General features: G+C 42.3%; 1 protein-coding gene across 1 annotated transcript; it reads right to left on the minus strand.

The window, feature by feature from the left end:
* Positions 1–46,077: 46,077 nt before the first annotated feature.
* On the minus strand, positions 46,078–55,442 carry LOC138851418 (zinc finger protein 84-like). Its single transcript, XM_070080516.1, has 2 exons — positions 55,318–55,442; positions 46,078–49,333 (listed from the first exon to the last, which is right to left on the minus strand). Exon 2 carries the CDS (start codon positions 48,983–48,985, stop codon positions 47,531–47,533), a length of 1,455 nt encoding a protein of 484 aa, XP_069936617.1. The 5' UTR covers positions 48,986–49,333; positions 55,318–55,442; the 3' UTR covers positions 46,078–47,530.
* Positions 55,443–72,089: the final 16,647 nt, after the last annotated feature.

A 72,089-nucleotide genomic window follows, 5' to 3' on the forward strand; every position in this document is an offset into this window, starting at 1 on the left:
TTACCCAGCTAGCACTAACATAGGTAGGTGGCATTACCCAGCTAGCACTAACATAGGTAGGTGGCATTACCCAGCTAGCACTAACATAGGTGGGTGGCATTACCCAGCTAGCACTAACAAAGGTAGGTGGCATTACCCAGCTAGCACTAACATAGGTGGCATTACCCAGCTAGCACTAACATAGGTGGCATTACCCAGCTAGCACTAACATAGGTAGGTGGCATTACCCAGCTAGCACTAACATGACTTCGAACAGGCGATAAATGACATGCCCATGCACTCTGCCCCAGGGCCAGACTCATGGAACTCTGTGTTCATCAAGAACTGCAAGAAGCCCCTATCACGAGCCTTTTCCATCCTATGGAGAGGGAGCATGGACACCGGGGTCGTCCCTCAGTTACTAAAAACAACAGACATAGCCCCACTCCACAAAGGGGGCAGTAAAGCAACAGCAAAGAACTACAGACCAATAGCACTAACATCCCATATCATAAAAATCTTTGAAAGGGTCCTAAGAAGCAAGATCACCACCCATCTAGAAACCCATCAGTTACACAACCCAGGGCAACATGGGTTTAGAACAGGTCGCTCCTGTCTGTCTCAACTATTGGATCACTACGACAAGGTCCTAAATGCACTAGAAGACAAAAAGAATGCAGATGTAATATATACAGACTTTGCAAAAGCCTTCGACAAGTGTGACCATGGCGTAATAGCGCACAAAATGCGCGCTAAAGGAATAACAGGAAAAGTCGGTCGATGGATCTATAATTTCCTCACTAACAGAACACAGAGAGTAGTCGTCAACAGAGTAAAGTCCGAGGCAGCTACGGTGAAAAGCTCTGTTCCACAAGGCACAGTACTAGCTCCCATCTTGTTTCTCATCCTCATATCCGACATAGACAAGGATGTCAGCCACAGCACCGTGTCTTCCTTTGCAGATGACACCCGAATCTGCATGACAGTGTCTTCCATTGCAGACACTGCAAGGCTCCAGGCGGACATCAACCAAATCTTTCAGTGGGCTGCAGAAAACAATATGAAGTTCAACGATGAGAAATTTAAATTACTCAGATATGGTAAACATGAGGAAATTAAATCTTCATCAGAGTACAAAACAAATTCTGGCCACGAAATAGAGCGAAACACCAACGTCAAAGACCTGGGAGTGATTATGTCGGAGGATCTCACCTTCAAGGACCATAACATTGTATCAATCGCATCTGCTAGAAAAATGACAGGATGGATAATGAGAACCTTCAAAACTAGGGAGGCCAAGCCCATGATGACACTCTTCAGGTCACTTGTTCTATCTAGGCTGGAATATTGCTGCACTCTAACAGCACCTTTCAAGGCAGGTGAAATTGCCGACCTAGAAAATGTACAGAGAACTTTCACGGCGCGCATAACGGAGATAAAACACCTCAATTACTGGGAGCGCTTGAGGTTTCTAAACCTGTATTCCCTGGAACGCAGGAGGGAGAGATACATGATTATATACACCTGGAAAATCCTAGAGGGACTAGTACCGAACTTGCACACGAAAATCACTCACTACGAAAGCAAAAGACTTGGCAGACGATGCACCATCCCCCCAATGAAAAGCAGGGGTGTCACTAGCACGTTAAGAGACCATACAATAAGTGTCAGGGGCCCGAGACTGTTCAACTGCCTCCCAGCACACATAAGGGGGATTACCAACAGACCCCTGGCAGTCTTCAAGCAGGCACTGGACAAGCACCTAAAGTCAGTTCCTGATCAGCCGGGCTGTGGCTCGTACGTTGGTTTGCGTGCAGCCAGCAGCAACAGCCTGGTTGATCAGGCGCTGATCCACCAGGAGGCCTGGTCACAGACCGGGCCGCGGGGGCGTTGACCCCCGCACAGGCTTGGTTTCCGTTTGCCTTGGGTTTCTGTGACTGTATTCCCTGTTGGTGCATGTTTCCCTGTCTTACTTCTATCCTCCCTAGCACCAACAATGGAGCTCCCACCAGTTGTTTTTGGTAATATATCCTCCCTATTGCTAGTGGAGTCCTCTTGTTTGCTATTTCCTGCGGTATTTCTAGTTTGCAATATTGGCTTTATCTTATCTTTGACTACACTTGTTCCCCTACTATGGCTCCTGTCCCCTATGAGGTCATTTATATGTATTCCTTCCTGCGTATAATTCCCGACTACCTGGACAAAATCTCCAGCTTCACCATTACTGTCTCCCAGGACAGCATCTCCAGCTTCACCATTACTGTCTCCCATTATTATTATTATAATCAAGGGGGAAGCGCTAAACCCGGAGGATTATACAGCGCCTGGGGGGGGGGGATGTGGAAGGCATTCAGGCTTAATTCGGGGAACTGGAGCACAGATTCAATTCCCTAAATCAATACTGTCTCCCAGGACAGCATCTCCAGCTTCACCATTACTGTCTCCCAGGACAGCACCTCCAGCTTCACCATTACTGTCTCCCAGGACAGCACCTCCAGCTTCACCATTACTGTCTCTCAGGACAGCACTATCAGCCCCACATTTACTGAGTACCAGGACATCATCTCCAGCCTTACAGTTTCTGACTACATGGCCAGTATCAAGGGCAGTACCATTCAGCCCAGACTTTTTATGTTCCCATCTGTTGTAGAAAGCTTCCAGGTTTTCTATGAAAGCAGCTTTGATGTTGACCTCTTTTAATACCCTTGTGATTTTAGTCCACAGATTTATCTCATTTGGGCATACCCAAAAACACTTCCCTGTTTTAATACTGCTTGTAGCTAGTTCTTGGATATCTGCACAAGGGGCGTGACACCAATTTCCACAAAAATGACAATTTATGCATGTGGAAGCCCGTTTGTTTGACTGACCACATGACCGCGGGTTCAATCCCGGCCGGGGGTATGGTTTGAATGGTTGATTTACTGCAATTCTACTAGCAACCTCTTAAATATTCTATTAATAACCTCCTTAAATGAAGCTCTAGCTATTTGTATTTCTGTTTCTAACTGTTTTTGTATATTGGACAGCTTACCGTGCACGTTCCTGGTATATATTTAATGTTTGTGTTTATAAGGGCGCCTACAACCCCATCCGTTTACAGTCTGCTTTATTGTCCAACGAAACCGTTTGAAACCAGTCCCGGGTTCGGACCAGTCAAATTTCTGTAAACTCAGCATTGTAATCCTTATAGAGAATAAACTTTGAATTTGAATTTGAATTTGAATCCTTCCCTGACACACACTGAAGCATTTTTGAGGCTATATTTTCCACTATTGGACCAACCCAGTGCGACTGTTTGTAGTTGTTGGGGGAGCAGGTCTGGTTTCAGAGCCCTTTAGATTATCCCAGATCATGGCTCCGTCAATGAACTTTTGGTCCTGGACTCCAATCTTGTCCCTAATATGTTCAGGGAGAATCGCTGCTACAAGCCCTATGGATGCAATACATGAGGACAAAAGCAGGCAGTGCAATCTGCGATGACTTGCGGACACTAATGCCTCCTAGTCTGACAGGAAGTGTAGTTTGGTTCCACAGACCGTCTTCTAGGGTAAGGTTAAGTGCTTTCATAAAAATCTTCCTCAGGATACCGTCATATTCGTGCAGTATAGGGTTATCATATGAAGGTGCACATCTTAGGAAATATGTCAACCTGGGCAGACTCAAGCACTTTGTGAGAAGGTACAAGGCATCGTGGGTGTCCAGATTGCCTATTCATTGTTCCATTCTCCTTAACTCTTCCAATTTCTTCCTGAGAATTGTGTCAAAGGTATTGCTTCTCAGAGGTGCTCCTAGCAAGACGCTGTTTGTGGGGGCAATGACTGCTGCTACTGGTAGTTTTGATCTCACTGCATTTATCACTTGTTGACTGACTGAGATGATTTCACATTTGGATGGATTCAGGATGAGACCCATTTCCTGTCCCTGTGTCATTACCTGTGTAAGATCATGTAGGAGGGACTCCTTTGTACCTGCTAGTGTGCCATCATCTAGGAACCAGATGTTTAGCTCGCTGGTCAGTCTGACTGTGATTTCCCTAACTGCTATACAGAAGAGAAATGGTGCAAGAGGATCTCCTTGTTGGACACCCTCCGATGATGTGATTTTATGCTCTCCAAAGAGAAGCATTGATTCCTTGCTATACCCAGCTGAATCAAAAGGGAAGAGACCAGGGAAATGCTCTTGTACTGCTGCTAATACCACGTCTCTTTTCAGGAGATTGAATGCATTCTTGAAATCTAATTTTACCACTGCATTGTCCTCAGGCAGGTTGTTGATATACGCCCTTGTTGCATGAATCGCTGCTTCACTTCCTTGAAAGACCCCAAAGCCAAGCTGGTTTGGTTGAAGCATCATGGCTGCCTGTGAACGTATACTTCAGACAGCAGCTTTGGATACGAGGCGGCGTAACGTGTTGCCTACTGCACTCTTTTCAATTGCATGGTGCACTCATTATGCTTCACACAGACTTTACACATATATCAAAATATGGCTAAACTATTCATTTACACACTAGACACAAAAATCAGTACTTACCGACATAGCAGAGGGTAAAATCCAAAAGTATACGAGTGTCACACGATGAAAAAAAAGAGCTCTCAGTGACGCCAAGCTAGAGGTGTTTACATTTTAGTCTTTCAACCAATGAGAAGCGAGCAGACGCCATCACCACTTAGCTGGAGTGACTCATAGAAGGCTTGTGATTGGTCAGAAATAGAGAATGGGAACCCAGATATGTGGAGGGAGTAGGAAGACATGCACAAAAAACATGCTTTTAGGACCAAGTACACACGATCCTGACTGATAAAGGGTGCCATAACTTAGTAGCAGCCTAGAATATTTTAAAAAATTAAGACTCTGTCTGTACAACCTACCATTAAGAGACCTGTCAGCCAAATTATAACAGCACACAAGCAGATAGCAGCTTCCACACCCACCATGACCGCCATTTTAGATAACTGTTGAAAGAAGCGAGGGCACCACACCACCAAACACCTGAGGAACAATACATCACATAAACTAATAATTTTTATGGTATAGACAATGAGTATTGATCAGTGTAAATAATAATGAAACTATGTATTTCATTAAAGTGCAATTTTCTTTTACATAAAGAGATGAGATGTCAGCCATTGTATGGACAATTAATTCAGTATTACTCATCATTCCTGTGATCATTATTACGGTTTATTACACATGTTTACAAAAAAGCAGCATACCAAAGTTAAATATTTTATTTATAGTCTAAAATATTTTTAAACTTATTTAGTAACTGGGATGCTGGAAAAGGCTACTCAGCCAGACTCTGTCAAGTATCTGTCAAGTTTCACAAAGGGAGAAATTATCCCAAAAGTAATAATCAAAATTCATTTCCTAAAAAGAGTTGCATAGGTGCATATCAAGTAGCAAGAATCAGAAATAATGATTCTCCACAAGGTAAGAAGAATAAGTACCCTCCTAAGACTAGCCCAGTTAATAAGAAACCAGTAAAAGAAAAGAGAGATTGTCTTTTCTGCAAGGGTACTCATTCAGCTAAGAATTGAAATGCATACAATTCATGGAATGATAAAGTTGAAAGATTGGAGGAACTTGACAGATGTATCAGGTGTTTGGGTAATCACAACGTAAAGGATTGTTATGCCGAATTAAACTTCTGTTATCAATGTCACAAAGGAAGACACCATATAGTCATGTGTAAAGGTCTATATGGTAATGTTGATAATAATGATAATGTTGACAATCCTGACACAACAGTGGCTAATGTAAAAATTGCTGTTAATGTTAATGATGGTTTTGCTGAAGCAGCCTTACCTGTGTTACAGGTAAAAATTGATGATAAAAGGCATAAATCAAAAAATGTAACTGCATTATTGGACCAGGGATTCCAGCGCACTTTCATAAAACGTAAATGTTTTGTTGGTGTGAAAGTACAGATGAGAGATCCCACAACTTTAAAATTATCTGGTTTTCTCTCGGATAAAAGGGCTCAATTGCATAACACTGTTTATGTAACTGTCAGGATGGGAAATGAGAAAAAACTTGTTAATGCAGTAATTGTAGATAGACTTCCAGAGAAAATATCTACAGTAGGGCTTAGTAAAGCTACAGAAAGACTTAAACATAATGTAAATTTAGCACCTTCTGGGGTAAGTGATGATTCTGTAGGCCCAATAAATATTTTGATAGGTAGTGACTATTATGCCTTCTTTGTAAAGGGTATGGTAAAGAAATGTGGTGTCACCCTTTTGAAGACTGCAGGAGGCCATGTAATGTATGGTAGGATTCCTCGTAATAATAATTCATGACTAGAGGAAACTACAAATACCATAACTGTGTGTTTTACTCATGAAGTTGTACCCCAGTATAATTCTTCCATAGAGGATGGTGTTGAGCCAGTGCATAAATTGTGGGAATTAGACAGCATTGGAATAAATGTAAATGAAGAAAGTCCAGACGATTCTTTTACTCAGGAGCAATACCTGAAAGATGTAAAATTTGAATCTGGACAATACTGGGTACGACTTCCGTGGAGACTGAACCATCCAGAATTGCCCACTAATTACAGAATAGCATATGGGCAGTTAAAAGCTCAGCTCCGCAAACTGAGTAAGACACCAGAATTGTTAACTGCCTATAATGATATAATTGCTGAGCAGTTAGTTAATAAATTTATAGAAGAGGTACCTCCTGAGCAAGCCAAAATTTATGGTCACTATTTCCCACATCACGGAGTGAAGAAGGATTCTAAAACCACTCCTCTGAGAATTGTGTTTAACTGTAGTGCCAGGAGTAACAAAAATGTACCTAGTTTAAATGACTGTTTGATGACAGGTCCATCGTTGACAGAAAAATTAGGAGATATCTTATTAAATTTCAGTGAAGCACTATGCCTTTATGGCTGACATAAGTAAAGCTTTCCTATGAGTAGGTTTACAAGAGGCTGACCAGGATTGTACCCGCTTCTTATGGCCTGAGAATCCTAGTGACCCACTTAGCCCTCTGAAAACCTTTCGCTTTAGAAGCGTATTATTTGGAGCTGCATCCAAACCGTTCCTACTTCAAGTGACGTATGGAAAGTCCATTGAGTAAAGTAATGAGCAAACAATTTTATGTGGACTATTTCCTGGGTGGGATGTCAACTGAAGAGGAACTGTTAATGACTTATGGAGAGGCTGATGCTGATAAAATAATGCAAAGTGCAAATATGCCTCTGAGGGAATGGAATAGTAATTCGTCCAAATTAAAGGACAAAATAAGTAAAGATTTCCCTGGAGATGAAGTGCCAAAATGTAGTAATGTATTGGGTTTAAATTGGGATACTGAGAGAGATTTCTTAATGTTAAAACCTAATAATTACAGTATGCCCAATAAATTAACTAAGAGAGTTTTGCTTGCTGAAGTTTCCAAATGTTTTGATCCACTAGGTTTAGTGTCACCCCTTACTATAAGAGGGAAATTATTAATTCAGGAAGCATGGAAACTTAAATGTGCTTGGAATGAAATTCTACCTGAGGAATTCATTAACAGGTGGGATGAATTAATTGGTGATTATGAAAAAATTCCAATGTTGGAGTTCCCACGCCAGGTGGCCAATCCAAATGGGAAAAATGTACTCCACATTTTTTGTGATGCTTCAAAATTGGCATATGGAGCAGTTGCTTACCTTCAATGTAATAGTGTTATTTCTCTTGTTATGTCTAAGGCTAAAGTGTCTCCAATTAAATCACGTACCTTGCCTAAGTTGGAACTAACAGCCATTTATGTAGGTGTCAAATTAGCTAATTATATAAGAAATAAGTTGCAGGAGGTAAATATTAGCTACACTGTAATTTGGTCTGATAATGAGGTATCCTTACAATGGATTCGCAATGGAAACAGTAAAATTGTGTACGTACAAAACAGAGACGCTGAAATTTATCAGATGCAAGAGAAGTATAATAGTTTGGGTCAGCATATGTTAACATTTAATTTGCACCAGTCAACTATAGTGATAATATAGCATTTATTGTGGTGGAGACGGAAAAAAAAATAGAAAAGCTAGATACAGCGATTGATAAACAAGGGTGGAGGTCAACCGTTCGTCATTGTAGGAGTGCCAGCAGTAACCGATCTCTTCAACACGCAAGTTATACTTTTGTATCAGTCAAATCACATATTACTCGGGTAGAAATTTCCAGTAGATCCTTCATGTGTTAGCTCAAATCACCGACCAGTATGTTTAAATAAGTGACCCACTGATCAGATCAGATCGACTGGTCCAAACCCTTGACTGGTCCGAACCCTTGACTGGTCCGAACCCGGGACTGGTTTCAAACGGTTTCGTTGGACAATAAAGCAGACTGTAAACGGATGGGGTTGTAGGTGCCCTTATAAACACAAACATTAAAAATCAGGAACGTGACGGTAAGCTGTCCAATATACAAAAACAGTTAGAAACAGAAATACAAATAGCTAGAGCTTCATTTAAGGAGGTTATTAATAGAATATTCAAGAGGTTGCTAGTAGAATTGCAGTAAATCAACCATTCAAAAAATTATGAAGCTGTGTGTAGTCTGTGGTCAGTCAAACAAACGGGCTTCCACATGGATAAATTGTCATTTTTGTGGAAATTGGTGTCACGCCCCTTGTGCAGATATCCCAGAACTAGCTACAAGCAGTATTAAAACAGAGAAGTGTATTTGGGTATGCCCAAATGAGGAAAATCTGTGGACTAAAATCACAAGGGTATTAAAAGAGGACAACATCAAAGCTGCTTTCATAGAAAACCTGGAAGCTTTCTACAACAGATGGGAACATAAAAAGTCTGGGCTGAATGGTACTGCCCTTGATACTGGCCATGTAGTCACAAACTGTAAGGCTGGAGGTGATGTCCTGGTAGTCAGTAAATGTGGGGCTGATAGTGCTGTCCTGGAAGACAGTAATGGTGAAGCTGGAGGTGCTGTCCTGGGAGACAGAAATGGTGAAGCTGGAGGTGCTGTCCTGGGAGACAGAAATGGTGAAGCTGGAGATACTGTCCTGGGAGACAGTAATGGTGAAGCTGGAGATACTGTCCTGGGAGACAGTAATGGTGAAGCTGGAGATACTGTCCTGGGAGACAGTAATGGTGAAGCTGGAGGTGCTGTCCTGGGAGACAGTAATGGTGAAGCTGGAGATTTTGTCCAGGTAGTCGGGAATTATACGCAGGAAGGAATACATATAAATGACCTCATAGGGGACAGGAGCCATAGTAGGGAAACAAGTGTAGTCAAAGATAAGATAAAACCAATATTGCAAACTAGAAATACCGCAGGAAATAGCAAACAAGAGGACTCCAATAGCAATACTGAGGATAAATTACCAAAAACAACTGGTGGGAGCTCCATTGTTGGTGCTAGGGATGATAGAAGTAAGACAGGGAAACATGCACCAACAGGGAATACAGTCACAGAAACCCAAGGCAAGCGGAAACCAAGCCTGTGCACATACTATGCACTTGGTATCTGCTGGCATGGGAAATCTGGAAAAACAGATGGGACATGCAACTATGACCACCCTAGAAAATGCCATGCCCATATGACAACAGGAAAATGCAAACTCCCTTCCTGTAAGCTTTTTCACCCTGAAATGTGTACCTCTTCAGTACAGGAAAGATTGTGCTATAACTTAAATTGCCAGGCATACCATCTAAAGGGGACAAAAAGATACAAAACATCCAGGCCATGGGAAAACCTGGGTAGCCACAGCCACTCAAGAGGGAGAGGTTTTTTAGTGCCAGGAAGGAAAAAAAACTGGCAGGAAATGGCAGAAATCGTACACCAAATCCAGTCATTCCTGGAGTGGAACCACAGTCAATGGCCTCCACTCCAAACCAACAGATACAGATACTAATGCCGGAAAAAAATCCCCCCCCAGTACCAACAATACCACCAGTCCGATAACATTCTTCTTTGCAAATATACAGGGTTTAAAGCCAGCAACAAACAACAAAATACCTTTCATCCGTGGACTGCTTGCAGAGGCAAAGGCAATGTTCGCGGCTTTCACTGAGACCCACATAAAGGATCACTTGGACAACGAAATATGGATCCCAGGTTACAACCTATACAGATGTGACAGAGTGAACAGGCAAAAGGGGGGGGTTGGCCTGTACATTGCAGAGTCACTTGTTTGCACAGAACTGCTTAATGCCTCAAATGATGTAGTGGAAGTTTTAGCAGTAAAGGTCGAGAACCAAAACCTAGTCATTGTGGTAGTCTACAAGCCTCCGGATGCAACATCCCAGCAATTCCAGGAACAGCTGATAAAAATTGACCACTGTCTGGAAAATCTTCCAGCTCCTGCACCCAACATCTTGCTCCTGGGGGATTTCAACTTAAGGCACCTAAAATGGAGGAATATAGCAAATAATATTGTTGCAGTAATAACACCAGGAGGCAGCTCTGATGAAAACTCACACTCGCACGAGCTTTTAAATCTCTGCACAAAATTCCCCTCAAGGAAGGTTCCTTGATGTTGGTGAGGGGCTCTTGATTTAGGGAATTGGATCTATGCTCCAGTTCCCCAAATTAAGCCTGAATGCCTTCCACATACCCCCCCAGGCGCTGTATAATCCTCCGGGTTTAGCGCTTCCCCCTTGATTGTAATAATAATAATAATAATCTGCACAAAATTCAATTTAAACCAGCAAATAATAGAGCCTACTAGACTGGAGAATACACTAGACCTCATCTTCACTAACAATGATGATCTGATAAGAAATGTCACCATATCAAAAACAATATACTCAGATCACAACATAATTGAGGTTCAGACATGTATGCGTGGAACCCCAGACCGACAAAATGAGACTAGTCACGAGGGAGCATTCACCAAATTCAACTTCAATAACAAAAACATAAAGTGGGACCAAGTAAACCAAGTCCTAACCGATATAAGCTGGGAAGATACACTAAGCAACACAGACCCCAACTTATGCCTAGAACAGATTAACTCGGTGGCACTCGATGTATGCACAAGGCTTATTCCTCTAAGAAAAAGGAGGAGTAGATGTAAAATAGAAAGAGACAGGCGCTCCCTTTACAGGCGACGGAAAAGAATAACAGAGCGGCTAAAAGAGGTCAATATATCTGAAATGCGTAGGGAGACACTGGTCAGAGAAATAGCAAGCATCGAACTTAAGCTAAAAGAATCCTTTAGGAGTCGGGAATCGCGGGAAGAACTAAAAGCCATAAATGAAATCGAAAGAAACCCAAAGTATTTCTTCTCCTATGCCAAATCAAAATCGAGAACAACGTCCAGTATTGGGCCCCTACTTAAACAAGATGGGTCATACACAGATGACAGCAAGGAAATGAGTGAGCTACTCAAGTCCCAATATGACTCAGTTTTTAGCAAGCCGCTAACCAGACTGAGAGTCGAAGATCAAAATGAATTTTTTATGAGAGAGCCACAAAATTTGATTAACACAAGCCTATCTGATGTTATCCTGACGCCAAATGACTTCGAACAGGCGATAAATGACATGCCCATGCACTCTGCCCCAGGGCCAGACTCATGGAACTCTGTGTTCATCAAGAACTGCAAGAAGCCCCTATCACGAGCCTTTTCCATCCTATGGAGAGGGAGCATGGACACGGGGGTCGTCCCTCAGTTACTAAAAACAACAGACATAGCCCCACTCCACAAAGGGGGCAGTAAAGCAATAGCAAAGAACTACAGACCAATAGCACTAACATCCCATATCATAAAAATCTTTGAAAGGGTCCTAAGAAGCAAGATCACCACCCATCTAGAAACCCATCAGTTACACAACCCAGGGCAACATGGGTTTAGAACAGGTCGCTCCTGTCTGTCTCAACTATTGGATCACTACGACGAGGTCCTAAATGCACTAGAAGACAAAAAGAATGCAGACGTAATATATAAAGACTTTGCAAAAGCCTTCGACAAGTGTGACCATGGCGTAATAGCGCACAAAATGCGTGCTAAACGAATAACAGGAAAAGTCGGTCGATGGATCTATAATTTCCTCACTAACAGAACACAGAGAGTAGTCGTCAACAGAGTAAAGTCCGAGGCAGCTACGGTGAAAAGCTCTGTTCCACAAGGCACAGTACTAGCTCCCATCTTGTTCCTCATCCTCATATCCGACATAGACAAGGATGTCAGCCACAGCACCGTGTCTTCCTTTGCAGATGACACCCGAATCTGCATGACAGTGTCTTCCATTGCAGACACTGCAAGGCTCCAGGCGGACATCAACCAAATCTTTCAGTGGGCTGCGGAAAACAATATGAAGTTCAACGATGAGAAATTTCAATTACTCAGATATGGTAAACATGAGGAAATTAAATCTTCATCAGAGTACAAAACAAATTCTGGCCACAAAATAGAGCGAAACACCAACGTCAAAGACCTGGGAGTGATTATGTCGGAGGATCTCACCTTCAAGGACCATAACATTGTATCAATCGCATCTGCTAGAAAAATGACAGGATGGATAATGAGAACCTTCAAAACTAGGGAGGCCAAGCCCATGATGACACTCTTCAGGTCACTTGTTCTATCTAGGCTGGAATATTGCTGCACTCTAACAGCACCTTTCAAGGCAGGTGAAATTGCCGACCTAGAAAATGTACAGAGAACTTTCACGGCACGCATAACGGAGATAAAACACCTCAATTACTGGGAGCGCTTGAGGTTTCTAAACCTGTATTCCCTGGAACGCAGGAGGGAGAGATACATGATTATATACACCTGGAAAATCCTAGAGGGACTAGTACCGAACTTGCACACGAAAATCACTCACTACGAAAGCAAAAGACTTGGCAGACGATGCACCATCCCCCCAATGAAAAGCAGGGGTGTCACTAGCACGTTAAGAGACCATACAATAAGTGTCAGGGGCCCGAGACTGTTCAACTGCCTCCCAGCACACATAAGGGGGATTACCAACAGACCCCTGGCAGTCTTCAAGCTGACACTGGACAAGCACCTAAAGTCAGTTCCTGATCAGCCGGGCTGTGGCTCGTACGTTGGTTTGCGTGCAGCCAGCAGCAACAGCCTGGTTGATCAGGGGCTGATCCACCAGGAGGCCTGGTCACAGACCGGGCCGCGGGGGCGTTGACCCCCGAAACTCTCTCCAGGTAAACTCCAGCTATACCTGGTGACGAGAATCCAGCTGATTTCTTGTCTCGAGGTTTACCTTATGCTAAATTTGTAAATGCTGTATCATGGTTTAAAGGACCGAGCTGGTTGATAAATAAAGCTAATTGGCCTGTACAAAAGGCGTATATTGCTCCTGTTGAAATTCCAGGAACAGCAATTCCAGGAACAGCTCTTAAAAATTGACCACTGTCTGGAAAATCTTCCAGCTCCTGCACCCAACATCTTGCTCCTTGGGGATTTCAACTTAAGGCACCTAAAATGGAGGAATATAGCAAATAATATTGTTGCAGTAATAACACCAGGAGGCAGCTCTGATGAAAACTCACACTCACACGAGCTTTTAAATCTCTGCACAAAATTCAATTTAAACCAGCAAATAATAGAGTCTACTAGACTGGAGAATACACTAGACCTCATCTTCACTAACAATGATGATCTGATAAGAAATGTCACCATATCAAAAACAATATACTCAGATCACAACATAATTGAGGTTCAGACATGTATGTGTGGAGCCCCAGACCGACATAATGAGACTAGTCACGAGGGAGCATTCACCAAATTCAACTTCAATAACAAAAACATAAAGTGGGACCAAGTAAACCAAGTCCTAACCGATATAAGCTGGGAAGATATACTAAGCAACACAGACCCCAGCTTATGCCTAGAACAGATTAACTTGGTGGCACTCGATGCATGCACAAGGCTTATTCCTCTAAGAAAAAGGAGTAGTAGATGTAAAATAGAAAGAGACAGGCGCTCCCTTTACAGGCGACGGAAAAGAATAACAGAGCGGCTAAAAGAGGTCAATATATCTGAAATGCGTAGAGAGACACTGGTCAGAGAAATAGCAAGCATCGAACTCAAGCTAAAGGAATCTTATAGGAGTCAGGAATCGCGGGAAGAACTAAACGCCATCAATGAAATCAAAAGAAACCCAAAGCATTTCTTCTCCTATGCCAAATCAAAGTCGAGAACAACACCCAGTATTGGGCCCCTACTTAAACAAGATGGGTCCTACACAGATGACAGCAAGGAAATGAGTGAGCTACTCAAGTCCCAATATGACTCAGTTTTTAGCAAGCCGCTAACCAGACTGAGAGTCGAAGATCAAAATGAATTTTTTATGAGAGAGCCACAAAATTTGGTTAACACAAGCCTATCCGATGTTATCCTGACGCCAAATGACTTCGAACAGGCGATAAATGACATGCCCATGCACTCTGCCCCAGGGCCAGACTCATGGAACTCCGTGTTCATCAAGAACTGCAAGAAGCCCCTATCACGAGCCTTTTCCATCCTATGGAGAGGGAGCATGGACACGGGGGTCGTCCCACAGTTACTAAAAACAACAGACATAGCCCCACTCCACAAAGGGGGCAGTAAAGCAACAGCAAAGAACTACAGACTGATAGCACTAACATCCCATATCATAAAAATCTTTGAAAGGGTCCTAAGAAGCAAGATCACCACCCATCTAGAAACCCATCAGTTACACAACCCAGGGCAACATGGGTTTAGAACAGGTCGCTCCTGTCTGTCTCAACTATTGGATCACTACGACAAGGTCCTAAATGAATGCAGATGTAATATATACAGACTTTGCAAAAGCCTTCGACAAGTGTGACCATGGCGTAATAGCGCACAAAATGCGTGCTAAAGGAATAACAGGAAAAGTCGGTCGATGGATCTATAATTTCCTCACTAACAGAACACAGAGAGTAGTCGTCAACAGAGTAAAGTCCGAGGCAGCTAAGGTGAAAAGCTCTGTTCCACAAGGCACAGTACTCGCTCCCATCTTGTTCCTCATCCTCATATCTGACATAGACAAGGATGTCAGCCACAGCACCGTGTCTTCCTTTTCAGGTGACACCAGAATCTGCATGACAGTGTCTTCCATTGCAGACACTGCAAGGCTCCAGGCGGACATCAACCGAATCTTTCAGTGGGCTGCAGAAAACAATATGAAGTACAACGATGAGAAATTTCAATTACTCAGATATGGTAAACACGAGGAAATTAAATCTTCATCAGAGTACAAAACAAATTCTGTGAGCTCATTACCTTTGTACCTAGTTCAGCTATCAAAACTTTGGGGGCCCAGTCTCTGGACCCATTACGTACCTCTGTAATCTGTAAATACCTTTGTAACTTGTCATGATTGTGACCAGACTTACCTGGAGTTCATTACCTTTGTAAATTGTGAGTTCATTACCTTTGTAAATTGTGAGTTCATTACCTTTGTAAATTGTGAGTTCATTACCTCTGTAACTTGCTCAGCTATCAAAACTTTGGAGTCCAGTCCCTGGACCAATTATGTACCTCTGTAATCTTTTGACTACCGCCCATAGGATGGGTATGGGGTGCATAATAAACATATTAAACTAAACTAACAAAGACCTGGGAGTGATCATGTCGGAGGATCTCACCTTCAAGGACCATAACATTGTATCAATTGCATCTGCTAGAAAAATGACAGGATGGATAATGAGAACCTTCAAAACTAGGAAGGCCAAGCCCATGATGACACTCTTCAGGTCACTTGTTCTATCTAGGCTGGAATATTGCTGCACACTAACAGCACCTTTCAAGGCAGGTGAAATTGCTGACCTAGAAAATGTACATAGAACCTTCACGGCACGCATAACGGATTTAAAATACCTCAATTACTGGGAGCGCTTGAGGTTCCTAAAACTGTATTCCCTGGAAAGCAGGCGGGAGAGATACATGATTATATACACCTGGAAAATCCTAGAGGGACTAGTACCGAACTTGCACACAAAAATCACTACGAAAGCAAAGGACTTGGCAGACGATGCAACATCTCCCCAATGAAAAGCAGGGGTGTCACTAGCACGTTAAGAGACCATACAATAAGTGTCAGGGGCCCGAGACTGTTCAACTGCCTCCCAGCATACATACCTGGAGTTTACCTGGAGAGAGTTCCGGGGGTCAACGCCCCCGCGGCCCGGTCTGAGACCAGGCCTCCTGGTGGATCAGAGCCTGATCAACCAGGCTGTTGCTGCTGGCTGCACGCAAACCAACATACGAGCCACAGCCCGGCTGATCCGGAACTGACTTTAGGTGCTTGTCCAGTGCCAGCTTGAAGACTGCCAGGGGTCTGTTGGTAATCCCCCTTATGTGTGCTGGGAGGCAGTTGAACAGTCTCGGGCCCCTGACACTTATTGTATGGTCTCTTAACGTGCTAGTGACACCCCTGCTTTTCATTGGGGGGATGGTGCATCGTCTGCCAAGTCTTTTGCTTTCGTAGTGGGTGATTTTCGTGTGCAAGTTCGGTACTAGTCCCTCTAGGATTTTCCAGGTGTATATAATCATGTATCTCTTCCTCCTGCGTTCCAGGGAATACAGGTTTAGGAACCTCAAGCGCTCCCAATAATTGAGGTGTTTTGTCTCCGTTATGAGCGCCGTGAAAGTTCTCTGTACATTTTCTAGGTCGGCAATTTCACCTGCCTTGGCAGTCTTCAAGCTGGCACTGGACAAGCACCTAAAGTCGGTTCCTGACCAGCCGGGCTGTGGCTCGTACGTTGGTTTGCGTGCAGCCAGCAGCAACAGCCTGGTTGATCAGGCTCTGATCCACCAGGAGGCCTGGTCACAGACTGGACCACGGGGGCGTTGACCCCCGGAACTCTCTCCAGGTAAACCCGAGGTAATAGTTTGTCCTTCTTTATCCATTGATATAAATAGGTATTCTTCTTTACCCAAACTGATCAATGTAACTACGTTGGTGTTTGAATTTCTAAACAAGATAAATATTTCATATAAGTTTTCACATCCTCTTGAATATTGGATAAAGAGGGTACAGGAGGAAATCTATGGAAATGAGATTAAATTGATGATGGAAAGAAAAATTGTGAAAGGTTCTATAATAGAGAAATTGGGGCTGTATTTAGAGAACAATGTAATTAGGTGCAGAGGTAGCTTACAAAATGCTGAATTGGGCGATTATGCTAAACACCCTATCTTACTGCCCAAAAATCATCATCTAACAAATTTGATTTTTCTAAATGCCCATAAAAATGTAATGCATGGTGGGGTACAAGATACCTTAAATTGTATTAGGGAAACTTTCTGGATTCCACAAGGTCAGCAAAGTGTAAAAAGGGTGATTAAATCTTGTGTAATATGTCGCCGTGTGGATGCCAGATCCTATATGTACCCAGGTCCTCCACCATTGCCAAAGGAGCATGTACAATTAGTGAAACCATTTGATGTAACATGTGTAGACTATAGTGGTCCAATAATTTTAACAGGTACTTCAAATGGTGTTCCACTGAAAGTGTATGTTTGTTTGTTCACCTGTACTGCTACTAGGGCAGTTCATTTAGAAGTGGCACAGGACTTGTCTGCAGAACAGTTTATACAGCTGTTTCGAAATTTTGCAGCTAGGAGATCCTGTCCGAGGTTGATGATTTCGGATAACCTGGAGTTTACCTGGAGAGAGTTCCGGGGGTCAACGCCCCCGCGGCCCGGTCTGTGACCAGGCCTCCTGGTGGATCAGAGCCTGATCAACCAGGCTGTTGCTGCTGGCTGCACGCAAACCAACGTACGAGCCACAGCCCAGCTGATCAGGAACTGACTTTAGGTGCTTGTCCAGTGCCAGCTTGAAGACTGCCAGGGGTCTGTTGGTAATCCCCCTTATGTGTGCTGGGAGGCAGTTGAACAGTCTCGGGCCCCTGACACTTATTGTATGGTCTCTTAACGTGCTAGTGACACCCCTGCTTTTCATTGGGGGGATGGTGCATCGTCTGCCAAGTCTTTTGCTTTCGTAGCGAGTGATTTTCGTGTGCAAGTTCGGTACTAGTCCCTCTAGGATTTTCCAGGTGTATATAATCATGTATCTCTCCCTCCTGCGTTCCAGGGAATACAGGTTTAGGAACCTCAAGCGCTCCCAATAATTGAGGTGTTTTATCTCCGTTATGCGCGCCGTGAAAGTTCTCTGTACATTTTCTAGGTCGGCAATTTCACCTGCCTTGAAAGGTGCTGTTAGTGTGCAGCAATATTCCAGCCTAGATAGAACAAGTGACCTGAAGAGTGTCATCATGGGCTTGGCCTCCCTAGTTTTGAAGGTTCTCATTATCCATCCTGTCATTTTTCTAGCAGATGCAATTGATACAATGTTATGGTCCTTGAAGGTGAGATCCTCCGACATGATCACTCCCAGGTCTTTGACGTTGGTGTTTCGCTCTATTTTGTGGCCAGAATTTGTTTTGTACTCTGATGAAGATTTAATTTCCTCATGTTTACCATATCTGAGTAATTGAAATTTCTCATCGTTGAACTTCATATTGTTTTCTGCAGCCCACTGAAAGATTTGGTTGATGTCCGCCTGGAGCTTTGCAGTGTCTGCAATGGAAGACACTGTCATGCAGATTCGGGTGTCATCTGCAAAGGAAGACACGGTGCTGTGGCTGACATCCTTGTCTATGTCGGATATGAGGATGAGGAACAAGATGGGAGTGAGTACTGTGCCTTGTGGAACAGAGCTTTTCACCGTAGCTGCCTCGGACTTTACTCTGTTGACGACTACTCTCTGTGTTCTGTTAGTGAGGAAATTATAGATCCATCGACCGACTTTTCCTGTTATTCCTTTAGCACGCATTTTGTGCGCTATTACGCCATGGTCACACTTATCGAAGGCTTTTGCAAAGTCTGTATATATTACATCTGCATTCTTTTTGTCTTCTAGTGCATTTAGGACCTTGTCGTAGTGATCCAATAGTTGAGACAGACAGGAGCGACCTGTTCTAAACCCATGTTGCCCTGGGTTGTGTAACTGATGGGTTTCTAGATGGGTGGTGATCTTGATTTTTAGGACCCTTTCAAAGATTTTTATGATATGGGATGTTAGTGCTATTGGTCTGTAGTTCTTTGCTGTTGATTTACTGCCCCCTTTGTGGAGTAGGGCTATGTCTGTTGTTTTTAGTAACTGTGGGACGACCCCCGTGTCCATGCTCCCTCTCAGGATGGAAAAGGCTCGTGATAGGAGCTTCTTGCAGTTCTTGATGAACACAGAGTTCCATGAGTCTGGCCCTGGGGCAGAGTGCATGGGCATGTCACTTATCGCCTGTTCGAAGTCATTTGGCGTCAGGATATCATCGGATAGGCTTGTGTTAATCAAATTTTGTGGCTCTCTCATAAAAAATTCATTTTGATCTTCGACTCTCAGTCTGGTTAGCGGCTTGCTAAAAACTGAGTCATATTGGGACTTGAGTAGCTCACTCATTTCCTTGCTGTCATCTGTGTAGGACCCATCTTGTTTAAGTAGGGGCCCAATACTGGACGTTGTTCTCGATTTTGATTTGGCATAGAAGAAATACTTTGGGTTTCTTTCGATTTCATTTATGGCTTTTAGTTCTTCCCGCGTTTCCTGACTCCTAAAGGATTCTTTTAGCTTAAGTTCGATGCTTGCTATTTCTCTGACCAGTGTCTCCCTACGCATTTCAGATATATTGACCTCTTTTAGCCGCTCTGTTATTCTTTTCCGTCGCCTGTAAAGGGAGCCCATGTCTCTTTCTATTTTACATCTACTCCTCCTTTTTCTTAGAGGAATAAGCCTTGTGCATACATCGAGTGCCACCGAGTTAATCTGTTCTAGGCATAAGTTGGGGTCTGTTTTGCTTAATATATCTTCCCAGCTTATATCGGTTAGGACTTGGTTTACTTGGTCCCACTTTATGTTTTTGTTATTGAAGTTGAATTTGGTGAATGCTCCCTCGTGACTAGTCTCATTATGTTGGTCTGGGGCTCCATGCATACATGTCTGAACCTCAATTATGTTGTGATCTGAGTATATTGTTTTTGATATGGTGACATTTCTTATCAGATCATCATTGTTAGTGAAGATGAGGTCTAGTGTATTCTCCAGTCTAGTAGGCTCTATTATTTGCTGGTTTAAATTGAATTTTGTGCAGAGATTTAAAAGCTCGCGTGAGTGTGAGTTTTAATCAGAGCTGCCTCCTGGTGTTATTACTGCAACAATATTATTTGCTATATTCCTCCATTTTAGGTGCCACAAATTTTGTAGTAGGTGCTCAACACTTGATAGAATTAAATAATAGTAACGATGTTCAATCTCTGTTAACCCAACGAGGGTGTACCTAGAAATTTATTACTCCTAGAGCCCCTTGGCAGGGAAGGCTGTATGAAAGACTGATAGGCACAGTGAAGAGGTGTCTCCTCAAAGTACTACACCGGAAGAGAATTAATTTGGAAGAATTCCGTGCAGTGTTAGTGGAGGCACAAAATCGTATAAATAATAGGCCTCTCTCATACATGAGTGATACACCTGATGCAGATGTATTAACACCTTCTCACCTAATATGTGGAAGGAAATTGGAAGCTGCCCCTGTCTATAGAGATAATCTGGAAGAAAGTGATGATTACAATTATGCGGCAGTGTTGTGTAATAAATTTAAAATGTTAAATAAAGTAATTGATCATTGGTCTAATGTGTGGCATAAGGAATATCTTCTTACACTACGTGAACACTTTTATGGTGCGACAGAGTTTACCTGGAGTTTACCTGGAGAGAGTTCCGGGGGTCAACGCCCCCGCGGCCCGGTCTGAGACCAGGCCTCCTGGTGGATCAGAGCCTGATCAACCAGGCTGTTGCTGCTGGCTGCACGCAAACCAACATACGAGCCACAGCCCGGCTGATCCGGAACTGACTTTAGGTGCTTGTCCAGTGCCAGCTTGAAGACTGCCAGGGGTCTGTTGGTAATCCCCCTTATGTGTGCTGGGAGGCAGTTGAACAGTCTCGGGCCCCTGATATTTATTGTATGGTCTCTTAACGTGCTAGTGACACCCCTGCTTTTCATTGGGGGGATGGTGCATCGTCTGCCAAGTCTTTTGCTTTCGTAGTGGGTGATTTTCGTGTGCAAGTTCGGTACTAGTCCCTCTAGGATTTTCCAGGTGTATATAATCATGTATCTCTCCCTCCTGCGTTCCAGGGAATACAGGTTTAGGAACCTCAAGCGCTCCCAATAATTGAGGTGTTTTATCTCCGTTATGCGCGCCGTGAAAGTTCTCTGTACATTTTCTAGGTCGGCAATTTCACCTGCCTTGAAAGGTGCTGTTAGTGTGCAGCAATATTCCAGCCTAGATAGAACAAGTGACCTGAAGAGTGTCATCATGGGCTTGGCCTCCCTAGTTTTGAAGGTTCTCATTATCCATCCTGTCATTTTTCTAGCAGATGCAATTGATACAGTGTTATGGTCCTTGAAGGTGAGATCCTCCGACATGATCACTCCCAGGTCTTTGACGTTGGTGTTTCGCTCTATTTTGTGGCCAGAATTTGTTTTGTACTCTGATGAAGATTTAATTTCCTCATGTTTACCATATCTGAGTAATTGAAATTTCTCATCGTTGAACTTCATATTGTTTTCTGCAGCCCACTGAAAGATTTGGTTGATGTCTGCCTGGAGCTTTGCAGTGTCTGCAATGGAAGACACTGTCATGCAGATTCGGGTGTCATCTGCAAAGGAAGACACGGTGCTGTGGCTGACATCCTTGTCTATGTCGGATATAAGGATGAGGAACAAGATGGGAGCGAGTACTGTGCCTTGTGGAACAGAGCTTTTCACCGTAGCTGCCTCGGACTTTACTCTGTTGACGACTACTCTCTGTGTTCTGTTAGTGAGGAAATTATAGATCCATCGACCGACTTTTCCTGTTATTCCTTTAGCACGCATTTTGTGCGCTATTACGCCATGGTCACACTTGTTGAAGGCTTTTGCAAAGTCTGTATATATTACATCTGCATTCTTTTTGTCTTCTAGTGCATTTAGGACCTTGTCGTAGTGGTCCAATAGTTGAGACAGACAGGAGCGACCTGTTCTAAACCCATGTTGCCCTGGGTTGTGTAACTGATGGGTTTCTATATGCGTGGTGATCTTGCTTCTTAGGACCCTTTCAAATATTTTTATGATATGGGATGTTAGTGCTATTGGTCTGTAGTTCTTTGCTGTTGCTTTACTGCCCCCTTTGTGGAGTGGGGCTATGTCTGTTGTTTTTAGTAACTGTGGGACGACCCCCGTGTCCATGCTCCCTCTCCATAGGATGGAAAAGGCTCGTGATAGGGGCTTCTTGCAGTTCTTGATGAACACAGAGTTCCATGAGTCTGGCCCTGGGGCAGAGTGCATGGGCATGTCATTTATCGCCTGTTCGAAGTCATTTGGCGTCAGGATAACATTGGATAGGCTTGTGTTAATCAAATTTTGTGGCTCTCTCATAAAAAATTCATTTTGATCTTCGACTCTCAGTCTGGTTAGCGGCTTGCTAAAAACTGAGTCATATTGGGACTTGAGTAGCTCACTCATTTCCTTGTTGTCATCTGTGTAGGACCCATCTTGTTTAAGTAGGGGCCCAATACTGGACGTTGTTCTCGATTTTGATTTGGCATAGGAGAAGAAATACTTTGGGTTTCTTTCGATTTCATTTATGGCTTTTAGTTCTTCCCGCGATTCCTGACTCCTAAAGGATTCTTTTAGCTTAAGTTCGATGCTTGCTATTTCTCTGACCAGTGTCTCCCTACGCATTTCAGATATATTGACCTCTTTTAGCCGCTCTGTTATTCTTTTCCGTCGCCTGTAAAGGGAGCGCCTGTCTCTTTCTGTTTTACATCTACTCCTCCTTTTTCTTAGAGGAATAAGCCTTGTGCATACATCGAGTGCTACCGAGTTAATCTGTTCTAGGCATAAGTTGGGGTCTGTGTTGCTTAGTATATCTTCCCAGCTTATATCGGTTAGGACTTGGTTTACTTGGTCCCACTTTATGTTTTTGTTATTGAAGTTGAATTTGGTGAATGCTCCCTCGTGACTAATCTCATTATGTCGGTCTGGGGCTCCGCGCATACATGACTGAACCTCAATTATGTTGTGATCTGAGTATATTGTTTTTGATATGGTGATATTTCTTATCAGATCATCATTGTTAGTGAAGATGAGGTCTAGTGTATTCTCCAGTCTAGTAGGCTCTATTATTTGCTGGTTTAAATTGAATTTTGTGCAGAGATTTAAAAGCTCGCGTGAGTGTGAGTTTTCATCAGAGCTGCCTCCTGGTGTTATTACTGCAACAATATTATTTGCTATATTCCTCCATTTTAGGTACAGAGGCAGTAAATCGACAGACCATTCAACCAGGTGACATTGTGTTAATTGACACTGAACAACATCGAACATTGTGGCCTCTGGGCAAAGTATTGACATTGTACCCAGATGCAAAAGGTGTTGTCAGGAATGTCAAAGTGTTATGTCGTGGCCAGGAAAGTTTACGCACAATTAATTAATTGATTCCCTTGGAGTTACGTGTTCAATCAAACGTAAATGAAAATCTGAGGGAAAGTGGCACGAGTGATATGGAAGATAACGCTGACCAAGTGATGCTGGAAAATGAAATCGTAGTAAGACCTACTAGGAGAACAGCCACTCAAGCCAGAACTGGCTGGAATCGTCTCCTAAAGGAAGGAGTAATTTGAGTCGTTTAGCAACGAACTCCGGCCGGCTGCAGTGTGGAAAATTACCTGGAGAGTTTACCTGGAGAGAGTTCTGGGGTCAACGCCCCCGCGGCCCGGTCTGTGACCAGGTCTCCTGGTGGATCAGAGCCTGATCAACCAGGCTGTTGCTGCTGGCTGCATGCAAACCAACGGTTGAGCCACAGCCCGGCTCGTATGTTGGTTTGTGTGCAGCCAGCAGCAACAGCCTGGTTGATCAGGCTCTGATCCACCAGGATATATTTTCCAGAAATTCAGTATTTATATGTAAATAGATGGCCATACTGTATTTAATGATATTTATGTCATAGAAAACGGAAAGCCTGCATCTGCGTAGAAGGAGACTAGCCATCTTAGTTTTGAATTGTGTACAACGTTGGTGTGATGGGAAGGAATTTTCGTGCTCTAGAGGTTGTAATTGGGCTGACACCTCTCAAATAGGAGGCAAAATTGTTGGACATGCATTCCTGCATAACTTGAGAAGTCAGACGTCTGGACAAAACAGCTCCAGGAACCTCAGATAAGCTCTCTAGATTTGTGTATAATTCTGGCCAGTGCTTTCATAAATTTAGTTAGTGAGGTTTTTCTGAGTATGATACAACTTAATATCCAGTCAAATTGGTGAGTGATATTAAACCCTTTATCGTGCTTGGCCGGGAAAATTCGGTATTAATTACGTGTTTTGGGGGCGTGTCATACTCCGTGCCCCGCGCGGCCAGCTTCCCGTTCTTTAGTTCCAACCAATCACAAGCCTTCCCTGAGTCTCTTCAGCTAAGTACAGTTCGCTTCTGCCGCCTTCCCATTGGTTGAGAGATCAAAATATAAACACTGGTGGCTTGGCTCCGCCCACACACGCATTTTTCCCTCCACCCTTACTAATCTACTCTTGGATTATACATTCTACAATGTCGGTAAGTACTGATTGTTGTGTTTAGTGCTTACATGAATAGTTTAGGCATATTTTGATATATACCTAAAGTCCGTGTGAAGCATAATATGAGTGTAGCATGCAGTTGAAAAAAGTGCAAACATTTTATACCTAATTATTTCGGTCTTGCCCGAGTTTCCGGGAATGTCCAATTTTAGTCAAATAAATATTTATAAAAAAATTTCAATTGCATATATGAACTCTGTAGTGGTCTGGATCTATACAGGAGGTTTCTATTGTCCTTCCAGATCAATGAGAAGTTGTTTTATGGGGAGCAGTCCACCAGCAGGTCGAGGTATGTCTGCGTTTCTGAAGAGAGTGACTCAGAAGCAGAGGTAGATGAACCAGAATTGCTGGATAGTGGTGATGAATACTTGCCACCGGATGCACAGGTGTCAAGTGATGATGAGGAGGAAGAAAGGCCAGCCAAAAAACAGAAATTAGTGAAGAAAAAGTAAGGTATTACGATTGCAACTATTGCAGCCACTCGAAGAAATTGGTCACATCCTCATTCCAGTGTTCTGTATGCAAAGTAAATCTGGATAAAGAGTGATAGAAATTGCTTCAGCGACTACCATACCATCAATTAGCAATATAGAATAATTGGTCATCCAAATGAATCTCAGGAATATAGGGATTGAAAGTTGCATCCCTTTGCAATTTGTCATTGTTGAGATTTGCTTCCTTTTTATATTTTTGTAACAATTAAAAAATGTTTTGATTCAAGTTCCATTTATGTTTTTTATATTGTCTGTTTGTATATTAAATTTAAAAAATTGTTTTGGTGTGTTTTATTAACAATTGCAAGTTTGCAACATAAAATTTTTTAATCCCTTTGTCGGGCCCAGCCGAATATTTTCGGTCTTCGGAGATTAGCAATTGCTCGAAAACTAACCATCAGAAATCAATTTATATGGGATCAGTGACCTTGTATTGAGTTACTCTATCCACCATAGGGAGTTCAGTTCGAATTTCAAATTTTCGGACCCCTTGCACGATAAAGGGTTATTAAGATATATTTTCCTTCTGTTATGTAATTGTGTTTATATATAATCATTTTTTAATATACAGTCCACAAATTTATATATTTGCCAGAATTCCTGATGTATAATTCATTTAATTAATAGGTCCAGAGCAACTTGTGGATATGACAGTGGTAGGTATCGAAGGGGGGCATTTTTTGCAACCTAAGTGTCCCAAATTCCTACTTGTCTAACTGATAAATAATAGTTATCATTGTTCATTTACTGTTGTGTATATAATTATACATCCAAGTAAATGCAATTTTCCACAGTTAGAAATTTTGGCAATTTTGCCAATTTCACACAAATTTCAGAAGATGCCAATTTCCAAATAGGGTCCAGTATAAACAAGACAGACATTCCTGGCACTAAAATAACAAGTTCTCTGTTCGTTAATCACATCCCCAGGCCCCGCTTACATTTCTTTTGCTTTCCACTTTGAATATTTGTTCTCACAAAAAAATAAAAGATTTACTGTTATGCAGACTACTGCATTAGTGTTGAAATGGTATAAATAATATCAGAGCACTTGTGAAAGAATATTAGACTCGCTAGTTGACGTTTATTGGACGCCTGGCACGATTTGTTTACTTTTGAACTTTGGTAAAAATCGAACATTTCTGCTGCTTTGAGCTCAGTTTCAAGGTACTTTTCATTGTGAAACTAATCAAAATCATCTCAATTTCTGTAATATGTCTTCCATTCTACAAAAATGAGACTATGAAAACTAGAATACAACCATAAATACCATACGAAAATACAGTGCAAAATCGCTGTTTCAATCCAAAAACACGGTCAAAGTTTTTTTTTTTCTCATTAAGTACTGTGTGCTGCAGGATTTTTTTTATACTGTGCACACTAACCCATTCTTTAATACGTAGGCCTACCAGCTTTCTCTCGCTAGATTTGAAGCGCTAGAAGTTAGGCATTCTAGTACGTCAATAACCCTGGTGCGTAAGCCGTACTAGTACGTCGGAAACACTGAAAGGGTTAATTAGTTTGATGGAGGAGATGCTAGCAGAGGTTTAGGGTGGTGGAAGATAGCAGGGCAGTATAAGTTCATTGGCCCTATGCACATCCAACAACATTGGAGAGTTACTCTCATGTCGTTTTTCTATCGCTTACTCACTTAACTTACTTGCTACACTGTTAATTCTATACTTTATTGCTGGCTGGCACAATAGGCTTTATCGATACCTGCTGCTTTAGTATTGTACATATCACAGAATCACTGAATCACTGCAGAAGGCACACTCTCCCCTCTCTCTTCCTCCTCCACTTTGGTACTTTGCTATGAGCTTTTTCTTGAATTTTATTGTGTTTCTTTCCTTCTTTACCACAGGGATGGTACTAGAAGCTTTCTTTGGGCCCATGGTGGCTTATTCAGCAGTTACAAGCACTAAATTATTATTATAATCAAAAAGAAGCGCTAAGCCACAAAGGCTATACAGCTACAAGCACTGAAAAAATGGAATAATACAAAATATATCGCATGTACGAGAGAATCGTCCTCACTGGCTTGCAAACACTGGCACACTGGCTGTACATGGAGTGGCTGGGCGGACATATTTGGAATGAATGTCCTTAACTGAGTTCTTGGGCATTAGCTGAGCCAATATTTTGACGCAAAAACGTGGCGCTACCTGATTTTGGCGTTAGCCGATGATGCCGTTACCCGAGGGTCCACTGTAAATCGTTTTTGGGTTTGTGGCCATCTTATCACAGTTGCCATACTCGGGAGACTGTGCTCTCCCATCTCCACATCAGCCATACTTGCTGTGGAAAATAAATTCCCATAATTATACTGTATATTTTTTTATAATGTAAATATACATGATTAATGCATTACTGTTGTTCTAAATTGTATTTTGAATAGAACCAACAGGGTTCCCTTTTGCACCTGCGCGGATGTGCGGGGTGGGGGGGACAGGTCGAGTCAGGGCATGGGGAGGCGGGAGTGTTTTGAATGGAGTGAGGAGGCTGTGAAAACATGGGACCAGGAAATTGGCGTTCACGGTGACCTAAGGATTAATATAGGCTTCACTTCATAATAGGAAGTGTCGTAACTGTTCCTGGTGAAGCATGAGAGAACGTGATTTATGGGACCACCGTAATAAAATGGTAAAATGAGTGAATAATGGTAGGACCGGGTGACTCGCGTTAACATATCCGTGATCTAAGCCTCGCTCATCGGTCTCAGATCTTAATGGAGTGACCTTTAATGTGTATAATAATTATGAGACATTAAATTGTCTTGTGAACTGTAATGTAATCAGTGATAATAACACTAAGTTAAGAGAATGCGTGAAGTGAAATAAGTCGCCTTGCTCCGAGTGAACACGTTAGACCACGTTGTTCCCGTCCCAAGGACAGTGATGTTTTTATGGAGTCACGACTTCTAAACCGGGACAAACCAACGGATACCTCGTCCTGCTGGAATAAGAACCGTGTCGGTGTAGCAGGACATCGAAATGAGATGGTGAATGGAGGAAATAAGGAGCATCAATCACCCACAGTTAAGTAACTCTCTAGTTACTGCAGACTGATACTGGCCAGTTAGGTATGTTGTAATTGAATGGGTTATGGGTGATCCAGCTACATCAAGTGACCACCAGAGAATATCTGGTAAGTGGTGAGATTATGTACAAGTGTTTTTCCTTGATGGATATATCCATGTGTAACCCCCCCCCCCCTTCATTCAGTTACACTATAATCTATACAGTCCACAATTAATTAGTAGCGCCGTACTTGTGGGTGCTATCCAATCTATACTGGCCTCGGATAGATATGGATAAGATTGTAAGGTCGAAGACCCACCTGCAGTGACCAGGGGTGGTGAAGTTTTCTCACATGTCTACACGGGGTGACTACGGTAAACAATATAGTGTTGTCTCCCAATGAGATTACTTGTATGTATATAATGTTGAGGTACATACAGGTAACACCCCTAAAAAATTTTCCATACTCGCCTTCCCCATGGGTATCTCATGGAATGACACCTTAATTCCTCTCTGTGAGGTTTGCCGGGTCCTTATTTCAGTTCTTCACTTTCTTGTTGATTGTTCAGTTTACCAGCGAGCTTGCAGGATTTACCTCCACCGACGTCCTACTGCTCTTACCTTATCTTCCCATTTGCAAATGTCCCTGCCTCTGACTTACAATCACTTTTTTACTTTTTGTCAGCAACTGCTTTATTATAGACTTTGACACACAGCCCCTAGTGTCCCTTCCAACCCTTTTCTCCCTTCATCTCTGATCCCCCCCTCCACCTAGCTGTTTATAGCCCTGGCACTATTTCCTGCCCCACAGCACTGCATGACCCTTGTCAGTTTAGCACTTTATTTGGTTATAATAATAATATTATTATAATCATAACTAAGCCCTAAACCCACAACAGTCATACAGCAGAGGTGCCTGCAGAAGTAGACTACAGAAGCAATTGTGGAAGTAAGCTCCATCGAGGATTGGGGCCGTCTAACCTACCTGCAATAAAAAAAGTCGTGGGAGTTTCTCTTGAAAGCAGAGATGGGAAACTACCATGGCATAAAAGAAACCCCTCTATCTTTTTTACCTTTAGAAAGTTGAGCAATAGTTAGAATAGGCAGGATGTGCCTCTTGACAGTTAAGGCAAGTGGGAGGGTGGCAGCAGGATGGACTACTATGGTCAGCTACACCACAGACAGGGCATTCTGCCATTGACCTGCAATGGCAAAATGCCCTGTCTTTGGTATATTTTGCTGGGTGGCTAAAGTGCCAGCATTTTCCATATTGTTATGGTGTAGGAATCACCTGCACTTGTATGCATTGTCCCACTACATAAACAGAAGGTAGCAGCTCAAGGTAGTCAATAGTTAAATTTGCTATAAAGCCTCTCCTCACTTAGCAACGTACTTGTTTACCAACGCCTCGGACTTACGACGGGCTCTTTGACCAGTATTCATGCCTAAATAATGTATATTAGAGCTGATTTCCTCTATTCTGTTCATTACAACATACAGTACACTAATGTATAAACATTTAAAAATATACCAGAAATGTTATAAATGGTGCAAAGGTGACATTAAAACAATATCAGAGATGACTGACACAAACTCGATGCCATTATAGTATGCTCCTCACTTAGTGGCAAATTCGTTTAACGACGTGGTCTCAGGAACGAAACTCTGTCATTAAGTGAGGAGAGGTTGTATTACAAAAATAACACTTCTGCCTGTGGGCAGGTAGGATGTAAGTTGACTTAACAGCAACGATAAGATACCTGAAGAAAGTATCGGGTTTCTAGAGATGTCCAAAGACTGGTACAATGACGTGTCAAGGTCTTGAGGTGATGCCTCAGAAGGAAGGGGTCTCGGAGGAGGAATTTCATGGCATGGGTCTTCTTGATAAGGGTTCTTTTTTTTATGTTAAAAACAAGGGATTACATTAAGGCTGAACTCCCAGGAGAAATGAGAGACCATATATCCCCTTCCACACCCAAAGAGGACCCTCGGTGCAGCCAGTAATGCAAAAGCAGCAAGGAACCCATGCCATAACCTACCCTTCACGCTGACAAACCAGCAATCCAAGACAACTGGTTTACTAGCTATCCTGGATTGCCATACAAAAGAGAGGGCAGTTGGTAGCCTGCTGCAGTCGCTATCTCAGGCAGCCTCCAGAGATACATCTGTCACCCAAAGAAGACTGAAAGCTGCCCTCCAGGACTCTGGAGGGCAAACTGGTACATCTACAGATGATCCAGATTCCACCTCAAACACCACCACTACCTAGGGCCTCATTGGAAGGGGATGGGCAATGATACCCTTTCCCCATCCTAAGAGCTAGTATTTCAGAAGGGAGAACCTCAAGGCCAAAAGAAGGAGAGGAAAGGGGTGGAGAATTATTATAATAAAAAAAGTACTGAACCAACGAGGGTCATACAGCACAGAAGGGATGGAGAAAGGAGGTGGGATGGGAAGGATAGGGCAAGGAAGAGAGTGGGAGGGTAGTTAGGTTTGGTCTGAAAACCAAAAGATCCAGTTCCTCAGACCAAGAGCCTTAAGAACTGAAGAGATGGTACACTCATATAGTATTATGATAAACAAACAAGGACTTATGAAGACATGATTGTTGTCGATGGTAGATGAAAATGCAAGGGGAAATTATAATTTTAGTTGATTCTTTTATTATAATAAATTTATTAATATGTACTATATAGTTTATGTGTGCAAAAACATTCTGGTAGTTAATTTCACAGCAGGGAGATGGACACAATGATCCTAGGGTCATCATCACCCTTAGCCCAACAATAACACATGCAAACAACTTGAGAAGCATTTCTCGTGATTTTACTATGTTTTCTTGGATAGCTTGCATTCATATTATGGTGGGTATTAATCTAGGCATATTTACCTAGTAAAAAATATTATTATTATTATTATTATTATTATTACAGCCAAAACTAAGCACTAAACTTACAGGGGTCATACAACACTGCAGAGCTGATGAGCTAAAGATGAAAAATAGGAAGATCAGAGACCAGTGAGGGTTAGGAATATAAAAAAATCCAGAGTCAGTAAGGGTAGTGGGAGTGTTAGAGTGAAAATATAACCAAAGTTAGTGTAATAAAGTACAGTGGAACCCCGGATTTTGTCTGCACCGGATATCGTATGATTCAGATTTTGACCACTTTTTTTCAGCGGAATTTTGCTCTGGATTTCGTACCTCATCCCGGAAATCATCCGAATCAGATGCATCCCCTTGGGCCACTCATACATTCGTGACTCACTCTTGGGCACATTAAATGTTTTATTTTACGTTAGTATAGACATTTTCATTAATCCATGATATTTTCTACAAAATTATACAAGAAACATGTTACATAGCATATAAACGTGCAATGTTTGTATGCTATCGAGGGGTGAGTCGGTGGAGGGAAAACATTACATTTTCTCTGGTCCAGCAATAGAGAAAACTGTATGAATCTGCGTCTGGCCCAGTCACCGCCCTTAACACACTTTTCTTTACAATTCTCGGCATGAATTATTCATTACTTTTCCCTTTGTTTATGATGGCATCTAAAGGCAGTTGTTAGAAACAATTAAACTCAGTGAACATGGCATGTCAATGATAATATATGTAGCTGGTAGGTATAGCCCAGGCGGATTACATCCGCCTGGGACTACAAATAAATATTACTCACCTCTTGCCCTACATTAAGACTACAAATATTTTAAGGTAAGTAATGAATGTACTGTGCATATATTTTACTTTTTATTGTGTTTTAATGCATAGTTCTATTGCTAACTTAATATAAGTTAGTGTAAACTTGACAACCCTATGCCTGTTGTGGAATCTATTGTGGGTTTGGGGAAGTCCATGGGGTTAGATGTGAGTGGCCAGGATGTGGAAGAGTTGGTGGACGACTACAGGGAAGAGCTAACCACTGAAGAGCTGCATCACTATAGTTATTCTCTATAAAATTTATTTTTTTGTTAATATTTTTTGGGTGCATGAAATGGATTAATTGGACTTACATTATTTTTTATGGGAAATACTGCTTCGGTTTTCATCTGTTTCGGATTTAGACCAACCTTCTGGAATAGATTAAGGACGAAATCCGTGGTTCCACGGTAGTTGCCTTATTACACTGCATCAGAGATGGGGCTTTTAACTAGGTCAGATCAAGTAAATACATTAGAGTGGTGACAACAGCAGAGGTAAATTCTGCATGCCCAGTGATAACAGGACAGTCTATTAAGAGATGGTGAGCTGACAATGGAGCCTGATAATTTTCACTGAACAGTGCTGAGCACTTCTGCATGAGATACCCATGAGTGAGATGTGTGTCTGATATGTAGGTGGGAGAGTATAGTCTCTCAGGCATGACAGCAATGATAAGACCAGAAACCCAAACAGGGTTTGACAGAATACAATTTTTTATGGGTCAACTCATACAACCATTTCTACAACATTTGCAAAGTTGTCTAGAGATGACTGCACAATAATCTGAGAATGGAATACCCCTATAAGAGATAATTAGGTCATGTCCAGGTACAGGTCGGCCATCATTAATCCGACAATCAGTTATCCGGTTCCATCGGTAATCTGGCACTAATTTCAGCTAGCATAATTTCAAATTTCATCATTAAGCTGACTCAGAAATTGTGAAGATGGTTGTAAATCCACAGCAGCAAGCCAGTGGAGGAGAAAGCAGTGATGCAAATGAGGAAGATGTAGCAGAAAGAGTCTCTTTTGATAGGTTAACCCGTAAACGGTCCAAACGTATATATACGTTTTTTCAACATTTGAAAGTATGTAAAAAAAGTAGATCTTTTTTTTTTTACATTTGAAAACGTGTAAAAAAAACTTTGATCTACGCTTTTTTTTCTTTGTTATATTTGAAAATATGTAAAAAAAAAAGTAGATCTACTTTTGGAGCACTACACGTATGAACGTAGATCTGCTTGGACCGTTTATGGATTAATTAAGTGTATTCTAACCTAACCACTCTGTAATCCGGCAAACTCACTAATCCGGCACACTACAGGTCCCAATGATGCCTGATTAGTGATGGCTAATCTGTACTCAGCAGAAAACGATGTTTTTTTTTTTTTTTTTACTAGAAATGAGGTGACATCAATATTGTATACAAAGAAGAAGGGGATCAAGAAAATAAAATTTTTTGTATAGCCTGTAAAGCACTAAAGAAGTCTGAAACTACAGCCTCTCCTCACTTAGCGACATATTCATTTACCAATGCCTCGGACTTACGATGGGCTCTCTGACCAGTATTCATACCTAAATAATGTATATCAGAGCTAATTTCCTCTATTATGTTTATTTCAATATACAGTACACTACTGCAGAAACACTTAAAAATACACCAGAAATGTTATACGTAAATGGTGCAAAGGTGGAAGTAAAACAATATCAAAGATGGTTGACACAAACTCACTACCATTATAATATGCTCCTCACTTAGAGACGAGTTCATTTAATGATGTGGGATGTGGTCTTAGGAATGGAACTCCGTTTTTAAGTGAGGAGAGGTTGTGCTATAAATGTTGGAGCAGGCAGGGATGCAAGACATATAACAGCCATAGGCACTGAATGCAGCTCAGATATGGAAATGTTTGCCGAATCTAATAAATGACCTTGTACAACTCTGCCCAGAAAAACTGTATTAGCTGCAAATGTTGAAAAACATAAAAAAAATGCCATCAGGCCCAGGTGCCGATGGTCAGCAAATGGAAAGTGTTAACTTAAGTTCTCAAATCTAGAAGGTAATTGCAAGACTAGTCAAATAAGAGGTTCCTTGAATTTAACCCCAGGAAAGGAACAGGAAGATCAGAAAAGGGGTATAAAGTTGGGTGAAATAGTCTAAAAACTTCACACAGAGATAAATACCCAGGGATGTTAGGGTGTTAGCTCTCTAAAACATTTGGAGTCCCTGAGATATATGGACAGTAAATCTCAGAGCAGATATGAACCACGTTGTCCACTGGCCATGGAAATTATTATTATTATTATAATCAAAAAGAAGCGCTAAGCCACAAGGGCTATACAGCGCTGCATGGCCATGGAAAAAATATGATTTTTCAACAAGAACAAATTTCAGTTACTCCATCATGGAAATATTGAAGAAAGAATAGGTATAATGGAGTATACTATAAATTCTAACCAATTGCTGTGGCAACTTCAGCAGGGTCTCTGATGCTGATGCTGGCATCCCTAAGAATGGGAGCTGGGTCTGAAGAGTACCTGCCACTCAATTTCCATACTTTTTTTTCAAAACTGCCTCATAGAGAAAGTGAAAGTGAAGGTAGAAACATAATGTTACCAACAAGTGCATTTTGCTTCATGGATTACATGCCAAGTAACTACCTCGCTCATTTATTATCAAGGAGTTGCTCTGTTGTTCTATTCTAATGGCATCCCCATGTAGCAATTATTATTATTATAATCAAGGGGGAAGCGCTAAACCCAGAGGATTATACAGCGTCTGGGGAGGGGAATGTGGAAGGCATTCAGGCTTAATTCAGGGAATTGGAGCACAGATCCAATTCCCTAAATCAAGAGCCCCTCACCAACATCAAGGAACCTTCCTTGAGGGGACCCCCCATGTAGCAAGCTTCAAATACACTGCAAGCACACAAGCAGGAGTCTTCCAAGGTATGTATTTCCAAGAATGTCCGCCCGAGGTTTGGTATTTTAAGCTGTTGTTAAAACAGAGGTCATAAATATTTGTAACAGCTCATCCAAGGAGGACTAAGGGGGTCCCCCAAAAAACGTTTGACACAAGCACCCAATCTGCAGAAAGTGATGACTCAAATTCTAGAACCATAAAAGGCACATTATAAGACTCCTCTCTGCTATAATATAAGTATAAAGGCTTTAACTCTCTTGTAGATTTGGAGGAAAGAAATGAGGGGCACTGATGTAGCCCCTGAGATATACAGACAAAATGATTTCCAATTGCAATGGTCTGCAATGCTGAAACTGGCTACCCTAAGAATGGGAGCTGGATCTGTAGAATACTTGTCACTTGATTTCCATACTTTTTCCAAATTGCACTCATAGAGGAAGTGATGGTAGAAACATATTCACACCAACAAGTGTATTTTGCTTCACAGATTACACGTCAGGCTACCATCATCGCTCGCTAAAAATCAAGTAGCTGCTCTGTGGTCCTATTGTAGCAATAATTGTCCCATGCAGAATGCTTCAAATGCACTTAAGGAACACAAGCTGGACACCTTCAAGAAACATATTTCTGAGAATGTCCACCCGAGGTTTGGGGAATTGTATTTGAAGCTGCAGCCAAAACAGAGGTCATAAATAATTGTAACAGCTCATCAGGAGAGGACAAATGAGAAGGTCCCCTCATGAAAATGGTTTGACATGAGTAAAGGGCCCAATTCACATGTTTAAACTGCCAACGTGGACAACGAAGAGGTCGAGAATATGAATGGGAAGAAAGGATAAGAAAATTATTGCTGTCATGTAAATCTAATACCACAAACCAGGTAAAGATGAGTACAGCTGAAGAGGAGTGAATGGAGTGTTTGAGTATGAGGATCAAAATGAGTGGGAGTACCTGTACTTAAAATAAGTAGAAGAAAAATGAGAAAAACCTCCAAATGATTGCCATGAGTCACAGTGAAACCCTCCACAGAGGAAATGATGAGCATTAAAAACCACCAAATAAAGGAGTGGTGGAGGTAAGAAGAAGCCAGAAAATTAACATCAGGAATAGATAATGGCCAACAAGGAGAAAGATATAAAGAGCAGACTGTATATCACTTGGTCAAGTAGATATGAGCTGCAGTGTAATGCAGCTGTGTCCTCTAGTATTCCACTGTAAGAAAGCCATGATCTGTGAACAGAAGTATAACAGTAACAGTAGGCAGTTGTCTATAGAATAGAATGACCTATGTAGTCAATGTGTGGAGGTAGCAGGAAATAAGCAGGAAGCAAATAATGGGAACTCTGAGAAGGCATTGTGTAGAAGGCTGAGTAATGTGTGAAGTGTTGGGAGGTGGATTAGTATCCATCACTGGTTTTTGTCTCACTGATAAATGTGGAGGTAGCTGCAAATACTTCACCCCTCAAGGAAGGTTCCTTGATGTTGGTGAGGGGCTCTTGATTTAGGAAATTGGATCTGTGCTCCAGTTCCCCGAATTAAGCCTGAATGCCTTCCACATCCCCCCCCCCCAGGCGCTGTATAATCCTCCGGGTTTAGCGCTTCCCCCTTGATTATAATAATAATAATAATGCAAATACTTCAGATGACAGGGAAGCTGCAGGAAGAATGGTGTCAGAGGCTGTAGATGGAGGTTGAGTAAAGACTGGAGAGACAATGCAAGTTACCAAAGGAAAGATAATGAGAGGTTAGAAGTATCTTGGGAAGAAACTTAAGTGGGCACAGAAGAGGGAGCAACTGTACATGGGGGTGGATGAACTTCCACAACAGTAACAGATGTATTATAAGGTAAAAGACTAGACTCAGAGACAGGAAAAGTAAAGCATAGGGAAATAATATGTGATTTAGGGGCTGAAGGAGATTTGTACTTTGGTGATGTTGAAGATTTTGGAGAAGTGGGAATATGAGATAATTTAGTTGGGGGAGACTGTGTAAATGGAGAAACATGCAAGTGACAATGAAGGAGCCTCAGAGCCTAGGACTGCAGAAAGGTTAGACACAAAAGTCCTCTTCAAGGGAGGCTCCTTGGCGTGGTGAAGAGGCTCTTGGTCTGAGGAATTAGCCCTGTCGGTCTTCTTCCTCAGACCGAACCTAATTACCCCCCATTCTCCCCTCCCCTATCCCATCCTCCCCTTTTTCCATTCCTCCTCCTCCTCCTCCTCACCCCTCCCTTTTGCCCTTCCTCTTTTTGGCCTTTGGGATTTCTCCCACAGGCGCGCTAGTTCCTAGGTAGGGGAAAGGACACCGGGGTCCATCCCATTCCGTTGAGGTTCTTGGCGGTGGCGTAGTTTGCTGTGGAATCTGGATTGCCTGGGGATGTCCCGATCCCTCTCCGGTATCCCGGAGTAGCTTTGGGTGTCTTTCGGGCGACGGGTGTATCTCTGGAAGCCACCTTTCGGATTCCGGGGGTGGTGGCCGAAGGAGGTATGCTTTGTGGGGGATATCCGGCCGCCCTCTCTTTTGTCCACCGAGGTAGCTCGGCAGATGTGAGGTTGCTATCCCGGATTGCTGGTTTACTGGCATGAAGGGTAGGGTATGGCACGGGTTCCATGCTACATCTGCACTACTAGCGGTGTTGAGGTCCTCTTGGGCGCGGAGGGAGATTTCCGGCCCTTTCATTCCTCCTGGGAACTATTCCTCCCCGCTCCCCCCTTTTTTTTATTCTTTTTTTTTATTTTTATTTTCTTTTCTTCTTTCTTTTTTTTCTTAAAAACAAAAAGCAAAGGAGTAACCTAACCATGGCAGCCCTAGTCCATGAACCCACTACCCCCGGGCCCCTTCTTGATACCGCACCCCATTCTGACCCTGCCTTGTGTTTAGACCACTCTTCGGACACTCCTGATGCCCCTGTACCTCTTGCTGGTGCTGTTTCCTCACCCGCTTCAGGTACCGGGGCTTCGACTGACTCCTTCGATTTGTCTGAACTCCGCTCTCCTTTGACTATGCTTCCGGCTTCTCCCTCTACGGTACGGCAATTTTTGAATCGCCCACCCATTTCACGCCGGACCAACTCCGGTCCTACTCCTAAACGCCAACGTCAATCTCCTGATGATGCTCCTTCGTTACCTTCCCATTCTACTCGGAAAAGACCGACACGTCAAGCACTCCCTCTCCACGCTCAGTTTCGGACCACACAATGGACTAAATTCTTTACTTTAAGACCGACTTCTTCTTCTGCCTACCTTTCTGACCATAGTATTGGCAAAGCACTCCTGTGTCATGTTGGTAGAGATATTTCATTTCATGCTCTCAAGAGCGGTATGCGCATCGTCACTGTCCAGAATGCTACCCAAGCTCATGATCTTTCTCTCCTTTCGAATATCGATACTACTCCTATCACTATTGAAAAACATCTTTCTCTCAATACTTGTAGTGGTACTGTCATTCTGCCCCATACCATAGTCCAACAGAATTTCCAGTCATGTGGCAATGACATTTTTGAACAGCTGGAACTCCAGGATCTCCTCTCCGCCCGGGGGCGGAGACGTTACCCTTGCAATGTGGCTCGTTTAACTTTTGACAGCCGAGAACTCCCGTCCTCTGTATATGTCGCGGGACATCGGTTACAAGTTCGAAAGGTGATACCTACACCGCAACAATGTAGAAATTGCTGGCGTTTTGGTCAGCCAGCGAAATATTGCAGATCTATGGCCGAATGCCCAGTCTGTGGTGCCGACGACCATTCTAATACATCTTGCAGTCAACCTCCATCTTGCCTTAATTGTAATGAAGCTCACCCTTCGTACTCCCGCCGTTGCCAGGTCTACTTAAATGAACGTGAAATCCGTTGCCTCAAAGAGGCAGAATGTCTCCCTTATGCTATGGCAGTTACTCATCTCCGCCTCCAAGGGAGACTACCCCGTGTTTCTTATTCTCTTGTTTCCAAACATCCCCCCACTTCTGGGGTACCATCTTCTGCAGCCTCCTCTGTTGTTACCCCTCCCATAGCCACTACGGCATCTAATCCTTTTGCTGTCCTTGGCTCTGACGTCCCGACTACAACTCAGTCTGTTCTCACATCTTCGCGTCCTTCCTCACAAGCCCCAGTATCGACAAGACCTCGTACGACACCTAATACCAATCGCCCCTCTACTCAGAAGTCCAAAAAATCCACATTGCTCAAATCTTCTTTGCCCCTTCCTTCCCTTCTTCCACCTCCACACTTTACCTTTCCAGTCTCTGTACCTAGTTCTTCCCCTCTCTATGGCTCTATTACAAGTGTGGAGATTCACCCTCCTCCTCGTACTATGCCTTCCACCCCCGTCCCCTCCCAAGTTTCTCCCTCTTCTGCCACCTCCCAGGTTTCTGCCTCTTCTGTCCCCCCCCACACTTCATCTCCAGTCCCTTACACTCTTCCCTCCCCCTCTACTTTGGTACAGCCCATTACTGTCCCAATCTTTACTCACCCTCCTCCTTCTATCTCCAATATGGTCTCCCATACATCTTTGAATTCAGAAACACTTGAAGCCATTTCAGAACATATTGCAGAGACTAAACCTTCAATGGACACTGATTCACTTCCTGTTCCTTCTCTTCCCTCTCCTCCATCTTCACAACCCCATTCTTCGTAACGCTCCGTTCCTTCGCTACTTGAACGTCTTCCAATGCCACCACACGTTGACTTTTCTAACCCCTCTAGTCCGTAGGTGCCTTTACCTACAGATTCCTGATATTTTCTTCATCGCCAATCATGGCCTATTTACAGTGGAATATCCGTGGCCTCAGGGGTAATCGGGGTGAGCTTCAGATGTTGCTTTCCAGGTTTTCCCCTGTTGGTGCTTGCTTACAAGAACCAAAATTACACTCGGCTGTTTTCCAACCTATCTCAGGCTATAATTTATTGTATTCTTCTGATCCTTTCTCAGATGGGACCTTTAATGAAAGTGCCCTTCTACGCAATGATATTCTGTACTGTCAACTATTTATCCATACCTCACTGTATTACACTGCAGCCCGTATCCACTTGAATAAGTGGTTTACAATATGTTCTTTATATCTCTCTCCTTCTCGAGCATTTTCTATCCCAGACTTTGCCTTTCTTGTTTCATCCTTACCACCACCACTTCTGTTACTTGGTGATTTTAATGCCTACCATTTCCTCTGGGAGGGGTCTCATTGTGACTCACGTGGCATTCAGTTGGAGGCTTTTCTCGCCTCTCACCCCCTCCATGTTTTAAATACGGGTACTCCCACCCATTTTGATCCTCGTACTCATACTCTCTCTTGCATTGATCTATCAGTCTGCTCTTCCTCCACTGCACTAGACTTCACCTGGTCTGTTCTACCAGACTTACATGACAGCGATCATTTTCCGATCATTCTTACTTCTCCTTCCTATTCACCACCTTTCCGTAGCCCTCGCTGGCAATTTGATCGGGCAAATTTGGATCTTTACTCACATCTCACTGCTTTTAGTGAGGTTCCTTCGTCATCCTCCATTGATGAGCTCCTACACATCTTCTTGATGTCAGTTTATACCGCAGCTTCTCATTCTATACCCCAAACCTCAGGCAGGCATTCTCAGAAGTGCGTGCCTCGGTGGTCTCCTGCTTGTGCTCGTGCAGTACGTTTGAAACGTGCTGCATGGGGCAGGTACCGGTACAATAGAACCGCTGAGAGACTTCTTGATTTTAAGCAGAAGCGTGCGATCGCTCGCCGTGTCATCCGTGAAGCTAAATGCACTTGTTGGCGAGACTATGTTTCCACCATCATCTCTGCTTCTTCTATGAGTGCAGTCTGGAAAAAAGTGAGGAAATTGAGTGGTAAATACTCTCCTGACCCGGCTCCTGTTCTGCGGGTCGCTGGTGTTGATGTAGCAAACCCTCTCGACGTTGCCATTGAACTTGGCACACATCTGGTCCGTATTTCCCGAGGGCTCCATCTATGCCCCTCGTTTCTTTCCTCAAAGTCTGCCAGAGAGTTAGTACCCTTGGACTTTTCTTCTCTCAGAGAAGAACAGTATAATGTGCCTTTTACACTTCAAGAACTGGAGGCAATGCTCTCAGCTTGCCGATCATAGGCAGCTGGGCCTGACGACATTCATATTCGTATGTTACAACATTTACATCGGTCAGCCCTTAAGATAAGATAAGATTTTGTTCGGATTTTTAACCCCGGAGGGTTAGCCACCCAGGATAACCCAAGAAAGTCAGTGCGTCATCGAGGACTGTCTAACTTATTTCCATTGGGGTCCTTAATCTTGTCCCCCAGGATGCGACCCACACCAGTCGACTAACACCCAGGTACCTATTTGCTGCTAGGTGAACAGGACAACAGGTGAAAGGAAACGTGTCGAAATGTTTCCACCCGCCGGGAATCGAACCCGGGCCCTCCGTGTGTGAAGCGGGAGCTTTAGCCACCAGGCCACCGGGCCACCTTGTAGTCCTCTTACACCTCTTCAATCTTATTTGGGCACAAGGAGTTCTTCCCCAGCTGTGGAAATCTGCCATTGTTCTCCCTTTCCGCAAACCGGGTACTACAGGACATGATGCCTCCCACTATTGCCCCATCGCTCTTACTAGTGCAGTTTGCAAAGTGATGGAACGTCTCGTTAATCGACGTTTAATGTGGTATTTAGAGACACACAACAGTCTCTCCGCTAGTCAATATGGCTTTCGTAAGGGTCGTTCTACCATAGACCCCTTACTACGCTTGGATACGTATGTTCGTAATGCCTTTGCGAATAATCATTCAGTTATTGCCATATTTTTTGACCTTGAGAAGGCATATGACACAACTTGGAGGTATAATATTTTGGCCCAGGCCCATTCCTTAGGCCTCCGAGGCAATCTACCATCCTTCCTTAAGAACTTTTTAACTGACAGACATTTCCGTGTTCGAGTCAATAATGTTCTTTCCCCGGACTTCGTCCAAGCTGAAGGTGTCCCTCAGGGATGTGTTCTAAGCGCAACACTTTTTCTCCTTGCTATAAATGATTTGGCCTCTGTTCTTCCACCCAATATTTGGTCATCACTCTATGTTGATGACTTCGCTATTGCTTGTGCAGGCGCTGACTGTCATCTTATTGCAGTTTCTCTCCAGCATGTGGTCGACCGTGTTTCCACTTGGGCCACCACACATGGGTTTAAATTTTCAAGTACCAAAACTCACCAAATTACTTTCACTAGACTTTCTGTTATCTCCGATCATCCTTTGTATCTCTATGGCTCCCGTATCCCCGAACGTGATACAGTCAGGTTTCTAGGCCTTCTCTTTGACCGTCGGTTATCCTGGAAACCTCACATAACCTCTCTGAAGGCAACTTGTCACAGCCGGCTAAACCTTCTTAAAACCCTTGCTCATCTTTCCTGGGGAGCTGATCGTCGAACTCTGCTTCGCCTACATTCAGCCCTCGTTTTATCGAAACTCGATTATGGTGACCAGATTTATTCCGCGGCCTCTCCTGCTACTCTCTCTAGCCTTAACTCTATCCATCACCAAGGATTACGTTTGTGCCTTGGTGCTTTTCGCTCGTTGAGAGCCTCTATACAGAAGCGAATGTTCCATCCTTGTCTGATCACCGTGATGCCCATTGCCTTCGCTACTATGTACGCTCTCACGATCTACACAATCCTTCCATTTATAGAATGGTCACCGATATTAGTAGACATTCTTTATTCGTTCGCCGCCCCTGTTTGCTCCGTCCCTTTTCTCTTCGCCTACATTCACTCTTGTCTTCCCTTCAGTTACCACCTTTATATGTTCATGTAGCATCTCACTTTTCCCTACCCCCCTGGGAAGTTCCAGCTGTTCGGGTCTGTTCTGTCTCACTCCCTTGCTCAAAAGCTCAACTGCCTATGGTGGCTTCCCGCTCTCTTTTTCTTGATCACTTCCACTCCCATTCTCATGCCACCGCTGTGTACACAGATGGCTCTAAGTCTTCAGACGGCGTCGGATTCGCAGCAGTGTTTCCAGACAGCGTCGTGCGGGGACATTTACTATCTTCAGCTAGCATTTTTACTGCTGAACTGTATGCCATTCTTGCAGCACTTATTCATATCGCATCTATGCCTGTGTCATCATTTGTAGTAGTCTCAGACTCCCTTAGTGCTCTACAGGCTATATGAAAATTTGATACATCTCATCCCCTAGTTCTCCGTATCCAACTTTGGCTACGCCGTATCTCTACCAAACATAAAGATATTGTTTTTTGTTGGGTCCCTGGTCATGTCGACGTACAGGGCAATGAACAGGCAGACACTGCTGCGCGGTCAGCAGTACATGACCTACCAATTTCCTATCGAGGTGTTCCATTTCTGGACTATTTTGCTGCAATAGCTACCCACCTTCGCACCCGTTGGCAACAACGTTGGTCAACTCTGCTCGGTAACAAACTTCATTCTATTAAACCGAGCATAGGTTACTGGCCGTCTTCTTGTCATCAGTGCCGAGGTTGGGAGACCACTCTCTCCCGCCTTCGCATTGGTCACACTCGTCTTACTCATGGGTATCTCATGGAGAGGCACCCTGTTCCTCTCTGTGAGCAGTGTCAAGTTCCAGTATCGATTAGCCACATTCTGTTAGACTGCCCTCTATATCAACGAGCACGCAGAATTTACCTCCAACGTCGTCTTCGTTCTACTACTCTCTCTTTACCTTCCCTTCTTGCTGATGGACCCTCCTTTAATCCTGACTCTCTCATTGACTTCTTGACAACGACTGATTTACTCCACAAACTCTGATGATACTTTTCGCACTCCCCTCAGCCCTTTCTAGTTCAGTCTCTTGCTGCCCTTTACCCTTTCACCATCCACTGCCCTGCTGTTATCCGTAACCTATTACTCATCCATCTCCCTTTTGCCACCTGATGCCCTCGCTTCCTTCCTGCCGTGCAGCGCTGTATAGTCCTTGTGGCTTAGCGCTTCTTTTTGATTATAATAATAATAATAATAGACACAAAAGTAACTGTGGAAGTAGGTACCACAGAGGTGACTGTGGAAGAAGGTACTACAGAGATGACTGTGGAAGGAGGTACTACAGAGGTGACTGTGGAAGCAGGTACTACAAATGCGACTGTGGAAGTAGGTACCAAAGAGGTGACTGTGGAAGTAGGTACCACAGAGGTGACTATGGAAGTAGGTACTACAAAGGTTTGAGACTGTCTAGCATTTCTGGAATAAGACAACCATGAGAGTACCTTGAAGATGGAAAACTGCCATGGCATAAGAGAAACCCCTCTTTCTCTGTAAGACAGTGGATCTCCCCTTCTCTTAAAAAAACTGGACAAGTGAGAATATGCAGGGTGTGCCTATTTACAGTTGAGGCAAGTGGGAGGGTAGCTGAAGGATGGACTGCTATGGTTAGCTGCACCACAGACTGAGAATTCTGCCTTTGACCTCTAATATTTTGCTGGGTGGCCAATGTGCCAACAATTTCTACACTGTTGTAGTGTAGAGATCAATTCTCATAGTTGTAAGCACTGTCTAATTATATAAACAGAGGGTGGAAGTTCATGGCAGTCAAAAGTTAGCTTAGCTAAACCATACCCCCGGCCGGGATTGAACCCGCGGTCATAGAGTCTCAAAACTCCAGCCCGTCGCGTTAGCCACTAGACCAGCTAGCCACAATAAGATCTTATTGTGGCTAGCTGGTCTAGTGGCTAACGCGACGGGCTGGAGTTTTGAGACTCTATGACCGCGGGTTCAATCCCGGCCGGGGGTATGGTTTATTTGCAATCGTGTCATTACGATTTCTTAAGTCATGTTAGCTTAGCTATATTACAAGAATAGTGTACCTGCCCACAGGCAAGCAGTATCTAAGAATCCGAAGGTCCTGGAACTGAAGTTGCTCCATAATGTCTGCATCACATGTTAGAAAGTCTGGTTAAATGATGTTATGATGAAGAACAACAGTTCCTCAGGAAGAATATCGTTAATGGTGCTAAGATATTAACGATATTCCTCAGCAGGAATATCATTAATGGTGCTGAGAATGGAAAGAGTGCAAGCTTCCTCAGAGTTTTGCACACTGACAATGTGTAAACCCTTCTTGAGAACAAGAAATGAAATATTTCTTCCAACATGCTGCAAGAATGCTTAGCTGATACTATAGTCTGAAAAAGAGTGCATGGGGAGAAATCGGTTGAAAAGTAAAGAATTTAGTACAGGTCTCCCTCCACATTCACGAGTTCTACATTCGCAGGCTTCGAACATTTGTGAATACCCAGTCGCCCAATCATATTTAAAATATGTCATTATGTATGTTAGGAATTGTGGTGGTAGCAGAGTTTGTTTGGGGATAGGACAAGATAGTCCTTCAATATAACACTAATATCAACTCTATCACAATTCATCTAATACATAGAAATATAACATATACTCTAGAATGAATAAATATGTCATTAAGTATGTCACAAACGTTGTTGTGTTGTTGTTATTGGGTGTGTAAGGGCCACTGAGAGCACAAGCCATACATAGTGATGGTGAAGGCGGCAGCAGAGGCGGTAGAAGCGGCAGTGTTGTCAGCAGTCCTATATAACTCCAACATTGGAGGAGTTAGGTTCATGCTGTCTTTTTTCTATCAATTAATCGCTTAACTTACTTGCTACACTGTTAATGCTACACTTTATTGCTGGCTGGTACTATAGCCTTTATCAACATGTGCTGCTTTAGTATCGTACATATCGTAGAATCACTGAATCACTGAAGAAGGCACATTCTCCCCTCTCTCTTCCTCCTCCACTTTGGTACAGTGCTACAAGTTCTTTTTTGAATTCTATAGTCTTTCTCACCTTCTTTACCAAAGGGCTGACACTAGTACAATATTCTACTATGTTTACATGTGTTTTATGATTGTTCATGATTCAATATGTTAAGGAAGCAGTATTGTTGGCTAAGTAAATGCTATTATTATATTTCCCTACAATATATTTGTGCACCAAACATTCGTGATTTTTCAACATTCGCAAGGTTCTTGATCCCCTAACCCTCGTAAATGTGGATCCCCTAACCCTCGTAAATGTGGAGGGAGACCTGTACGTCAGTTACCTTGAAACACAGATTTCAACTCTTTAACTGTCATGGAGTTGATCTACGCATCTGCTAGCACTCCATATACAGTGGACCCTCGACCAACGATGGCATCGTATAACGTTAAATCCGACTAGCGATACATTTTAACGCTAACATTTTGCCTCGACTAGCGCTAAAAAAACTCAACTAATGATATTCGTTCTCAGGTACCAATTAATATCGTTAGTTGAGAGTCCACTGTATTTTGCTTTTTTTTTTTTTTTTTTGTGTGTGTGTGTGTGTGTAAAAAAAACAGAGGTTAATTTTGTGTAATAAGACCCCCCCCCCCCCAAAAAAAAAAAAAAAAAAAAAAAAATTGCATCAATACTTATCAATATATAAGGCCATGAAGTTGGCATGGAATGTTCACATGACAGCAACATGGAGTACTGCCATTTGCAGAAATGGTGCCAATATAAATTTTTACTTTTTTATTTAATTTACATAGCTTTTATGCTTTGATAGTTACAAATTATAATAGATTTTGTGATTTCATAGCAAATCATTGTTCTGACACAAATATTAGGTACAGAAATAGTAATCAGTCACAAACACCCTGACAGGTGAACAAGTCCACCTGCCTCAGTCACGTATTATTGTCTAGAAATATATACAATTTATTTATAGGCCCCAGCAATGTTTATATTAGTGTTGAAGCATACAAAACTCTTTGAAGCATGGTGTCATACAGAGTGGCACTCTACACTGCTGACAATGCAGTCACTCAACATTGCTGATGGTGTATGGCACCATCAGTACTGCCACCAGTGAACCTTGGCATATGTTTTCTATTTGTTCTCACTGTTCCACACACATAAGTATGACTGTGGCAGGGAACAGAAAAATTTAAGCCACAAAAACTTTTATATCAAGGTAATATGTTTGCTTGGCACATATTGCTTGAACAACAGGTGTTCCTTTAACAGAATCAAGGGCTAAGTAAGTATATTTAGGCACAGGTATACATAAGTACAATTATCATACATAGTGTAAATTACCTAGGATAACCCAAAAAAAAAAAAAAAAGCCTAAGTGCTGTACTGTGCTTGTAGATATGAGGCATAAGCATAACTGTGGCAAGGAATATATGCATTTTGGCCACAGTCATATCTCCCCACTTGTGCAGCCATGATGATTCTGATACGTGTAATACCTGTTCGTCTATCTGATGATCAGGTATATGAGTGGACCTCTCTGAGAGAGCCAACCAGAGTCAGCCAGCCAGCCAGCCAGAGTCAGCCAGCCAGTCAGCCACCACCTCCTGAAACTGATATGCAGCCTCCAGAGATACACTTGTCACCTTAAGAACACACCTAAAGCTACCCTGAAGAACTCCAGAGGGAGGCTCAGCACATCCCTAGACGACCCAGCAAACACCACCACCGAGGAACCTCAGCAAAATGGGATGGATAACAATTCTCTTTCCTCAAACCAAAAGCTATAATTTCCGAGGGGAGATCCCTCAAGGACGAACATAGGAAATGGAGAAGAGGGGAGAGGAGGGATGGGGAAAAAAGGTGGAATGGGAAAGATGGTATGTGAAGGGAGGAGTGAGGGGCATTTAGGTTTGATCTGAGGAAGACGACTAAAAGGTTCAATTCCTTAGATCGAAGAGCCTCTTCACCACAGCAAGGAGCCCCCCCACTGAAGAGGAAGTGATGACTTAAACATTATGGGTCCTGCTCTTCATGAACTGTCATGTGTTGCATGATATTTTGTTGTGAAAACTCTTAAGACATTCAAAAATTACTTATTTCATTTCTCCAGTGTATGAGTTTGCATGTGTTTCATTAAGTATGATTTTCTTGTAAAATATTTTAAACAATGTGAGCACTGAAACGGTTTTTCTCCTGCATGAGATTTCTTGTGCATTAATAGATTTGATTTACGTGAAAATTTTCTAAGACACTCTGAACACTGAAATGGTTTCTCTCCTGTATGAACTCTCTTATGCATTGAAAGATCTGATTTATGTGAGAATTCTCTCAGACACTCTGAACACTGATGTGGTTTCTCTCCTGTATGAACTACTCTATGTTTTATTAGATTTGATTTTCTTGTAAAGTCTTTTAGACATTCTGAACATTTATATGGTTTCTCACCTGTGTGTATTCTCATATGTTTTATCATATCTGATTTTTGTGAAAAATCTTTTAGACACTCAGAGCACTTATATGGTTTTTCACCTGTATGAACACGCATATGTGTTAATAAGCTTGATTTTCCTGAAAAAGTTTTTAGACACTCAGAACAGTGAAATGGTTTTTCTCCAGTATGAATTCTTAAATGTGTTAAAAGATTTGATTTACACTGAAAGCCTTTTAGACACTCTGAACACTGATATGGTTTCTCTCCTGTATGAACTCTCAAGTGTTGCATTAGATCTGATTTTCGAATAAAGCTTTTTAAACATTCTGAACATTGATGTGGCTTCTCACCTGTGTGGACTCTCACATGTTTTACTAAATCTGATTTTTGCTTAAAGTTTTTTAGACACTCCAAACATTGATGTGATTTTTCTCCTATATGAACATGCATATGTTTTTTTAAACCCGATATTTCTGGAAAGTCTTTAGGGCACTCAGAACACTGATATGTCTTCTCTCCAGTATGAGCAATCATGTGTGTTAACAGAATTGATTTACGAGAAAAACCTTGTAAACACACTGAACATTTATATGCTTTCTCTCCTGTATGAACTCTCGAGTGTTGTATTAGTTCTGATTTTCGTTTAAAGCACTTCTGACACTCTGAGCAAATATATGGTTTCTCTTCTGTATGAACTTTCATATGTCTTAAGAGAACTGATTTATCTGAAAAGTATTTCTGACACTCTGAGCAAGTATAGGGTTTCTCTCCTGTGTGAAGTCTCATGTGCGTTAACAGATGTGATTTACGTGAAAAATCTTTTAAGCAATCAGAACATTTAAATGGCTTCACTCCTTTATGAAGTTTCATGTGTCGTAAAAGACTTGACTTCAGTGAAAAATCTTTAAAACATTCTGAGCAGATATATGGTTTCTCTTTTTTATGAATTCTCATATGTCTTAAAGTAGTTGATTTATTTTTCAGTTTTCTGAGAAACAATAAATGCTTGTAAGGTTTCCCTTCTGTATGAACTCTCATGTGTTTTATTAGAAATAATTTGCTTTTGAAATCTTTCAAGCACTTAGAACACCTATATGGTTTTTCTTCTGTAAGAGCTCTCATTTGTCAATAATTATTGGTACAAAAAGATTTAGAAAATTTAATAAAAAAATTATTTTGCAATGTAAGTTTACTTCAGTAGCTGGTAAATTTATGTTACATAAGTTAATATTGCATGTCAATAATCTCTGATCATGAAGCTTTAAATAAGTGAGTAGTGATACACAACAGGATTCTATTGAGTGAAGAGTCACCTACAGGCATCAAACTGTGTGCACATAGTTACAGCAAGCATTAGGTAACAGGGGCTGATAATGTGGTCTATTTTATGTCACTGCTTGCAGAAACTATACATGTGTAGTATTTCTGGATACTGGTGAACCAGGCACAATTTCCTGAGAGAAGGTCATGCTGCAAAATAAAACAAGAGATTAGCAGATATTAACTTGTATGACAAAGACATGCATACTTTTAAGTAAATTTGAAAGCTTCTGGTGCAACACAGTTAAGAGTCTATTATTTGCCATTGTACAGTAGGGCCCCGCTTCGTGGCGTTCCGCTTTACGGCATTCCGCTAATACGGATATTTCAAATTATGACCAAAACTCGCTATGTGGCTCCCCCCCACCTGACTTTCTAATGCGGTCACCGCATCCCACCCGGTTTGTTTACATTCTCCGTGAGCTACATAAGCACTATGTCTCTCAATTATGTCTGGAAACTCCAAAATTTCAAGTGTTTTTAAGTTGTTTCATATTATATATATATATATATATATATATATATATATATATATATATATATATATATATATATATATATATATATATATATTTATTTATTTATTTATTTAACAAGCCGGCCATCTCGCACTGAGGCAGGGTGACCCAAAAAGAAAGAAAATCCCCAAAAAGTAAATACTTTCATCATCATTCAACACTTTAACCTCACTCACACATAATCACTGTTTTTCCAGAGGTGCTCAGAACACAACAGTTTAGAAGCATATGCGTATAAAGATACACAACATATCCCTCCAAACTGCTAATATCCCGAACCCCTCCTTTACAGTGCATGCATTGCACTTCCCATTTCCAGGACTCAAGTCTGGCTGTATAAAAATAACCGGTTTCCCTGTATATATATATATATATATATATATATATATATATTAGGGCCCCACTTATACGGCTGGTTAGGTTCCAGGCTACCGCCGTAAAGCGGAAACCGCCGTAAAGTGGAACACCCTTTTTTTCCACTTACAAATGCATACAAACACTAGATAACAAGTTTACACTAACATATATTAAGTTAGCAATAGAACCAGGCATCAAAAAAAATAAAAAAGTACAATACACACATAGTGCACTCATTACTTACCTTAAAATATTTATAGTCTTAATCTAGGGTGAGACAAGTAGTATTTATTGTAAGAAATCAAGTGTGGTATGTATGGTAGTCAGCCAGGCTACCATACCAGGCCACCCCACCCACACATACAATTCTATGGTATTTAAGCATCCCAGAGCAATAAAATGTATATACAGTTCACTCATTACTTACCTTAAAATATAGGGTGAGATGAGTAGTATTTATTGTAAAAAATCAAGTGTGGTATGTATGGTAGTCAGACGGGCTACCATACCAGGCCAACCCACCTACACATAATATTCTATTACATTTAAGCATCCCAGAGCGATAAAATGTATATACAGTTCACTCATTACTTACCTTAAAATATTTGTAGTCTTAATGTAGGGTCAGGAGTAAGTAAATGAGATAAAACGAATAAATGAGAGAGAGAAAGAATGAGTGCATGAGAGAGTACAGGCACAGAGTTATGTAAACAAACCAGGTGATGGTAAGTTTTGTAAACAAAGTGTACACGTCTGTTTTGTGTACAAGTTACATTGTGTACAGGTTGTCTCTACATTGATACGGTAGAATAAATAAAGAAGAACAATCCTATTCTCATGTAACATCATTTTGAGAAGAAATGATGCTCTGAGTGAAGGCAATGGAAATAAGTCACTCTGACTTTTTTGGGTTATCCTAGGTTCTCTACACATATGTTGTTATGTATGATAATCTATGTAACTGTATTTGTGTATACCTGAATAAACTTACTTACATACATACGAAAGGAATAATTTTCTACAGTTACCCCCAGTAACACATTTTCTCTTATGTTAGATTAGAGAAAATGTTATTCTTGGCGTCACTTGTACAAGTTATCTGGCTACGACATCTCATATTTATGTTTATTTATTCTATTGTAGGGTGTATTTATCATCTTTTTATGTTATGTATCGTGTTTATTATATAATTTTGAAAAAAATATCATGGATGGATTAATGAAAATGTGTATATTAACGTAATATACAACATTTAATGAGACTCGGTGATTATTATTATTATTATTATCATTTCTAATATGGCATCACTTGTGCAAGTCGTCTGCTACCACATCTCATATTTATGTTTATTTATTCTATTGTGGGGTGTATTTATCATCTTTTTATGTTATGTATCGTGTTTATTATATAATTTTGAAAAAATATCATAGATGGATTAATGAAAATGTGTATTTAACGTAATATACGACATTTAAATCAGACTCGATGATTATTATTATCATTACTAATATGACGTCTGGAGACATAAGACACTCTTACTGATTTTAATGTGTACCTGCATGCCAGCACAGTATGTAAGTTTATTTAAGTACAGGTATACATAAGTATAATTATCAGAGTATATATAAAATATGAAATAACTTTTAAAAAAATTTGAAATTTTGGAGTTTCCAGACAAAATGGAGAGACTTAGTGCTTACTGAGCTCACGAAGAATGTAAACAAATAGGGTGGGGCGCAGTGACCGTATTAGAAAGTCAGGTGGGGGGAGCTGTATAGCGAGTTTTGGTCATAATTTGAAATGACCATATTAGCGGAACGCCGTAAAGTGAAACGCCGTAAAGCAGGGCCCTGCTGTATATATATATATATATATATATATATATATATATATATATATATATATATATATATATATACTAGGGCCCCACTTATACGGCGGGTTAGGTTCCAGGCCGTCGCCGGAAAGCAGACATCGCCGGAAGGCAGAACTCCATTTTTTTCCATTTATAAATGCATATAAATGCCAGACAAAAAGTTTACACTAAATTATATTAAGTTAGTAATAGAATTAGGCATTAAAAACACACAAAGTAAAATACAGTCACAGTAAATTCATTACTTATCTTAAAGTATTTGTAATCTTAATGTAGGGAGAGAGGTGAGTAGTACTTATTTGTAGGAAGTCAGGTGCAGGTAGCCCAGGTATAGGTAGCACTGGCTCCCCGTCTCATACTTCATATACGATATTTAAAACATCCCAGAGAGGTTAAATGCACATACAGTACACTCATTATTTACCTAAAAATATGTGTAGTCTTAATATAGGAAGAGAGGTGAGTAGTATTTATTTGTATAAAGTCAGTGTAGGTAGCCGGTAGGTGTAGCCTGGGCTATACCTACCGGCTACCTACACTGTGGCCCAGAGCCATATTATTAACATCGACATGCCTTGTTCATTGAATTTAATCATTTCTAACAACTACCTTTAGATGTCATCATAAACGAAGGTAGAAGTAATGAATAATTGATGCCGAAAATTGTAAACAAAAGCGAAGTGGGGAGTGGCTGGGCCAAACGCAGATTAATACACGTTTTCTCTGATGGCTGAACAGAGAAAACGTAATGTTGTCCCTCCACCCGGCTCCACAAGTATTATTATCAGAGCATATAAAATATGCAATAAATGCCAGACAACAAGTTTACACTAACTTATATTAAGTTAGCAATAGAAATAGGCCTTAAAAACACAATAAAAGGTAAGATACACACAGAGTACACTTATTACTTACCTTAAAATATTAATATTAATGTGTGAGAGGTGAGTGGCAGGGTGTTTATTGAATAAAATCAGAATGGCACACCACCATCCTCTAACTTGGCACTTAAAGCAAGAGGCTTACGACTAACAGCACCTTTCAAGGCAGGTGAAATTGCTGACCTAGAAAATGTACAGAGAACCTTCACGGCGCGCATAACGGAGATAAAACACCTCAATTACTGGGAGCGCTTGAGGTTCCTGAACCTGTATTCCCTGGAATGCAGGCGGGAAAGATACATGATTATATACACCTGGAAAATCCTAGAGGGACTAGTACCGAACTTGCACACGAAAATCACTCACTACGAAAGCAAAAGACTTGGCAGACGATGCAACATCCCCCCAATGAAAAGCAGGGGTGTCACTAGCACGTTAAGAGACCATACAATAAGTGTCAGGGGCCCAAGACTGTTCAACTGCCTCCCAGCATACATAAGGGGGATTACCAACAGACCCCTGGTAGTCTTCAAGCTGGCACTGGACAAGCACCTAAAGTCGGTTCCTGACCAGCCGGGCTGTGGCTCGTACGTTGGTCTGCGTGCAGCCAACAGTAACAGCCTGGTTGATCAGGCTCTGATCCACCAGGAGGCCTGGTCCCAGACCGGGCTGCGGGGGCGTTGACCCCCGGAACTCTCTCCAGGTAAACTCCAGGTAAACACTCCACAAAGGTGGCAGTAAAGCAATTGCAAAGAACTACAGACCGACATCACTAACATCCCATATCATAAAAATCTTCGAGAGGGTTCTAATAAGCAAGATAGCCAACCACCTAGATACCCACCAATTACACAACCCAGAGCAACATGGGTTTAGAGCAGATTGCTCCTGCCTGTCCCAGCTACTGGACCATTATGACAAGGCCCTGGATGCTGTAGAGGATAAAATACAGATGTAGCATACACAGACTTTGCAAACGCTTTCGACAAGTGTGACCATGGCGTAATAGCACACAAAATGCGGGATAAAGGAATAATAGGAAAAGTTGGTAGATGGATCTACAACTTCCTGACAAATAGAACACAAAGAGTAATAGTAAACAGAGCAAAGTCCCAGGCAGCCATGGTAAAAACCTCTGTTCCACAAGGCACAGTACTCGCTCTCATTCTATTCCTCATCCTCATTTCTGACACAGACAGAGATGTAAGCCATAGCTCCATGTCTTCCATTGCAGATGACACCCGGATTACCATGGCAGTGACCTCCATCAAAGACACTGTGAGACTTCAAGTGGTCATGAACCAAATCTTCGAATGGGCTACTCAAAACAATATGAAGTTCAACGAGGAGAAATTTCAACTAATCAGATATGGAAAACTTGAAGAAATTAAAAATGTGTCAGGGTATACCACAAATTCTAACCATACAATAGAGCGGAAAAGTAATCTGAAGGACCTGGGAGTGATAATGTCAGAGGATCTCGCCTTCAAAGATCACAACAATGTATCTACCTCATCCACTAGGAAAATGATAGGATGGATAATGAGAACCTTCAAAACTAGGGATGCCAAGCCCATGATGATTCTCTTCAAATTACTTGTGCTCTCTAGGCTGGAATACTGCTGTACACTAATGGCCCCCTTCAAGGCTGGTGACATTGCAGACCTGGAGTGTACAAAGAACTTTCATAGCACACATAAGTGCAATAAGGTACCTAAATTACTGGGAACAGTTGAAGGTCCTTGCTCTGTATTCCCTTGAATGCAGGCGAGATACATGATAATATACACTTGGAAGGTCCTGGAGGGATTGGTACCAAATCTGCACACGAAAATCACTCCATATGACAGCAAAAGACTCGGCAGGAGATGCATCATTCCCCCGATGAAAAGCAGGGGCGCCACGAGTATGCTGAGAGACAACACAATAAGTGTCTGGGGCCCAAGACTGTTCAACTGCCTCCCAGCATACATAAAGGGGATTACCAACAGACCCCTGGCTGTCTTCAAGAAGGCGCTGGACAATCACCTAACATCAGTACCTGACCAACCGGGCTGTGGTTCGTATGTCAGCTTGCATGCGGCCAGCAGTAACAGCCTGGTTGATCAGACCCTGATCTGCAATGAAGCTTGGTCTCAGACCGGGCTGCGGGGGCGTTGACCCCCGAAACCCTCTCCAGGTAAACTCCAGATGTAGGCTAGACCTGTATACCTTGTACATGTATTTGCAGAAATATATTATTATTCACATGTTACCTTTGTAACTTGTGAATTCATTACCTTTGTACCTAGTTCAACTATCAAAACTGTGGGAGTCCAGTCCCTAGACCCATTATATACCTCTGTAATCTTTTGATTACCGCCCACAGGATGGGTATGTGGTGCATAATAAACATATTAAATTAAACTTCACATGGCAGAGGAACACAAATTTTTTATACATTTAATGTCAAAATTTCGAACACATACAATGCAACATTTATAGAGAACCTTTCCTGCCTACCTCATACATCAGCGGGTCGAGGATTAATAGTGAAAAACTGTGTATTTATTGGTGCTGCTCAGACAAGCGAGATGGTTTGTTCAGTGCTGTTGACAGTGTTGTTGTGATGCTGAAGGACACAACAACAGCATCCCTAAGAGACATTGTATACCGCCGCTCTCTCTTGTTATACCAATACCATTCTTGTTGTACCAGTACCATTCTTTTACCAGAACCATTCTTGTTGTACCAGTACCATTCTTGTTGCACCAATACCATTCTTGCTGTACCAGTAACATTCTTGTTGTACCAGTACCATTCTTTTACCAGTACCATTCTTGTTGTACCAGTACCATTCTTTTACCAGTACCATTCTTGTTGTACAAGTACCATTCTTGTTGCACCAATACCATTCTTGCTGTACCAGTAACATTCTTGTTGTGCCAGTACCATTCTTGTTGCACGAGTACCATTCTTGTTGCACCAGTACCATTCTTGTACCAGGAAAAGTCGGTCGATGGATCTATAATTTCCTCACTAACAGAACACAGAGAGTAGTCGTCAACAGAGTAAAGTCCGAGGCAGCTACGGTGAAAAGCTCTGTCCCACAAGGCACAGTACTAGCTCCCATCTTGTTCCTCATCCTCATATCCGACATAGACAAGGATGTCAGCCACAGCACCGTGTCTTCCTTTGCAGATGACACCCGAATCTGCATGACAGTGTCTTCCATTGCAGACACTGCAAGGCTCCAGGCGGACATCAACCAAATCTTTCAGTGGGCTGCAGAAAACAATATGAAGTTCAACGATGAGAAATTTCAATTACTCAGATATGGTAAACATGAGGAAATTAAATCTTCATCAGAGTACAAAACAAATTCTGGCCACAAAATAGAGCGAAACACCAACGTCAAAGACCTAGGAGTGATTATGTCGGAGGATCTCACCTTCAAGGACCATAACATTGTATCAATCGCATCTGCTAGAAAAATGACAGGATGGATAATGAGAACCTTCAAAACTAGGGAGGCCAAGCCCATGATGACACTCTTCAGGTCACTTGTTCTATCTAGGCTGGAATATTGCTGCACTCTAACAGCACCTTTCAAGGCAGGTGAAATTGCCGACCTAGAAAATGTACAGAGAACTTTCACGGCGCGCATAACGGAGATAAGACACCTCAATTACTGGGAGCGCTTGAGGTTTCTAAACCTGTATTCCCTGGAACGCAGGAGGGAGAGATACATGATTATATACACCTGGAAAATCCTAGAGGGACTAGTACCAAACTTGCACACGAAAATCACTCACTACGAAAGCAAAAGACTTGGCAGACGATGCACCATCCCCCCAATGAAAAGCAGGGGTGTCACTAGCACGTTAAGAGACCATACAATAAGTGTCAGGGGCCCGAGACTGTTCAACTGCCTCCCAGCACACATAAGGGGGATTACCAACAGACCCCTGGCAGTCTTCAAGCTGGCACTGGACAAGCACCTAAAGACAGTTCCTGATCAGCCGGGCTGTGGCTCGTACGTTGGTTTGCGTGCAGCCAGCAGCAACAGCCTGGTTGATCAGGCGCTGATCCACCAGGAGGCCTGGTCACAGACCGGGCCGCGGGGGCGTTGACCCCCGAAACTCTCTCCAGGTAAACTCCAGGTACAATTCTTGTTGCACCAGTACCATTCTTGTTGTTGATAGGGTCAACAGGAAGGGTGGTGGAGTAGCGATGCATGTCAGAGATTTTAGAGTTTGCCACCGAAGTGGCTAGTTTATTGTGCAGAGCGAAAAACCAACATGAAAGACCTGGGAGTGATCATGTCGGAGGATCTCACCTTCAAAGACCATAACATTGTATCAATCACATCTGCTAGAAAAATGACAGGATGGATAATGAGAACCTTCAAAACTAGGGATGCCAACCCCATGATGACACTCTTCAGGTCGCTTGTTCTATCTAGGCTGGAATACTGCTGCACACTAACAGCATCTTTCAAGGCAGGTGAAATTGCTGACCTAGAAAATGTACAGAAAACCTTCACAGTGCGCATAACGGAGATAAAACACCTCAATTACTGGGAGCACTTGAAGTTCCTGAACCTGTACTCCCTGGAACACAGGCGGGAGAGATACATGATTATATACACCTGGAAAATCCTAGACCTGGAGTTTACCTGGAGAGAGTTCCGGGGGTCAAAGCCCCCGCGGCCCGGCCTGTGACCAGGCCTCCTGGTGGATCAGAGCCTGATCAACCAGGCTGTTACTGATGGCTGCACGCAAACCAACGTACGAGCCACAGCCCGGCTGGTCAGGTACCGACTTTAGGTGCTTGTCCAGTGCCAACTTGAAGACTGCCAGGGATCTATTGGTAATCCCCCTTATGTATGCTGGGAGGCAGTTGAACAGTCTCGGGCCCCTGACACTTATTGTATGGTCTCTTAACGTGCTAGTGACACCCCTGCTTTTCATTGGGGGGATGTTGCATCGTCTGCCAATTCTTTGGCTTTCGTAGTGAGTAATTTTCGTGTGCAAGTTCGGTACTAGTCCCTCTAGGACTAGTACCGAACTTGCACACGAAAATCACTCACTACGAAAGCAAAAGATTCGGCAGACGATGCAACATCTCCCCAATGAAAAGCAGGAGTGTCACTAGCACGTTAAAAGACAATACAATAAGTGTCAGGGGCCCGAGGCTGTTTAACTGCCTCCCAGGATACATAATGGGGATTACCAATAGACCCCTGGCTGTCTTCAAGCAGGCACTGGTCTAGCACCTAAAGTCGGCACCTGACTAGCCGGGCTGTGGTTCGTACGTTGGATTGCGTGCAGCCAGCAGTAACAGCTTGGTTGATCAGGCTCTGATCCACCATGAGGTCTGGTCACAGACCGGGCCGTGGGGGCGTTGACCCCCGGATCTCTCTCCAGGTAAACCCCATAGCCATCCTGTGGACGGTAGCGCAAGAGCATATGGATACCCTAAATTTGCTTGTAACAGATCAATCAATCAATCAAGTTTATTCTCTATAAGGATTACAATGCGGGGTTTACAGATTTTGGTTACTGTGTGGTTTACTTGTAATAAAATAATAATTACAGAGGGGGCCACTAGGGCACCTAGCATGGTAGGTAGGGTGTTCCAGATTTTAGGGCCTTTGACATAAATTGAATTTTTGTAAACTGTAGATATGTAGATATGAATCCATATGTACACCTGTTAACCCTTTTGGGGCCTAGTTCCTAGGCCTTTTGTGTGTCCATATGCTCCACAATAAACTAGCCACTGCGGTGGCAAAATCTAAAAATCTGTATACGCTGGCTCGGTGGCCTGGTGGCAAAAGCTCTCGCTTCACACACGGAACTCTGTTGGATAATAGGATACCTGTCAAACAGAGTATCCTCTGTCCTCTACCAAGGCTTTAGAAGTGAGTCTAAAGAAATCTCCCTAGGTACACCACAGGGAGGAGTTCTCAGTCCCATGTTATTTAATATTCTGATTAATGCTCTCCTAAATGCTCTACCTGCCTCACCTAAACATATAGCTATAAGCTATGCTGAGGACATCATGACCCACACAACAGGGCATAAGAAGATGAATACCATTCTTAATGAAGTTCAAGCAATTTGTAATCGACTAGGCCTCATAATATCTTCCTCTAAAACAAAGATATTTACAAGCAAACGACATCCCCCACCCATCTATTTGCAGGGTGAAAGCATTAGCTACGTTAAAACACACAGATATCTTGGAGTAGATGTACCCTTTAACAAATCCACTATACCACAACTAAATAAGAAATGTAAAGATAGGCTAAATGCTCTCAAAGCTGTTGCTGGCTACAACCCCAACTATGGTGCTAATGTGAGAATCGTGAGAATGATGTACATAGCCTATGTTAGGTCCTTAATTGATTATGCTGCTCCCGTGTTGATATTAGCTAGAGAAAGTTCTCTCCGACCCTTGGAGTTAATGCAAAATGAAGCTCTCAGAATTATTCTTGGTTGTCCCAAATCTACAAAGGTTCTTAATATGAGGAAAGAGTTAGGTATTTCTAGTATCAGTGATAAGATTGATGAGATTAACACTGTACTCGGTATTAGAATGTTAAGAAATGAACCAGACACTCACAATGAACCCAAATGTCTAGAAATACACACAGATCTAAATGGATTGTGAAAACGTGCAATTGCATTAAGTTTTATAACCTGCATGAACTGTATCACTCTAGACGACAACAGCATTTCGCCCCACCATGGAAGATGTGTTCATTTAATATCATACCTGCAAGTCCCTCCCAAGAAGCTCATTGCTAATAACCCCTTCCTTAAATAACTTGTTAAAGCAACTGCTCAAGAAGAAATTTCTCGCCTAGCAGGTAGTAATAAGTTATCACAAGTAATATACACTGATGGATCTTAACAGGAGTCTTCTGGCAGGGCTGCATCTGCTCTTGTTGCCACCTCTCTAGTTAAGAACGATAAACAGCTGGGCGTCTACATTGCAAACTAAACTGTTTGCAATCCTAATGGCGCTAAAGCTAACTTATGACACTGAGCTTGACTCTTATCATCATTACTGATTCTATGTATCACTGAATGCTCTTAACTCGTATAATGACTCCAACAACATGCTCATTGGAGAAGCCAGGTACAGATACTCAAAAATCAGGGACTAAGGTATTAATGTATAATTGCTATGGATCCCATCACACATTGGATTACTCCTTCATGATAAAGTTGATATGTTAGCCAAGAAGAGTACCCAGAAGGAGAATGTATAATATAACTGGTATATCTGTGTCTAGCATTAGGAATAATATTAGGAGAGAAGTAAATAATGAAAATGTTATAGGAATGCAGTTAGAAGCCTGAGTAGATCTATAACCCACTATGATAACACGAACATAGATAAGTATGGTTTATGGAGCAACTTGCAATGTGAACAGACTGACTGATGTTGTAGTGTCGAGGCTTAGGCTTGGTTACAAGTACTTCTGGCAGTTTGGGAGGCACACAGATGATGATCAAACTAAATGTAAATTATGTGATCAGGCATATGGTCACTCTCTTGAACACTATGTGCTTAATTGTCCACTTATTGAGGAATACAGAGACAGACACTATAATGATCTATGTAACATGTCAAGATATCTTATTAATGAAAATAAGATACCAGATATACTAAGCAAATTTCCTGAATTTGCTTGTAACAGATAATTGAACTAAAGATATGTAGATATTAATCCATATGTATTCCTGTTAACCCTTTGGGGCCTAGTTCCTAGGCCTTTTGTGTATCCATATGCTCTTGCGCTACCGTCCACAGGATGGATATGGGGTGCACAATAAACTAGGCACTTTACACAAATAACCCGCACATAAAAGACAGAAGCTTACGACGACGTTTCAGTCCGACTTGGCCTTTTTGTTATTTATTTAACTAGGCACTTCGGTGGCAAAATCTAAAAAATCTAGGGCCCGGATTCGATTCCCGGCGGGTGGCAACAATTCAACGCGTTTCCTTACACCTGTTGTCCTGTTCACCTAGCAGAATAGGTACCTGGGTGTTAGTCGACTGGTGTGGGTCGCATCCTGGGGGACAAGATTGAGGACCCCAATAGAAATAAGTTCGAAAGTCCTCGATGACGCACTGACTTTCTTGGGTTATCCTGGGTGGCTAACCCTCCGGGGTTAAAAATTCCATAGAAAATCTTACCTTATCTTACACAAATGGAGCCAGCTCCGCTATACAACCTGTTCTTGTTGGAGCCCCACAGGGGAGCGTTCTTGGCCCACTTCTCCTTCTCATTTACATCAGTGACTTACCAAACGCATCTAATCTCCTTAAACCCATTTTATTTGCAAATGACACAACTTATGTTTTCTCTCACCCAAACCCAACCATACTAACAGACACTGTAAATGCTGAACTGCTAAAAATATATACTTGAATGATTACCAACAAACTTACTGTCAATATAGACAAAACCTGCTTCATGCTATTTGGAAACAGAGCTTCAAATGAAGAGCTAAACATATTGATAAATGGTTAACCCATTTCTAGACAGACAGAGAGCAAATTTCTAGGTCTCCATCTTGACTACAGTCTCAAATTTCAGACACACATTCAGCAAATTTTTAAGAAAGTCTCCAAAACAGTAGACATCCTTTCTATTGGAACTCATTCGGTCCGAGAAGTCCCAACGGGGAAAAACACACTGTTCGAGGGCCCTTACACCCACCCAAAACACAAACACACTCACCCGGGTTGGCGATGGTGGTTGGAAGGTACTTTTTAATTGATAGATTTACCCTTCAGGGAAGAAGTAGGTAGTTTATACTGTTAATACACTAATATTAGGATTATTGAGGCAACTGTAGATAATAATAATGTAGACCTAAGACCTTAACATAGGTAGTAATAGGCCAAATGTGGGCAAACACTAGGTTAAGTTAGCTAGGGAGAACTGGCAGCCCAAGTTTGAACGACGAGGTGCGGGTCTCGAAGACGACAGAGCTTTCTTCTAAGACTAGACACCATCTGAACAACACGTGCTGTGATCAGCAGGCGGTGCCCCCACGTGTCTTCACATATGAGACCTGGGGAAATCTGGTGGAGGCACCTCGACGTACCATCTGTAGATGTCGTCCTCCCTCAGGCCCATACAGTAAGACAAGACCTCCACTTTTTCTTAGGATTCTGGCCAGTGTCTGGGGAAAGTTGCGAGTGAGTTGAGCTGTAGGCCTTTGTGCAGCCGGCAGTTCATGACCAGTACGTACTTTGTCTCTTGTCAACCTAGAAGCTAGTGTCCATTTCTGCATAGTTATACTAGGGGATACACACCCTCTTGGAAATAGGAATTTCTGAGGTGCAGGCAGGTCACTAATAACGACTGAATATTGCAGGAACTAAGGCTCCCGGTTGCACGTGGTTTCTGAGGGGAAGTCCAAAGGGGCTAAGCTTAGGGAGGTTGAAGACCAGAATAGATTCTACATCACCAAGTAAGTTAGTCCTTTAAACGTGCATGCAGGCGAGATTTCTTGCAACATCAATCATTTATGAAAATCTGTTCTATAAGCCACTTGTGAGGCTGAGGTACCCACCTCAGAGCTTGGTGTCAACAGAGCTTGCCAGGGTAGGCAACTCACTTACCTGGAGTTTACCTGGAGAGAGTTCCGGGGGTCAACGCCCCCGCGGCCCGGTCTGAGACCAGGCCTCCTGGTGGATCAGAGCCTGATCAACCAGGCTGTTGCTGCTGGCTGCACGCAAACCAACATACGAGCCACAGCCCGGCTGATCCGGAACTGACTTTAGGTGCTTGTCCAGTGCCAGCTTGAAGACTGCCAGGGGTCTGTTGGTAATCCCCCTTATGTGTGCTGGGAGGCAGTTGAACAGTCTCGGGCCCCTGACACTTATTGTATGGTCTCTTAACGTGCTAGTGACACCCCTGCTTTTCATTGGGGGGATGGTGCATCGTCTGCCAAGTCTTTTGCTTTCGTAGTGGGTGATTTTCGTGTGCAAGTTCGGTACTAGTCCCTCTAGGATTTTCCAGGTGTATATAATCATATATCTCTCCCTCCTGCGTTCCAGGGAATACAGGTTTAGGAACCTCAAGCGCTCCCAATAATTGAGGTGTTTTATCTCCGTTATGCGCGCCGTGAAAGTTCTCTGTACATTTTCTAGGTCGGCAATTTCACCTGCCTTGAAAGGTGCTGTTAGTGTGCAGCAATATTCCAGCCTAGATAGAACAAGTGACCTGAAGAGTGTCATCATGGGCTTGGCCTCCCTAGTTTTGAAGGTTCTCATTATCCATCCTGTCATTTTTCTAGCAGATGCGATTGATACAATGTTATGGTCCTTGAAGGTGAGATCCTCCGACATGATCACTCCCAGGTCTTTAACGTTGGTGTTTCGCTCTATTTTGTGGCCAGAATTTGTTTTGTACTCTGATGAAGATTTAATTTCCTCATGTTTACCATATCTGAGTAATTGAAATTTCTCATCGTTGAACTTCATATTGTTTTCTGCAGCCCACTGAAAGATTTGGTTGATGTCTGCCTGGAGCTTTGCAGTGTCTGCAATGGAAGACACTGTCAAGACAAATGTTCACAAGTGGTCCTTTGAACTGGATGTGGAATAGCTAGGTTAAAATTAACATAGCTAGGCCACAGTTAGGAACCAGTTTAACAGAGTTAGGTTAAGTTAGTACACCTAGGCCCAGAGTTACACAGAGGCTAGGCCAAGCTGGCTATATACAGAAGTTGTTATTTGCAGTAATTTACAGGCAGGCCAGGTAAGATAAGATAAGCTAAGATTTCGTTCGGATTTTTAACCCCGGAGGGTTAGCCACCCAGGATAACCCAAGAAAGTCAGTGCGTCATCGAGGACTGTCTAACTTATTTCCATTGGGGTCCTTAATCTTTTCCCCCAGGATGCGACCCACACCAGTCGACTAACACCCAGGTACCTATTTGCTGCTTGGTGAACAGGACAATAGGTGTAAGGAAACGTGTCGGAATTTCCACCCGCCGGGAATCGAACCCGGGCCCTCCGTGTGTGAAGCGGGAGTTTTAGCCACCAGACCACTGGGCTAGAGAAGCTTGTGAATTTAATTATTTACAGTGATTACAAGTAATCCAGAGTAGGAGACTTGTGTGTTAATTACTTACAGTGGATTTGGAAGGTAGTCACAGTTAGGCTAGGCTTGTGCAATATTTACAACAGTTATAGTAGCTAGGACTGATTAAACCTAGTTATTATTTTATGTGAATTCTAAGCCAGGTTTAGGCTATGGCACATTAGTTAGGTTAGGATTTACCTTATCCAACCATCCACGCTAGACTGAGTAAGCTGGGCACAGTTAGGCCAATCTGTTTACACACATTTTTTATTTACTGTTTCACACGTTGAATTGTTGAATTTATTTGTGCTAACCAAGTGATTTTAATTTGTATACTGCATTTTTATTGTGTGATTTTCATTGTCTTTGATTCATTTTAATGTGGGATTTGTGACTGGTACCACTGACTAGGTTAAGCCCTGTAATTATTTGCTAGCATTGTACAGGAAATTGCTAGGTTAAGCTTTCACATCGATACACATTTTGATTGGGATTTGAGAGCTAACAGTGTACATTTCGATTCAGAGTAGTCAATATAATAAAGGGAGTTGTTAAGCTTGTTGAGAACCCTTGAGACTCGTTCATTCTTGCCTAATACCGTTCCTGCTGTGGGGTGGACTGAGTAAAGTACAATTAGTGTCACACTCCTTGTGGAAAATAATTTCCCAATATTATGCTGTGTAAATAAACTTGATTAAAAGTGTATTTTTAAAAGAAGAGAATGGAGCCGACAGGGAGGCTCTGCGCATGCGCAAGAGACTCGCCATCTTGGTTTTGAATTGGATACAACGTTAGTGTAATGGGAAGGAATTTTTGTGCTCTAGAGGTTAAAATTGGGCTGACACCTCTCAAATAGGAGGCGAAATTGTTGGATATGCATTCCTGCATAACTTGAGATATAAGACGACTGGACAAGACAGCTCCAGGAACCTCAGATAAGCTCTCTAGATTTGTGTATAATTCTGGCCAGTGTTTTCATAAATTTAGTTAGGTTTTTCTGACTATGATACAACTTAATATCCAGTCAAATTGGTGAGTGATATTAAGATATTTTCCTTCTGTTATGTAATTGTGTATATATATATATAACCATTTATTATTTTCAATATACAGTCCACAAATTTATATATTTACCAGTATTCCTGGTGTATGTATATTTCATTTAATTAATAGGTCCAGAGCAACTTGTGGTTATGACAGTGGTAGGTATCGAGGGGGGACATTTTTTGTGACCTAGGTGTCCCAAATTCCTACTTGTCTATGTAACCTGGAGTTTACCTGGAGAGAGTTCCGGGGGTCAATGCCCCCGGTGGATCAGAACCTGATCAACCAGGCTGTTGCTGCTGGCTGCACGCTAACCAACGTACGAGCCACAGCCCGGCTGGTCAGGAACCGACTTTAGGTGCTTGTCCAGTGCCAGCTTGAAGACTGCCAGGGATCTGTTGGTAATCCCCCTTATGTAGGCTGGGAGGCAGTTGAACAGTCTCGGTCCCCTGACACTTATTGTATGGTCTCTTAACGTGCTAGTGACACCCCTGCTTTTCATTGGGGGGATGTTGCATCGTCTGCCAAGTCTTTTGCTTTCGTAGTGAGTGATTTTCGTGTGCAAGTTTGGTACTAGTCCCTCTAGGATTTTCCAGGTGTATATAATCATGTATCTCTCCCGCCTGCATTCCAGGGAATACAGGTTCAGGAACCTCAAGCGCTCCCAGTAATTATCTTTGTTATCATTTACTGTTATGTACATAATTAGTTACATTCAGATAAATGCAATTTTCCACATTTAATTTGTCCGTTGGTCCTTCTTGAACCGGAGGTAATTAGTGAAGTCATTAATTACTTAATAATTATATGTGAAATGACATAAGGAGGTGGATGTTAAGTTCACAAATTTACTTAATGTGTAGTGGATTATAATAATTACAATATTAATTTTGATAAGCTAAGCCAAATGTGGCTAGAGATTATATTAATGTGTATAAGTGTATGTGTAATTGATAAGCCAAGTGTAGCTAATTATATTAATGTGTATATTAATTTTACAAAGCCAAAGTGGCCAGGATTTGTATGTATTTGTATAATATTAATTTGTTAAGACAATTCTGGCCAAGATTTATATCAGTGTATGTGTAATTGATAAGAAAAGTGTGTCTAAAGATTATATTGTGTATAATAATTTTGCTATGCCAAATTCTGGCAAGGATTTATTAATTTGTATAACCTGGAGTTTACCTGGAGAGAGTTTCGGGGGTCAACGCCCCCGCGGCCCGGTCTGTGACCAGGCCTCCTGGTGGATCAGCGCCTGATCAACCAGGCTGTTGCTGCTGGCTGCACGCAAACCAACGTACGAGCCACAGCCCGGCTGATCAGGAACTGACTTTAGGTGCTTGTCCAGTGCCAGCTTGAAGACTGCCAGGGGTCTGTTGGTAATCCCCCTTATGTGTGCTGGGAGGCAGTTGAACAGTCTCGGGCCCCTGACACTTATTGTATGGTCTCTTAACGTGCTAGTGACACCCCTGCTTTTCATTGGGGGGATGGTGCATCGTCTGCCAAGTCTTTTGCTTTCGTAGTGAGTGATTTTCGTGTGCAAGTTCGGTACTAGTCCCTCTAGGATTTTCCAGGTGTATATAATCATATATCTCTCCCTCCTGCATTCCAGGGAATACAGGTTTAGGAACCTCAAGCGCTCCCAATAATTGAGGTGTTTTATCTCCGTTATGCGCGCCGTGAAAGTTCTCTGTACATTTTCTAGGTCGGCAATTTCACCTGCCTTGAAAGGTGCTGTTAGAGTGCAGCAATATTCCAGCCTAGATAGAACAAGTGACCTGAAGAGTGTCATCATGGGCTTGGCCTCCCTAGTTTTGAAGGTTCTCATTATCCATCCTGTCATTTTTCTAGCAGATGCGATTGATACACTGTTATGGTCCTTGAAGGTGAGATCCTCCGACATAATCACTCCCAGGTCTTTGACGTTGGTGTTTCGCTCTATTTCGTGGCCAGAATTTGTTTTGTACTCTGATGAAGATTTAATTTCCTCATGTTTACCATATCTGAGTAATTGAAATTTCTCATCGTTGAACTTCATATTGTTTTCTGCAGCCCACTGAAAGATTTGGTTGATGTCCGCCTGGAGCCTTGCAGTGTCTGCAATGGAAGACACTGTCATGTATTAATATACATTTAAAATTTATATTACAATTTTTTACATGTAATTGCTGAGCTCAAGGAGCTGGGATTTATTCAAAGGTAGGTTGTGTCAGTGTTATTGATTGGGTTGAATTTAATACATTGCATCATGGCTGAAAATGAGGAAATTAATGTAGAAGACAAACATATGGAATATAGAGCAAAGAAAGCATCTCTGCAAGCCAGAAAGGGGCATGTAACAAAAGCATACAATAAATGTTTGGAATTAATGAATCAAGAAACTCTGAATACTGATGATTTAAATTTGTATTTAGATGCTTTAGGTAATAGATATGATTCATACAAATTATATTACAACAAATATGAAGGAGATTTATTAGTAAACTGTGTAGATGAGACTGAAGTAGATCTCATAATTAATCAGTATTATGAATTAGAGGAAAAGATTCTTTCTTGTAAAAGTCAGGCCTTGAATAAATTAAAATGTGTAAACCAGGAAGTTAATCAGTCTGCTCCAACAAATAATATGTCTTTGCCAAAACTCCCAGAACTATGTTTATCTGTATTTAATCCTGGTGAAAATTGGGAGGAATTTTGGTCAATTTTTAAAGCAGCTGTGCATGACAGGAGTGACCTAGCCTGTGTAACTAAATTATTTTACCTTAAAGGACAGGTAAGAGGAGATGCTCACATACTCATACAAGCCTTTCCCAATGTAAATGACTCTTACAAGGAAGCAGTTGACTTGTTGAAGGTCACTTATGGTAATATAGAACAAAGTTGGTTGGATCTAGTGAATATCGTTGTTAATTTAAAATCCCCAGATCACACTTACGAAGGTTTACAGCAGTTTAGAGTTAAACTGGAGAGCACTCTCAAAACTTTAAGTAATAAATATAATCTGAAGGATTCAGACTGGTTATTGAGTGCCATGATACAGAATAAATTAAACTATAAAACACTTGAATGGATCTCAAACAAATATCGCAAGGGTTATTTTGGTCTGGAGGAAATAAGATTAGGTCTACAAGAATTGATTGTGCAGTTGCAGACCAGCCAACTAACTCATTTTAAAGATGCAACACATGATAACTCTGAGGTATCTGCCAAGTTTCACAAAGGGAAAAATTATCCTAATGTTAATAATCAAAATTCATTTCCTAAAAGGAGTTACGTAGGGGCATATCAAGGAGCAGGAATCAGAAATAATGATTCTCCACAAGGTAAGAAGAATAAGTACCCTCCTAAGAGTAGCCCAGTTAATAAGAAACCAGTCAAAGAAAGGAGAGATTGTCGTTTCTGTAAGGGTACTCATTTTTCTAAGAATTGCAATGCATACAATTCATGGAATGATAAAGTTGAAAGATTGGAGGAACGTGACAGATGTATCAGGTGTTTAGGTAATCACAATGTAAATTATTGTCATGCTAAATTAAACAACTGTTATCAATGTCACAAAGGAAGACACCATATAGTCATGTGTAAGGGTCTATATGACAATGTTGATAATAATGATAATGTTGACAATCCTGTTATGTCTAAGGCTAAAGTGTCTCCAATTAAATCACGTACCTTACCTTACCTTGGAATTAACAGCCATTTATGTAGGTGTCAAATTAGCTAATTATATAAGAAATAAGCTGCAGGAGATAAATATTAGCGACACTGTAATTTGGTCTGATAATGAGGTATCCTTACAATGGATTCGTAATGGAAACAGTAAAATTGTGTACTGTTATGGGGCTATAGGACCCAACATGTATTTATAAGTAACAGTTACTCTGGAATACCTAATTATATTATATTGATGGGGACTCAGTTCTAAATGTCATAAGGGCTGATCACTCTTAGGACTGAGAGGCAGCTGGGTCAAGCCTTTTTCTCAATATAATAGGTTATACTATAGACACATAAACACACAATTTAAATAAGTAGTTTATAAAGTTGTATTTCTTTTTGTAAAAGTAAAATTAAGGGTGGTAGAATTGTGGTAACTGGAGAATTGTGCTTGGCAACAGTCTTTTGTTTTGGTGGGAGGAGCTTAATAGTCTTTCTCTCTCCCTCTCACTGAGGCTCTCTCTCTGTGGCTGACCTTCAACCTGGCAGGATCTCTGGGTCCTTCTTCTATCTTTTGGGGCATTATGTGTGCTCCAGGGGTGAGTTTTTATAATTTAAGTTGTGGCCACCATACCCAGGGTGACTAAAGTGTGTCAAAACACTGGTTAGCCCAGAGTTACGTCAAGAAGAGAGAAGGACAAAAGTTGTTGGAATACACCATGTGGAGAGCAGCTATGGAGTGTGTAGATCTTTGTTTTGAAAATGTGAGGCTGTAATTGTATATTCTGTACATATCTATTGAGAATACAGTTATATTTTTATAGTAGTAGTTTACATAACCTGTGAAGAGGGCTGGTGAAAGGATATCAGAGACACTCAGGATGATCAGCCATAATGTAAGTATTACCCCTAGACAGATAAGGCCATTACAGACTTTGCAAAAGCCTTCGACAAGTGTGACCATGGTGTAATAGTGCACAAAATGCGTGCTAAAGGAATAACAGGAAAAGTTGGTAGATGGATCTATAATTTCCTCACAAACAGAACACAAAGAGTAGTAGTCAACAGAGTAAAGTCCGAGGTGGCTACGGTGAAAAGCTCTGTTCCACAAGGCACAGTACTCACTCCCATCTTGTTTCTCATCCTCATATCTGACATAGGCAAGGATGTGAGCCACAGCACCGTGTCTTCCTTTGCAGATGACACCCGAATCTGCATGACAGTGTCTTCCATTGCAGACACTGCAAGGCTCCAGGCGGACATCAACCAAATCTTTCAATGGGCTGCAGAAAACAATATGAAGTTCATCGATGAGAAATTTCAATTACTCAGATATGGTAAGCATGAGGAAATTAAAACTTCATCAGAGTACAAAAGAAATTCCCGCCACAAAATAGAGCGGAAAACCAATGTCAAAGACCTGGGAGTGATCATGTCGGAGGATCTCACCTTCAAGGACCATAACACTGTATCAATCGCATCTGCTAGAAAAATGACAGGATGGATAATGAGAACCTTCAAAACTAGGGATGCCAAGCCCATGATGACACTCTTCAGGTCGCTTGTTCTATCTAGGCTGGAATATTGCTGCACACTAACAGCACCTTTCAAGGCAGGTGAAATTGCTGACCTAGAAAATGTACAGAGAACCTTCACGGAGCACATAACGGAGATAAAACACCTCAATTACTGGGAGCGCTTGAAGTTCCTGAACCTGTATTCCCTGGAACGCAGGCAGGAGAGATACATGATTATATACACCTGGAAAATCCTAGAGGGACTAGTACCGAACTTGCACACGAAAATCTCTCACTACGAAAGCAAAATACTTGGCAGACGATGCAACATCCCCCCAATGAAAAGGAGGAGTGTTACTAGCACGTTAAGAGACAATACAATAAGTGTCAGGGGCCCGAGACTGTTCAGCTGTCTCCCAGCATACATAAGGGGGATTACCAATAGACCCCTGGCAGTCTTCAAGCTGGCACTGGACAAGCACCTAAAGTCGGTACCTGACCAGCCGGGCTGTGGCTCGTACTTTGAATTGTGTGCAGCCAGCAGTAACAGCCTGGTTGATCAGGCTCTGATCCACCAGGAGGCATGGTCCCAGACCGGGCCGCAGGGGCGTTGACCCTCGGAACTCTCTCCAGGTAAACTCCAGGTAAACTAGGGTCAGCACTTATTATGCCCAGGACGAGTCCTCCACCAAGGCCAAGGAAGAAGTCACTAAGACGACCAGTACGAGACAGTGCATGTTTTGTGAAGGAGAACACGCTAGTTCAGGGTGCTCGAGCTTCAAAACCTATAACCGAAGGGTTCAACAACTAAGAGAGTTGAGACTCTGTTTCAAGTGTTGTGGGGAACATTTTGCCAGGGACTGTAACGCCCACCTCAATGAGTGTTGGGGCTGCCGGAAAGGTAAGCACCACAGTGCACTGTGTTCTAATGACACCAGATCAGCACACGCTAAGGAGAGCAAGGACAAGCCTGAAGTAGTAGTGAATGTGGTGAGTGCGGCACCGGGGATTTGTTCTGGTGAACAGTTTCAAGGTTCGGTGGCCTTGCCCACCGTAATGGCGGTTGTTATGAATGGGAAGAAGTCTGAAGCAACCTGTTTGTTCTTCGACACTGGGACACAAAGATCCTTTATAACGGAGAGTCTAGCAACTAAATTGAAGATGAAGACAGGTGGTAAGGTTGACATGAAGGTGGAAGGGTTTGGTGGGCAGGTCCCACGCAGGCCTTATCCATTTGTCAATGTGACAGTCAGATTAGCCGGGCATCGATGGGAAATTTCAGCCTTGATAGTGAAGAGGCTGCCCAATATCATTACCACTAAGGTACTGGCTGCAGCAGTCAAACGTCTGAGGGAGTTGGGTGTGAAACTGGTGGAGCCAGACATTGCCACAGACAATGTCAGTAATATAGGAATCTTGGTAGGTGGAGATTACATTGACGAGTTTGTGTCGACGAGAAGGGTTATCAAGGAGGGTGTTGGCCTGTACAGGACTCCAGCGGGGTACATTGCAGTAGGCAGGATACCGGCTCACTTCCCTGCAACCCCGGGAAAGGAGGGCTCCGGTACTACAGCGACTGAGGCTGTACTGGTGATGCGGATTGGTCTGGAGTTTACCTGGAGAGAGTTCCGGGGGTCAACACCCCCGCAGCCAGGTCTGCGACTAGGCCTCCTGGTGAATAAGAGCCTGATCAACCAGGCTGTTACTGCTGGCTGCACGCAATCCAACATACGAACCACAGCCCGGCTGGTCAGGTACCGACTTTTCGTGCTTGTCCAGTGCAAGCTTGAAGACTACCAGGGGTCTATTGGTAATCCCCCTTATGTCTGCTGGGAGGCAGTTGAACAGTCTCGAGCCCCTGACACTTATTGTATTGTCTCTTAACGTGCTAGTGACACCCCTGCTTTTCATTGGGGGGATGTTGCATCGTCTGCTAAGTCTTTTGCTTTCGT

This window comes from Cherax quadricarinatus, unplaced genomic scaffold (assembly GCF_038502225.1).
Source record: "Cherax quadricarinatus isolate ZL_2023a unplaced genomic scaffold, ASM3850222v1 Contig552, whole genome shotgun sequence".
Taxonomy (NCBI): Eukaryota; Metazoa; Arthropoda; class Malacostraca; order Decapoda; family Parastacidae; genus Cherax; species Cherax quadricarinatus.

Excerpts from the sequence above, each read along its gene's own strand:
- LOC138851418 (XM_070080516.1), bottom strand. The coding sequence starts at position 48,985 with ATGAGAGCTCTTACAGAAGAAAAACCATATAGGTGTTCTAAGTGCTTG.